The sequence below is a fragment of the Ambystoma mexicanum genome, chromosome 8, assembly GCF_040938575.1.
Source record: "Ambystoma mexicanum isolate Mex_15411 chromosome 8, UKY_AmexF1_1, whole genome shotgun sequence".
Classification (NCBI taxonomy): domain Eukaryota; kingdom Metazoa; phylum Chordata; class Amphibia; order Caudata; family Ambystomatidae; genus Ambystoma; species Ambystoma mexicanum.
Genome location: NC_090929.1, coordinates 1,694,061,310 through 1,694,133,398, shown reverse-complemented (window position 1 = coordinate 1,694,133,398; position 72,089 = coordinate 1,694,061,310).

Here is a 72,089-nt window from a genome sequence, read left to right as displayed (position 1 = left end):
CGTGTGTAGTAACATCACCAGATTTACTAGTGATGTTGGGCACTGATGTTGTCTGAGTTTAGCTAGGAGCATAGCTCTATCTATATAGTCAAAGGCAGATTTGAAATCGATGAACCCCAAATATAGTGGGAGTCGACTATCAGCTTGCTCAGATTGTATCATTGTTACGGCTAGGATTTTTGGTATCGTGCCCATGCCTTTTACAAAACCAGACTGGAAAGGGTCCCTTAGGCAGTTTTTATCCACCCACTCATTAAGCTCTTTTAATATAATTCTACTAAATATCTTGGCAGGAGCATCCAGTAAAGAAATTGGGTGATAGCTCATCGGTAGTTGGCGGTCACCTTTTTTGTAAATCGGAACTGTGATTGCTTCCGTCCACGTTTTGGGTAATTTCTGATGTTTATTTATAGCAGAGAATATCTTGTAGAGAATGGAACTCCAAACTTCGGGATGTTTTTTCATCACGAAATTTGAGATCCCGTCAGGGCCCACGGCACGTGAATTGCTTGCGGTCATAATTAGTTGTTTTATTTCCTTTTGATCAAAACGGCGCCAGAACCTCAGCTCATCTCAAGAAATTAGTTTAGGGACCGTGCTTAAAGGTAATGCATATAATGGTTGGAAATGTTCTATCCACTGATGTACCTCAACTGCTGTTGTTTGTAGATCTAATTGGCGGACATTGTTTGCTTGGTTTAATATGGCCCACATTTTTGATATATTTTTACTGGCTAAAGTTGACAGCATAATAGCTCCATCTTTCTGGTTAAGTGAGACTCGATGTCCTTTTAGCCAGTTGTTTTAATTCAAGCGCACTTTTTTAATAAGAACCATTCTGATAGGGAGAGGATGCCTTGTTAGACTTCTCAATTCGGCACGATATGCTCTCTTCCTGATGAATACTGATCTATCAAAAATATGAATATGCCTTTCTCCTTGTGTGTTCGAAGTTTTTTGTTGACTATACATTTGAATGACATTACTATATGTTAAACCTGTATCAGATGTTTGCCAATTGTTAGAGTTGTTTGAATCATATAGAATTTGATTAAAGTGCAACAGGGTATTCTCCGTCCATCATAGGCGGTTCTTCCCACCATTTACCACAAAACATCCACCTTTTGCTGTCTTGGGTTTGTTATCAATAGCTTCTGCCATTACTTGCCACCTAGCGCACAGCATATTATGGTCACTTGCCACAGTTGGTGACACACAAAAAGAGCACATCACTGTCCATAGTGCAGGGTTTACATAAATGAAATCAATTGTAGAGACGGAATTTCCTCTCTTCCAGGTCAGTGCGGGTGGAATATCTGTCTTAAACACTCCATTCAAAACTTGCAAGTTTCTAAGGCCAACCATAGAATTCCACTGCAGTAGCCTTTCACTCTTTTGCACACCATTGGTTGCCAAGCAGTTCATATTCAAGTCTCCCACTAAAATGAAATACACAATGCTTTCATCAGCAGAGACTATATCAAATAATTTGTTAAGATCCCTAAAGAAACACTCAGATGAGATGGCTACTGGGTTCCAATATATATTCAGAATCGCGTATACATCACCATTGATCACCGCCCTTACAAGTAACATATGCGCGTTTGGCATTGCCCACAAATTTGACGAAGATCCTGGTTCATCTTTCAAGGCCACCAAGAGACCCGCTGAGGGTCTACCTACTACAGGCTTCCGAGCTGGGTTCAGATGTATCTGGTATCCTGACCAGACTATAGGATTTAATAACCAGGTCTCTTGGAGTAGAATCACATCAAATTTTCCTAATCCACTCTCATCATTATTCAACAGGTGTTTAAATCCCCGCAAATTCCAACTGGCCAAGGCAAGGGGAATATAGTTTGGCGAGCTAGATAGCTAGTTCGAGTTTGTATTACAGTTACAAACACAAGAATTCCTCTCTTGTGATCGTTGCCTTGTGTCTTGATCCTTCAACGTTGTCGTTTCCACCTTTGCCATAGATTCCATGGTACTTGGCACATCTGGTTCTATTGCACTATCCATTTCTATACTGAGCATGAAGCCCAGATGGAACAGAGAGTTTTTGGCCAGCCATACCAGATTGCGAATTGCTTTAGATTGCATCCACACCCGCACTGCGTTTAAATTTTGATTGGATGTGAATTCGACCAGAGTCAAATCTGCAGAAGTAATATCTTCTAATGATGGAATATCAGAAAAAATTGCTAAGATTGCTCTACGGTTCAAATCATATTGAGTACATGGAGCTGGCCTACATTTTAAGATCATGGAACACAAGGCCGATCGAGGGGTAGCTTTTTCAATTCTCGTAGTGTCCTGTGTTTTTACTCGCTTGCCAGATGCCACATTACTCCTGTTTTTCATATTCGGGGCCAATTCCCCTAGAGCATCTTTGATGAGTGATATTACTTCTTTAGAGAAGTCATTGGGTAAACTCGATTGTAAGCAAGAAGCCAATTTAGAAGTAGCTACAGGAGTAATCACCGTTGGAGGTTCAATTTCCACACTTACCGGGGCAGTAACAGATGTTATAACTCCTGGGTTCATAGAGACAGACCCCCCCAGTCTCAATTTCCTTCGGGACTTCTTTCACGATCCCCACAGATTTTTCATCACTAACAATAGATCTACAATGCAAAGTGGTTGAAACTGGACCTACGAGTGGAGAGATAAAATGCCTTTGCATGTAGGCATCTACTGCCTTCCTTATTTCAGATCTGTGGGCCCTTACATCCTCCCTACTGTCCGGGGTTGTGTCCACACTTTCTCTGAGGTTACTTGTTCTAATTCCAGGTACTGTGTCTTGCTGTTGTAACCTCCGCGGCTCAGTCTGCGAAATTTCTTTTACCAAGGCATCTAATGGTGAATAAGGTTGAGTTCTAACTTTCTTAGATGTATTAGGGATCTCATTTGGCTCAGAATCGTTCGTTGCTAAAGGTTTTATTTGTGCAGAGCATTTTTTCCAAAAAATTGGGGCAATCTTCATGTTCGATTTTGCTATGACCGCAGACTCGCCTTCATTCAATGTTGATTTAGTGACCGTCTTTGATCTAACTTTCAGAAAAATGGGCGCTAAAGTAATTCCCTTCTTTAGATTTGGCATTACTTGAACCCCATCTAGTTTGTCTAGACACTTTGCTGTTTGTGATCCCTTTGAAATCATACTTTGATTCACCTAATTTCTAGTAGCGCAAGGTTTCTTTTTGGCTTCGTGAATGACTTGTGGAGGTCTTTCTTGACTATATTTCTTCTTAGCATGCCCTTCCTTTACCTGCGGTCTATCCGGAGATGGCAGTTCAATAATTTCCTGATCATCCTCTGCTACTGATGTTTGTGAGGTTCCAATTTTCTTCAGGAATAAGTTGGTTGCAGAGTTATTTTGTTTTCCTCGCTGTTGGTTCTTTGGCTTTTTCTCCAGATTTTTTTTTGTTTGAGATCTTTTTTCTTTGATTCTTTTTGCCCGTCTTGCTTCCCTCTTTCGGATTTTTTTTTTTCCACCTTGGTGTGTTCTTATGGGACTGGTTTCTTCCATTACTCCCACTTGGGACTCCAACTGAATCTCAATGTTTGCCACTAGAGGTTTCTCCACTGAGACCACGTCAAAAAGATCGTCTTTCACATTCGCCAGTCTCATAAATTCTTCTAGAGTTGACGCTGAAAGAGATGTATCATTCTCATATAGAGGGACTGCCTCTTTATGCTCTAGTTTCGCCTGTTCTTGCAAGTTCATATTGTGTATTTGCAATTGAGCTAGTAGGGCTTTGTTTACAGCTCTGTCATCTTCTTCTAATTTATGGATGTCTGAAATGGACCTCTGCATTGCTGAAATGTCCAGCCCTTGTTTGATAGACTCCAACTGCATCGACTGTAATTTTGGCAACACACTTGAATTTGCAACATTACAACAGCCCACTATGGAGCCGTCCAATACAGCCACTTCTTTTGTCAATTCCATTATGGATCCAGATTGGATTTGTACTTCGGATTTCAAAAGCTCGAAAACAGAGACCAGCGAATTCAACACATAACTAAGCGCAGTCAATGTATTAACATTCGCCTCAGTCCCCTCAGCCAAGATTGCCTCCCGAGCTTCACTTGGATCAATGACAATTGATGTTTCCATCTGTGAATCGTCCTGCCCCACACTGATAGATTCTGGATTGTTTTCTATGCCTGACAGATTCAGATGACTCAAAATGGATACTTGTGTCTAGAGTAAGTGGGGGACTCATAGTTTCCTCAGGCTGTCTATCGTCTCTTAAGGGACTTGAGGATGTGTTAGTATCTCTATGGATTATTTTTTCATGTATCACTTTATTTACCCCAAAATGTTCCTCTATTTTTTTCTGAATTTTAGTTGTTGTTGTGGTATATTCAAGTCCCTTTTTCCAGTTGTCAACTAGGGTGGATTCAGAGCCTAAGGCCCCCATACATCTCACCGGCGTAGAGACACTTGGAGAACAAGAGTCAGCATGCACTAGTGCTTGAGTTTGCAACCCTGACACCCCCACCTCCATAGTTTGACACCCACTATGATCTTCCATGGAGCCTCTAGCACTATTATTTGGCAGGCATTTTGTCACTTTCAGCTCCTCCCATTCCGGGGCTCTAGGATCATCATGTAGTTAGCTACTCCTTAATTTCATTAGACCGTTAATTCTTATATATATATATCAATAAAGAAATGGGGGGAGGTAGAAGGCTGTGGGTAAAGAATGGTATGGGAGAGGGAAATTTCTGTCTTTCCCAACACGTGTTACTGTAGACAAAGCTAATGGGTCCAGCTCTTCTTGTATCCCACATGAGATTAGAACGCGTGGGAGACGAGTGTGAAAGTCAAGCGGCTCGAAGGCTAACAGCCCACAGTCGCCACTCAACGCTCTTCCTGCTTCCCACGCGAGGGTGCACTGCACGTTGGAGCTGAGTTGAGCGGCTCAATGGCTACTAGCCCGCAGTCGCCACCCAGCGCTCTTCCTGCTTCCCACGCGAGGGTGCACTGCACGTTGGAGCTGAGCTGTGCGGCTCAAAGGCTACTAGCCTGCAGTCGCCGCCCAGCGCTCTTCCTTCTTCCGACGCGAGGGTGCACTGCACGTTGGAGCTGAGCTGAGCGGCTCAGAGGCTAATAGCCCGCAGTCGCCGCCCAGCGCTCTTCCTGCTTCCCACGCGTAGGCTGCAGTGCACGTTGGAGCCAAGCGGCTCAAAGGGTAAGAGTCCACAGTCACCGCACGGAGCTCCTGTTATTCCCCACACACGTTGCTTCTAATAATCGCAGTGATCGTACGGATCGTAGGAGTTGTATTAAGTTACTTACTCTTAGCGTTCTTAAAGTTTTCGCCGCGATTACAGCAGCGTTGTCAAAGAGTTCAGTTTCTCTCAGTTCATATAGTCCCTAGCAAATGTCAATGTAGTGGCTACAATTCAGTTCAATGCCGATTTACCTGGTAGCATGAAAGATGGATCACGGTTCCCCGCTCAGCCTTAGCCGACTGCACAGACTGCAATGACTGCTTCCACTTGCACACCACTTCGCTCCGCTTCGCGGTCCTGGGAGTTTTTAACTCCTTCACCTCCAGTAGTGGTAGACAGCGAGGTAGGACTTCCCAGCAGATTTTTGCACAGAATTCAGCCCAAAAAGAATTGAGACTGCAATGACTGCTTCCACTTGCACACCACTTCGCTCCGCTTCGCCGTCCTGGGAGTTTTTAACTCCTTCACCTCCAGTAGTGGTAGACAGTGAGGTAGGACTTCCCAGCAGATTTTTGCACAGAATTCAGCCCAAAAAGAATGGAGACTGCAATGACTGCTTCCACTTGCACACCACTTCGCTCCGCAGACCTGGGAGTTTATAACTCCTTCACCTCCAGTAGTGGTAGACAGCAAGGTAGGACTTCCCAGCAGATTTTTGCACAAAATTCAGCCCAAAAAGAATGGAGACTGCAATGACTGCTTCCACTTGCACACTACTTCGGTAACCAAAGTAGTAATGTTGTCATCCCTCAGGAGGAGAGACGCACACATTGTCCCGGAACTAAGTGTTGTAGGTTAACCGATAGAGGTATCATGTACCCATGCATTGTATTCATCACTGTTTTACTGTCACTGACGATTCGAACTGCATTTTTTATTGGTGCACAAAGTGTTCCGATTCCAGTGCATCCACCTAATGATGTACGCATGAAACCCATGAAGGCGCCCAGACCTTGCATAGGCATTCCAGTCCCTAGAAGGTCTGACAGAGGAGTGAGTGAACTTGAAATGGATGTGATTAGCAATGACACACACACACACATGTAGTAACAAGTAATTTGAAAAGCCGGAGACAGGGTCGGCAGAGTAAACATGAGAAACAATTAATGAAAGACACGCACATGCAAACGATGAGTGCACATATACCAGGTTTAGTGTCAATAACGGAACCACAGTCCAAAGAATGGGAGAAGGTTGGACAACCAACGATGAGAAGTTCTACTATAAGTGAAGTCAAAGGACAAATGGAAAAAGCTGAACTTTTAAAGAGACAAAAGGAGTGGGAGAATAGATCAACAGAGACAGCATTGATAAGCACCCCTGATCCATCACTGAAAGGGGCAAGTGCAAGCCCAGCAAAGCTATCACGTGCAGAGATGACAGCAGAATCAATATGGCCGTTCATAACCAGAGCCAGGAAAATACAAAAGGACAAGGAAAGAATTGCCAGACTTTCTCCTACTCAAATGGTACAGATGAAGATGCCTCGACCATGGATGGAGATGCCTGAGAATCCTCCAGTGAGAAGAAGCTACATGGATGCTATTAAGGATGTGATGATGGCAAACTACATGAAAACCTTGAGGATCAGAAGAAGCACAAAAGAAGACAATAAGGAACTAAATGGCTACCTGGACAGCAGTGCACACTTGGGAAATAACATCTGGTACCAACGTATGAAAGAAGTTGGAAGACGAAATTCTAAGGAAGAATGCTTTATTTGTGCATTCCTACCTTATAGCATGGGGAAGTCAAAGATCTTTGTAGCTGACGAAATAGATGTACATACGGCACACTGTCTATCACACGTAGCAATGTGCAAGACCAGAGGCCAGTTCATGGGAAATTATGCTTCACTGAAATGGGCAACTGAAGTAATGGATCCAAATGAAGACGATTATATCCAAGACATAAAGACAAGAAACAATGGAAAAACAAAGAACATTGTGATCAGATATGAGAAGCCTGGAGTTAAAGGAGCAGAGATCAGAAGAGAGACAAATCAAAAACTGAATGTTCAAGGAAAAACTCCAGAAGAAACTCGAAGTAGAAAGAACAGAGGCCAAACGCAAATTTGGGGAACAGTGCTTTCACCAGATGGATGGGAGAAAGGAGTAGTGATCTGCAGAGCATGGATGGTCATAGGTTGTTACCAACCTACTATTGACATAGTACAAAATGGATGCAAGCCATTATGGCCGAGACTTGCTAAACTATTGACATGGGTCGAGGACAGAGGAGGACCCTTACAGATAGTGCCATTGGAGAGTCAAAAATTCTGCTTCAGGAATAATGGCACAAGAAAAATGGGATAGAATCAGAACTGTGGACAGGTTTTTGACCCTCCAGGAATGATGCATGGAACAGCAGTGATCATGGATCATTATTGGGCATGTGGATCCAAAGCATACATCAGACTGCCGAAGAATTGGGCAGGTATATGTACACTGGTGAATGTCCATGTTCCAGCATTGGTGATTCCAAAAAGTGATTTGAATATTGACAGTTTCCCGAAAGCAGATGCTCACCTAAGAAAGAAGAGATCAATGGAGCTTATGAAGAGAATGAAGAGGGAAAACTATTTATCTGCAAAATCCATAGAAGCTTTCAATGCCATCTCATATGAACATAGATGTTCAGTCGGACTTCTTCATTGTTCACCTTGATCTTGATGCCAAGGTTCAGGTTGGAGCAAATACTAAATGGTTGCAGATAACCAGAAGGGAATTACTTCAGAACATCAACACGACAATAAAAGGATGCAATGCAATTAAGGAAGAGTTAAGGATGGAGGTGTTTGTGCAAGAATCAGAGAATCATGTCGCACATTTATACCATCTCACGATGACGAAAATGGAACTTTAACAGACTTTAACAGAGGCCAGAGGTATGCTGATGAAAATACAGAATCAAATGATTGAGGAAACTGACAAAGTGGACAACGACAGTTGGTTTGGATCACTGTTTTCATGGGTTCCACAGTGGATGGCAGACACATTCAAATTCTTAGGAGCCCTGCTAGTGATGATATCGCTCGGATTCTGTGTTATCAAGATAATAATCTCTCAGTGCCAGAAAACTGCGAAAAAGGCCATAGGGATGAAGATCATGATTGATGTTGAGTCAGGATGGAAACCCAAGGACCTGACTGATGGAGATATAAGAGACTTTGTGAAAGCTAGCATCTATGCACCAGAAGGAACAACGTTTCGATATCCAAGGAAACATAGAAATTATGTGGGGAAAATGGATCTATTGTAGTCCAAGTGGACAATGTCAACTAATAACTTGGAACAAAGATGAGCACGTAAGAACAGCAGGAAGCTTGAAGGGAGTCACAAAGATATGGACCCCAAAGATATATCTCTTCAACCCTCTATGTGTGGATCCAGAGGATCAAATAAAAGTGGATCCAGAGGATGAAGTAAAGGTGGATACCAAAGAAGAAGTGAAAGTGGTTGATGAATCGCGCAGAGGGGGGAGTGTAGAGGAGGTACCAAGCACGATTTGCACTCCTACCACCCATTTTGAAGTACCAGGAACGTTCACGCTGAAATATGTGACATATGATGAGCAAATAAATCAGCAGAGAGCCGCAGTGGGGCTCTGCCCAGTACCTATCAGAAGAACAGCACCTGTTGAAGTACCGACACCTAAGAAAACCTGGACGGTAAGGTACCCATTGAGGAAACCATATCGACACATGAGACAGAATGACAATTGTCAGAATGCAATACCCGATGAAGCTAAAAAGATACTAAAGGAAAACGAATGGTGACGTCACAAGAACCCGGACTGACTCACATATAGAAGATATGATGACCTGTGAAAAATGAAAAGAGACGAAACACCATGGATAAGTGACATCCTGAGCCTAAAGTGAAATAATTGATGTCAAGATATCAGAAATTATGCCACATGCGTGATGAAGATATTCAGTTAGTTTAAACGTGTACATATGCAAGGAACCGCAAGAAGCAAGACATCGTGAGATTTAGTAGTACAATAGATTGCGGCAAGTGCCACCTATACATATCTACCTCAAAAGGAGCACTTTATATAAGTATACTTTCACTATGCAAAAGAGCAGAATCGACTAAAGGTTACTAAAGGTCTCAAGAGGAGAGATTTGCAGCAAACAAATCGAGAATTAAAGACAGAGAGAAACTCAGACGAAGGTAAATCGTGCCAAGAAGCCAATGTCTCATCGGCTGAAATAGACCAACAGTGGATACAATTAATGAGAAGAAGAACAGAGTATCCTGTTCAGAAAGGTCAAGATAAGCCACAGATGGCAGACGACTGGCAGAATTAAATCAAATACACGAAATTGCATAAAGAATAAGACGATTTCACAGTGTCGGAATCACGTGACCGAGCAAGCAAAAGGGATGAGACTTTCACACCTAAGCATTGACTCTTGCCATTCCCATATGTCTTAAACTTTTCCAGACCAAGAAGCAGACTCAGAAGCTCACAACCACAAAGGAATAATTGATACGTGACCACTGAGGTGATGATTGATTGTAGCAATAATTGGAGGGAAGCTGTGGGTAGCAGACAAACTCTCTGCACCTGGCCATCTATTCTGCACGCTGCTAAGCAAGTGGAAAAGTATGAATGGGGTTGATGCCAATCCAATCATAGTGGACCAAGTAATCTAGGGTCCTATAGTTAGCAGAACCAATTAGATGTTGTACTTTTAATGACGTCTACAGTAGCCATTTTGAAGGAAGGGCTTAGATGCCCCAACTGACAGTGTTTATCCAATCCCCACTCCCTGTTACCATATACAGATATAGTGCCTATATGAAAGTTACCTTCCTAGAACCGATAGAGTTGCATGCTAAAGTTTTAAGAGTTACACGTCAGTGATGACGATTTTTTGGTATAAATGTGTTTTTTTCTGAAATTAGTTGGAGTTGAAGCGAGAAGGAAGATTGAGCGATTGCTGATATTAATGAACTCTCCATTTTTTGTACTTGTCATTAAACGGACTCCCTTTGCCAAACTATCGAGTTGTCATTATTGATTTGATGCAAGAGTATTAATCTGCATCCCCAACCATCTCAAGGGTGCTGCTGCTCATCTTAAAGTGCTGTTTGGGAAACCCCCAGTCCTATGGGCCGGCTTGGGTCCCTACTGCACACAGGGGTGATTTTACCTCAAGCAAGACTGTACCCCATGTCTTGAGAGGCTGATGAAGGTACTTTCAAAGCCATTTCAGCACTGATGAAACAAGGTACTCTGATGCCACCAGAATCATTGTGCAACAGTGCAGGGTATCCTATCCTAAATCAAAGGGAGGGTTGTGGAGATTCATACAAGAAATGAGACTGATTAACCAGATTGTAGATGCAGAGTTTCTTCTAGTTCCTAACCCAGCGATGATAGTATGCAGCATCCCAGTAGAAGCACAATATTTCATGGTGATTATGATATGATAGGTTATTTATAACATGCTTAATACCCAGAGGTTTCTAAGTGCAGACAACCTGTGTTGCTCCATGTCGTCTTGCTTCCAAGGCGAGCATGTTGCCCCTGAGCTATCCTCCCAAGACTTTGAAAAATGAAATTGATTCGAAAAATGCATTTTTCTTCATCACCTTGCACAAGGATTCACAAGACTTTGCTTCATTTACATTTTGCCAAACTTTACTGAAACACACTAGGCTGCCTCAAGGGCGCTGTGAATCTCCATCAATCTTTAACAGGGTCCTACGAAAGGACCTAGGCAATGTTGATTTGAAAAGTGCAGTGATACAATACGTCAATGACATTTTAATTTGTAGTGCTACTGAAGATGACTGCAGGCACGACTCGATTCAGTTGATGACTATCTTAGCAGACAAAGGATGCAAGGTGGACAAGGAGAAGCTACAATATTGTCAAGAAGAGGCATTATACATAGGACAGTTGATTTCACATGAGGGAAAATAGGTGACACCTGAAAGAGCTCAGGCGATTATGAAAACTGCAAAACCGCACACAGTAAAACCGATGCAACCATTTTTGGGATTATGCAATCATATTAGAGCCTGGGTGTTTGACTACACTTTGTACACAAGGCCCCTTATGCAGGCTTTAAAGAAAGCACAGGTGAATGAGGTTAAAATAGAATGGACTAAGGAGATGGAGGAAGAGTTTGAGGAATTGAAGAAAGTGATTTGTACAGCCCCTGTTTTAGGAATTCCCAATTATGCTGAAGAATTTTATTTGTTTTCGCACTCAAATGGGACTGTCATGACAGTAGCGCTTACACAGAGGACTACATAGGGTACAGGCCCCTAGCGTATTATAGTGGTATTTTAGACCCAGTTATGAAAGGACACTTTCCTTGCAGGCAGTCATTGGTGGCTGCCGCGTTCACAATTGAGAAGTCTACAAGTATTGTTATGGGCTGCTCTATGACTCTCTTCATGGAGCATGCTCTGTTTGCCATTTTAGAGAAACCCAAAGGTACATTGACATCTCGGAGTGCCTCAACCTACGAAATAATGATTTCAAACCCAACTATCAAAATTGTCAGATTTGTAGCTGAGCCAGTAACAGAAGGTGATCATGAGCATGACTGTAAATTATGTTGAATTTTATGATGATATATTTTGCATGAAAGAAAATGCTTTTCCAGGAGGGGAAATTCTCTTTATTGTTGGTTCTCCGAAAACTTATCAGATTAGTGGAGAAAGGCATTCTGGCGCAGCTATAGTGAGGCATAGATTGAATGGGAAAATTGAAATTGTAGCAAGTGCCAGGCTACCATCTCACTTTTCAGCACAAGCGGCAGAATTGGTAGCACTCATTGTCACGCTTGAGAAACATGAAGGGCAGGAAGTGTCGGTGTACAGTGACTCCGCCTATGTGACGTCAACCGTACATGCAGGGCTAGCACATTGGAAAAGGAGCGGCTACCTCGGAGTGGACGGCAGTCCAGTGCAGCACGCATCCTTATTGGACAGGCTTATTAAAGCCCTACAACTCCCAGTAGCCAAAGCGGTCATTAAATGCGCCACTCATACTAAGCAAACAGATTTTATTTCTTGCTGGAATGAAGCCGCAGATGCAGAAGCCAAAAGGATTGCATATTCCCCGATATCTCAAGTTTTGACACTCCAAATATGTAAGAAAGTATTTACGATTATGGTAATGCAAGATGGGTTTAATTATTTGCCAAAAACCCAATTAATGGAGATACAAGGGAGTACACCGCATGAAGAGCAGGAGTTATGGAAATGAAGGGGGTGTTCTTTATCCCCCACAGAAGCATTATGGTGACAGGATAGCACTGGAAAGTCAGTGATGCCAGTAGCTTTGTTAAAAGTAGCGCTTGAACAGTTGCATTACCACGCGCAGGGAACTAGGAAATGTCTGGCTGCAACGATTGCGGAAGACTGGTTCATTCCAAATTTGATAGAACATGTTGCATTCTTTGTAGTGAACTGCATCGTGTGTCAAAGGTTTATGGCTGGCCATACATTGAGAACGATCAGAGAAGTAATACCTCGACCAAATGGTCCTTTTCATCATTTACATATTCATTATGTGGCAAAAAACATCTTTTTGAATCTTTTACATCTTTTGCATTTTTTATCTTCCTGCAGCAGGTGCGTCTCCTGGAGGAGGACAACATCTCCTGCCAATAGATTGAGTTTGTGTTCCACTGACTTACGCTTTCTTGGGAAATTGAGGCCTTGGACATTCCACGTGAGAACCTTAATGTCCCTCTCCTCAACCGGCCCCATGGAAGCCCTTAATGGATCTGGCTTTGCATTGTGTCTCGTCCCTTCCCCTGTGTGATCGTTGCTCGTAGGTGTTCAGATAGTGCATGTTTGTAATATTTCTAGATGTCAGTGTTGTGGTTCGTTTTGCACCCAGCAGGGGCGCAGCATTCATTGCACTAATCACCCCAGTAGGCTTGTCCCCTTCACCTCCCCCCACCCCAACCTCTCCCTCCGCACTCCAAAAACCCATAATGGTGAGAGCATTCTACCCAACGGGGCAACTGATGGTTCCAACGTCGAGCAAATTTGGCCAACTGGGCCCAATGTAACAGCAGGATGAAATACAGACTTCGACTCATGAGGCATACTGGGACAACTACGCAACCATTCCCTGTTATATTCAAATAGTGATGTTAGGGGCTTTTATGGACCCCTTTGTTTCAACAACCCACCCTCCCACCTCCTTGTGAACAGACCTGAGATTTGGAGGCTATGATGGGGGAATCACTGACCTGGACTGGCCTAGTGGTGCATTGCAAGCTCAGTTTGTATCAGGCTTTTTGCGGGGAGGGCCGCGGATCCTACGCCGTCTTCCAACTCTGGTCCATATAGCTGCCTCCTGGTTCTTGGCAGGACTACGGGTGACCCTACCTGCATCAGATTCCTCAATCCCCCCTCCAAACCCATGAATCTTTCCGCTTCTCTTACAGAGTGGATCTGTTGCTCGGCTCCCTCCCGTGAGAATTTCACTGAAGTTGGGAACCCCCAGCAGTACTGAACCTTACACTCTCGTAGCCATTCAGTCAAAGGTTTGAGAGATTTCCTCTTCCGAAGAGTGGCACTAGCCAGGTCCTGGTAAAGGAGGATATTCGAGTCCCGAAAAGAGATTTGCTGAATTGCTCTGGCCTCTCTCATAATCTCCTCCTTTACTCTGAAGAAATGAATCCTGGCAAGTACGTCTGGTGGTGCTGTGGAAGATTGTCTTCCGAGAGTTCTGTGTACCCAGTCGATTACCAGCGGGGAGTCGCCTGGAAGCTTTATGATAAAGTGGAAATGATCTGCCAAGTAGCCCTCCAGTTCAGTGTCGGCGACCGAGGTTGGGATACCTCTCAGGCGAATATTATTCTGTCGTGACCTGTTTTCAGCTTCTTCCTGCTTTGCCTCCAACGCCTCGCACCTCGCTTCTAAGGCTACCAGTCTGTCTTGCCCTTTTCCCCACTCGAAAGATTGGTCGCAGATGGCGTTCTCAATTTCAGCCGTCAGGCTCTCCACCTCTCCTAGCCTTTTATTGAGGGAGTTGATTCTCTTCGTTACTTCTTCTGTCGCTTTCTGAATTTCTTTCATCAGGGCTGTGAGCAGGTCCTCCAGATCCGTTTTTGTGGCAGATTGCTCCAACTCCGGGCTTCCGGACCTCATACGCGCCTCGATGAATGCTCCCCCTTTCTCGTCTTTTCCAGGTTGGTGTTGCCCATCAGCGTGGCTATGTCCAGTTGTTTAGATGACTTCCCGCTCTTTGCCATGGTTCCGCCGGCTTGTAGAAACGGGTGAGTGCTAAAGATGGACTGCTCTGAAAATTCTGTATGGAAGAAGGTCACAACACCCTCTACTACTAGAGCCACTCCACGTGCACACCACCAGTCCCCTTCCTGATGTCTCCCACTGGGTTGCCCCACCGGGGTGGGTTCCTGTGGTCCAGATGTGCAGCACTTTATTCCAGCACTCGGAAAGTATATTACTTGTGCTGGGGTGTATAGGATCTTTTCACCTCAGGGTTGGTGTACTCCCCTCCGCTTGCTTGGTCAAATGTGGAGTCCTGAAAACCAGCTTGGGTTATCTGTGCATCAGCCGCTTTGCGTTGTTTGCTTGCACTGTCAGTCGAATGCCCCTGTTCAAGATGGGGCCCAAGCCAGCTCCACCCCAGACCTGACACTCCCCTCCACACCTGCTATTTACCTCCAAATTGTTAGCAGACCCACGGCACCCTACCCCACCGCCTCGTGTTTCAATGCAGGCCTGCCGTGGTTGGCGAGCGAGGACCACCGGCGGGACCCTTGCTGCCTGCGAACGGTGCCCACGCAGGATCAGCCCGGGCGACAGCTCAGGATGTTGATGGTGCTCCTAATTGGTGGGGGCTCCAGGTGCCCACTCGCAGTCAACCCCTCATGTAGCCCTCTCGGTGAGGATAATTCCGGCCCCGGGGAGCCCATTGCAATGTCCACCAGGGCCTTGCACAGTCACCAGCAGTTATAGCTATTCACGGTTACACCTTGCGACGTAGCAATGCGGCCGCGAACCGCCGGCTAGGTGGCATACAATGGTGCTCATAGATGGTGGGGGCTCCTGGTGCCCACTTGTGGTCAGTTCCTCATTTTACCCACCCAGCGATGATAAGTACAACCTCAGGGGGCCCGCTATTGCGTCTGTCAGGGCGCATACAAACACTGCCAGCCACTCACCTCCGCGATAGTGTGGCCCGACTCACCCATTTGTGCCATGTCGATGGAGCGGGGAGCCACGCTCAGAGGAGCTGGGGATCAGTGCTTTTATATCTGGAGGTTGGTGGGCAGGACGCGCTGCTCCTGTCGCTCCCGCTCGTCAGCCCCGGGCCGTCTCACCCCGGGGTGCTAGATTCCGGCTGGCTCAGTGTGTTCCGAGGCGGTTGCGTTTTTACACTACTGCTGTTCCTCATGTGATTAATTCCTGCTGTCCATGACCCTTAGGCATAGAAGCCTGCCTGCGCCTGATGGCTCCTTTGCCCGCTACGCCATCCAGAACTCTAGAGCGGTGCGGCTGCCATTTTCCCCTTGATTGCACGTCGGGCTCTGCATATTTGAATTTCGGATTGCACAAGTATTCTGGCGTTGTTCTGAGTGATTTTAACGTCGATATCCGCTTTACTCCTTCCTCATTCCCTCATGACCTTTCCTACTGCTTAACGGAGCGGGAAGCCGTAGAATTCCTGCTCTAAGCCTGAAAATCCTCAGGAGCTTTTAGGAAGCCATACCACACATGGCAGCTCCCAAGCCACGCCCCCCATGAGTGCAGTTTTATTAATTCAAGACAATTAAATGCTGCAAAATTGCGGTCTCCTGTCACGTGACCCCAGGATGAAAATGGAGTTGGTCACGTAGTTCCAGAACTATGATAAGCGTTTGCTCACACTCCCTTATATTCCCAGAGAAGAGAATACATTGCAAGGCCAAGTTCATAGACAATCATCATGGCAGAAGGCATGGGTGATGAGAGATGTTGGGCTAATTGGGTGGGGAGGTACCGTCCAGTCCACCCCCTGACACCTGGGGTATGAGCTTACGTGCTGCTAGTGAGCCGAATGTTCCAGAAGGGCACGAGCGTGACAACCAATTGTAGAGGACCATATAACGAAGGGCCTTATAGTTTGAGAGCCAATGATTTATCGTGTTCGTAATGAATGTTGAAGATGACTTGCACTACGGGTTGGCATGAGTTGTCCACCTGACTGTAGGGACCCAATCACAACCCCACCCCTTATAGAAAGTATACTTAGATGTTCCCCTTGAACCAACCACAACCCCCGTACATTTTCTTATTTGCCACGTAGTATGATGTCACGTATGATGTGTTTTTACTATAGAAGTGTTGTTTTTTATGAACTGCTTCGAGAGAACGCTGTGCAATGTCCGATGATGTCCGTTGTAACTCCCTGTTTTAGACAATTGATAATCAAACCTTAAAAGGGCTTTGCCATCTTCCTGAGTTGGTTTGATTATTTGGTGTAAAGAGTTACTCTGCTTCCCATCCAACTCCATGACACGCTCCCTGCCAAGGGCCCTAAATTCACTTTAGCACCGAAAAAGGGTGCAGAGAGGTTAAAAAACACACCAGTGTTCGACAATGACACCAGAAACACAGAATGCAGTGCAAAAAGGGGTGCAGGGATGTTAAAAAAACACACCAGTATTCGAATTACACCAGAAACACAGAATGCAGCGCAGAAAATGGTACAGAGATGTTGAAACGCACACCAAGAGGCACATACATTCATTGAAAGCAAGGATTAAGTAAGGTAAAGACAGAAGAATGGCATAGGCAGATCTTGGACCAACAGTTGTTTAGGTTAGTGGAAAAAGAAGCAAACAATATCCAGCCATGACTCACAAGTATTCTTGAGGGGTGCACAAGGTTCCAGAGGCCAATGTTTGTGGGGGAACAGGCTGCATGCCTAGTGGCTGTTCCATGTGCTGCTGCAGGGGTGCAGGAAAGAGGGATCAAGCAGGTTCTCTGAGTCCTCCAAGGCAGTACAGGGACAGGCAGGGGCCTTAGAGTGGGTCTTGGCGGGGCCGGCATTCGCCTGCCAGCTCCCGTGATTGGTCTTCAAGAGTCCCAGGCTGGCCAATCAGAATGCTGCTGGCAGGGCTACCAATGCACTCCCCAACCAAGTTAGATGATGTTGGCCATGATGAAGAGCCGGGCCCATGCAGGGAACACAAGCCCAGGTGGGCTAACATGGTGGTAATGGTGGTCAGGCTGCACAAAATGGTTGAAGCAAGCAGCCCACCATATTAGAATCTCAGCAGGTCCCCACTGGGCAGATGAAACATAATGTTCTGAATTTTTTTAAAGCAAAACTGATCATCATGTAAATTCGCCCCAAGCTCTTCTGAGCTTATCTGCATGCCGCGATTGCGGCAATGGTTGAAATAGCACCCAAAAAAGAGCTTTGCAGAGTTGGGGCACACAAGAGGTCGTGCAGGCTGGGTCACTGGAGAAGAAAGGGACAGAAAGGACTAAGAAGTCCTATTGGGAATGTACAAGGCAAGATGCCATTTATTGCTGGCTTCCAAATCAAAGAAACAGTCAGCAACTCATTAACCAACCACCCAAGCTAACCCAATCCGCCTCCAATTCACCATCCCTTTATATCTCTCCATGGTCTGGCCCCTTACAATATACGTCACTTCCATTTGACCTCTCCCACTCCCAAGACATAACAATAGCACTCCTTCTATATTCCCATAGTCTGTCCTCTATTTCCATCCCGTCTCTCGCCATCACATGATCCTCTGCTTGGTCGCTCTGGTCTGACGATATCCGGCATCCGCCTTCTCAGGTTAGGGGCCTAGGGTCACCACCTCCTGAGGTATCCCGGCAACGATAAGCGGAATCAGAAAATGGCAGCCGCCATGAGCTCCTAAAAGCACTGCCTCAGCAGTTCTACTGTGCATGTCCCATTAGATAGCCCTCAGGGCAAGTCTTACCTCAAGCCAACAAGAGGCGATTTTCCTATCCATTGTCCTCAAGGATTTAAAATAAAAATAATAAATATTTGTGCATATATACAAGAGTGACACTTCAAGTATTCAAATACATTCCCAGACTCCTCCTATATGGTTGTTTACCTTATTCATGATCACTCATCGTTGCATGCCTTTATGGCGCCATCATAATATAAATCCTGTTCCCCCTCCCCTGGGGTTATCAACGTTCACAGGAGAGATTTTGTGGTATTGTGGTGCTATCATGAAGCTGAGTGGGATCAATATTACACAGTAATGGGAATGAAAAATTAAATGAAGATGAGGGAACTTATAAAGCTAGATTCAAACAAAGCATATCAATTCCCTGCAACCCCTCATCAGTTCCCAAGCCCTTTTCCTTTGCAACTAACACGAATAAACTATGCAACGGTCTTTCTGGGAGCAAATTAACTCTGTATCCAGGATGGCTCCTTTCTAGTTTAAGCATTGAGTCTCTGAGTTTCCTAACTCTCTTTTTCAAGGGCTCACTTCCCGGGTGGTATCAGTAGTTCTTACTGGGCAAATATAACTACAAAGCCAAATACCATTGTGTTCTGGGTTTATACAAGTATCTGGGTTACAATCCTGTTTCACAAAATCATTTAAGTTTTGCTATCTGTGATTCAGGGTTCCTTTCTGGGCAATATATAGGGCTTGGTAATGGCAAACCAAGACCCTGAGCTTCCACCAAAAGGCTGGCCACATGTGCTTGTCTATCTGCTGGGTTAAGCTATCTACTCCTTCTTGCTGTCTTGGGGTCCTGGCTGGGGATCTGTCCTTATGCTCTCCTCTCCTCGCCTCTCCTCCCCTTTCCTCTCCTCTCTGCTCCTCTTCTCTCATCTCCTCTTCTCATCTTTTTCCTGTAATCCCCTCTCCTCTCACTGTACTATTTTAATTCCTTTTTCATCTCTTTGATGATCCCTCAAATGCGTATGCATCCTCCTCTCCTCAACTCCCTCTTGACAGGTATATTGTGCGCCAGCTCCATCGCTCTACTCTACTCCTTCAGCTCCTCCTCAGCTGTCTCCTCTAGCTAATTCTCTTTGTTGCTTTGCTTGCTGTAACTTCCAATAACCTAAAAAGTTCTTGCTCCCTTTTTCCCTCCCAGAGCTTGCCCTCCTGTCACCTAATTCCCTTTGATGTTATTCCTCTTCTCGTCTCCAACCCTCATCACCCTCTTCATCTCCACGACCTCTTAGATGTTCACATCATCCTTACTTACTGCCACCTCCTTGTTCTTCACCTTCTCTTTACTTCCCAGCTCATTCCTGATTTTCACTCCTGTTATATTCCCTACCATCCCCTTCATCTTCCCTTCCTTCCAACTCTTCACCTCCTTCCTCTTCACCCCATCCTCCTTGCTTTTCACTACTTCCAATTGCCCCTTCTGCCCTCTGGCCTCCTCTCTCCTTATCCTACTCAGCCTACTCCTCCGGCTTCTATCTCTAGGACTCTTCAAAACTGCCCCTTCCCTGTCTCCAACATAACTGGCATTGCACCTCTGCCCCTGCCTTCCTAATCCCTGGCACTGCATAGTACACAGTGCAAGAGGTTTTCTGTGACATACATAGATTCCAACCATCGGGATATGATATGATATGATAGGTTATTTATAATGCGCTTAATACCCAGAGGTTTCTAAGCGCGGATCGAACCTGTGTTCTCCGTGTAGTCTTGCTTCCAGAGCGAGCACGTTGCCCCTGAGCTATCCTCCTGAGAGTTGTGACCGTATAAGCAGTCATCGTGGCAAACAGTTAATACTTCTTAGTTAGTCTCATTGCAACGGCCGGTCTGAGAAAACCATGTAATAAAGGACAGGTTTGAACAAAACAAAATAAAAATATTTTGGCAGTTTGCACACAGTTTTATAAATCTCATGATGCCTTATTCTACTGTGTGTTGGATTATTTGGGATGTGGTGTTGATAAAGGGATATAGGACCTACTAATGCGATACCCAGGAAATGGAGGAAAGAATATGCAGCAATTTTAACATAACTGCAATGCTAGATATTTGGCAACCAGACTTTGGATTCTAGAGTGGAAGATAAATGAGTTAAGCTGGAGTCAAGGGTTTCATTTGGCTTTAGTTTTGATCCTAGGAGAACTTTCAGCTATGTGTGAACTCATGTTACAATGTGCATTTCAGGAAAGAGCTCAAGACCCTGCTCTACAATGAAATGCTCCTCTCTAACACATAGATCCACACACCCACCTCTCTCCACCTAACCTGTGGCTGGTGAACTGGTCCGCCTGTTTCCTCCTGTGGTTGCTTGTAGGTCCCTTCATGCCAAATTGCCTGCCCTCCCGCTACTGCTGCCCCATTGTTAGCTCTCCACTCCCTTGTATCTCTGTTTTCCTCACTGTGTCCTTCCCCTATGATTGTAAGCTTCCCGGTGCTAGGTCAGTGCCCAATAAACACTTAATAATGTTATTTCTACGCATGTGTGCATTGTGTACCCATAGTACCAGGCTGTGTCTTGGTAGTAGACTTTGATCAGGTAAGTAATTTGTATACTGTCTACATGTGGGTTCTCCTGCAGTCTGCTTTTTGCAGTGAAAGGATTGGAGTTTAAAGCTATCATGTACACACTGTGAGAAACCACAGGGTGTCTCACCCGCTAGTCCCTGGTGATCTCTCTATCAGGTGGCCAGGGCATGGTAATCGCCTTTGGATCCAGAGCCTGGGGGTGGACCAGTGCCGGAGGATCACCTCGGTGAGGGGTCTTCAGGGATTGGGGGTGAGGCAGCCGATGGTGAGACGCGGTATTCCCCACTATTTTGTTTACCTAACACATCCTATTTTTTAGGATACTCTGAGGTCCCAACTTCCCCGCCCCCCTTTTTACACAAACACTGGGCCGAGGAAGAGGGTGACTGAGAGTAACAACATTAACTTTCACACATCATACAGGACATGTCCCGCTAATCGGGTCATGCAAAGTCAGGCACTTGATTCAAAGTCCATACACCTGATACCAATTAACTCCTCACATGAATAAAAGGCAGAACCTAGAGACACACTCTGCTGAGCAAGATGGAACACGAGCACAAGCAGAACTTCCGGGACAAAGGCAAACCTACAGGAGCAGAGCGACGGACCAAGGGACGAGAACAGAGGGTCGAAAACCCCAAGAATTCCCTACTGGAGGTTGTTTGCTCTGACAGGCCGCAAAAGTCACATGGAGAATGCCATATCCCATATCAGAAGGCTGCATTGTGTTTCAAGGAAGCCAGCGACCCTCCCTGGTGAACAGCAAAGTTGGAGAACCAAGACCAAGCCTGTGGTACTAACCTTGACTCGTGAATTGGGAATCGTAAAACCAAGAAACAAACGCACACAGCTGGTGAGTTGGCAAGCGACTTGAAAGACCGATATGTGTTGAAGTTTGAAGTAGCAACATTATATTGCAAGTGAAGGGTGCACACGTGTGGATGAGACGCGAAGAAAGGCAGACCTGTGAAGGGACTTTGAAGTAAGGACGGCTGTGAAATCAACGATACTAAGTAACGCAGTGGTCCGGCGAATGGAAGTAGCCCACTCTTTTTTAAAAAATGTTATTAATATTGTGCTACAGTCAGTCAACTGACTTTTCACAAAATACAAAATGTAGGATTCATACGAAAAACAATCATTACACATTTTCATTGATTCTTAAATGGTAGCCCCATCATGCAGATTTACAACAGATTACATCTTTTTTTTAAAGAAAAAAAATGTGAAGAATTTATATTTCAACCCACCAATCCAAATCTTCATATTGCTACAAAATTGTAAGTAATGTATACAGTTCTAAGGACAAAGTAGTTTCATGCCCCGAGGATAAACGATGCCAAAAGTCTCCTGATTCGAACCATCCAGGTCGGTCAACAAATCTGGACAACATACATATTCGCAAAGCTCTTGTTCCTACACACTCTATCAAAATAGGGTACAAAGATTGGCTTACACATAGATTGCATAACGCACAGTCATTTCTCATTGGTCTCATTGGTTGTCTACTTGCTAGAATTTCACTAGATCATAGTAGATTTAATCTTAATTTTAGGATTGCATCTCTCCCTCGACTGTTGGAAATTGTACCCGATAGCGAGGTAGCACTCCCAGGTTTTTGTCCAGGATTGAAGAATTGCCATGAAGTTTTAGATTTTGCATGGAATCTGTAGTTATTATCCAATCCATCTTTTACAGCCCTTAAGATTATGATTCAGATCTCTGATTGTTTTTTTGTCATCGCGACAGGATGGATTCTACTTTTAATTTCAATTGTTTAATGAAAATATTTGTCTCCCTTACATCTTCCTGGGCAAGATCTATAAAAAGCATATTATCCTGAGGGCATTTGATCGATCTGTATAGCTGCAATGGTTTCCACTGTAGGCTTACCCTGAGCGATTTCAGGCCTAGTTCATACCGCGGTCGGACAGAACGAACAACCGGGTTTGCACAGTACCTTAGCAGAAGAAGAATGCTGTAGCTGAGGCAGAAGTTCCTGGCAGGTCCTGCAGGCTCACGGTTCCTGAAGTGACTGTCAGACTGACAAGAAGGAGGAAGACTGGAGGGTCCTGCACTGCCCAGGGAAGAAACCAGCAGCAGAGCAAAGCAACAAATAAAAGGTACGCTCCTTAAAACTCAAAGGAACCAAACCTGGTTTGGCGCACAGAGTGAAACACGAGAAAGACCTTTACAAAAAGAAATGGCAAATAAACCCGACCGGAACCAAATAAAATTAAATGGGGTCCAGTGGATTAAAGTTTGAGGCTACTAACATAGCCGAAAACAGTACCGAGGCTATTTTTATAGTCCGCGGTAGGAAAGAAAATGGTAGATACCACTGACAACAGCCAAATCTTAGTGAAAGGAGAACGAAATAATGTTCAATGAGAAACAGACAAAAGGGGATAACTATTAACCATTTCCAGTACTCTATGGAAGATAGTTTGTACTGGGTCTGTGGATTTAAAAAGACTAGTAAAGTCAATGACAACTTTACATGTTCTGGGAGACTGTTGTCAGTCCCAGAAAATGGAGTTTAAAGTGGGAAGTCTGAAAAAGACAACTCTGCGTCACTGCACTAAAGGTGCTTTGTGACACAGGGCCTCATTACACGGTAGACGGTAACCATGGTGCTTTTAGCGCCATGGTTGCCGCCGGTATTTTACTGTGTCCGCCTTGGTGGATGGCGGAATTACCACCCTACTCCAAGGTGAGCGGGGGCGTTAATTCCCCATTCACCAAGGCACTTCCCCATTCCCATTTTTGCCCCCATAGGGCATAATGGGAATGGGGAAGGCGCTAATTACGGTACCGCAAATTGCGGTACCGTATTTAGCACCAAGGTCCCTTTGCGGCACCCTACTTTAACAGCTGGTAAAACCAGCCGTTAAGGTCGGGTTCCGCAAAGGGAACTCGTAGTAAGGCAGGAAGGGTTTACCGGTACCGGTGTCCTTACCGGTACCCGTAAACCCTTACCGCCTACCGTGTAATGAGGCCCACACAGTAAAAAAGATGATGCCTATGGAGTAGGGGAGACTCCACAGTCTATGAACACAAACATGTTAAACACACACAGCAAAACACATGTAAGAGTGGGGAAAAAGGCTCACACTCTACCAGGTGAAAAAAAAAATCCTAGAAATCCAGCAAAGCTGCTGAGGGACTCAGTAGGTAAGGGAAATTAGCCATTCTGGAGAGTTCTCCCTAACAGACAGCGGATCTGAAGTTGTTTTCTGGGATGAAAGGCTTGATTGTTCACAGGAAAGTGGGACCCAAGCCGTTTGTGTCTTCCTTGTTATGTGCTCTTTGAAGGTGAGGTGTCTGTCGATGTAGAACCCAAGGGACTTGGAGCAGGTGGCCAGCTGGAGTGTGAAGCCCTTGAGGTTTATAGAAGAGAGCCTGTTTTGGATGCCTGGGTGTTCGGTGTTGTTGGTGAGGAGTAGATATTCAGTTTTGGAGGGGTTGAGCTTCAGGTAAGCAGTGGAAATCCAGGACTGGATCAATGTGAGGCGGTCCTTGAACTTGTGGATGGCTTCAATGGAGGACAACTTGAGGCAGATTTTTGTACCATCTGCGTATGTGTGGATGTGGATGTTGTGTTGAGCGAGGAGGATTCCAAGTGGTTCCATGTAAAGATTAGAGATCACTAGGGACCGAATTTATCATTGCGGGACACCACAGGCTAGGGGTAGAGTTGGTGATCTGGACAAATCCATTTTTATGAACTATTAACGATTAGCAAGGTAGGATTTGAACCCGCTGAGGATGATCTTGAATGTAGATTGTCGGTGAGTGTCTGGTTGTCTACTGCGTCCAATGCTGCTGAGAGGTCAAGGAGAACCAGGAGACAAGGATACTCATCATCTAGGATATTAAGGGAATTGTCGATCACGTTGATGGTAGCTGTTTCTATGCTGCATCTGGGTCTGAATCCAGATTGGTAGGACTGAAGGAGGTTATTAGCTTCAATGTGTTGGAGGAGTTGTGTTGCCGCTGCACCAGCAATGCAGGGAATGGAGAGGGGAGGCATTCCGCCAGTTTGGTGGGCACCTCTCGTTCTCAACCACCTCTGCACTAAAAATAATTATCCTTATACTACTCTAGCTCGCTTCTTTTGATTGGCCCTCCCAGGATGAAAATATACAGTATGTCCTGTCATCTTCATCCATCGTACTCATGTTTATTATAAAAACTAAACATTACCCAGTGTCTGTCCACCTTCCTACATCTCCCCCATGTTTTCCCTAGCCACCAAAGAAAAATAATACCCAGTATTCTGGGCACTCCCTCTAAATCCCCCTTCTTTCCCTCCCCCATTCACATCAATGGCTTCCTGAAGCACTTTTGTAACTGACAGCATTGAAGCCATGGGCCTGTCAGAAGACCCACTCTGGCCCCTTCAGTAACCAAAGACATGCATGAGATCAGACAGCTGACACAGAGCTGTCAATTACCGAGCATGGCGCTGCTCTCTGGCAGCGTGGGAGCCTCGGGCCTATTTCTTTGCCAGACTTGTAGCTCCAGTGCTGTCACAGAGTGTATTAGTGGTGTTTAGAGAAGGGCATTAGTATTCATTCCAGAACAACCCAATTAGTGCAATGATGCTTGGGAGTGGAGGGATGACAATTTGGGGAAAAGTAATAGCTTGCAATGATACAATTTACAGCAGAATTTCTAAAAGAAAAGATGGGGTATAAAGCCATGAGCTTAAGTCGTACAGGTGGGGGAGATAGAAAGCTCATGGCTATTACTGCTGAGCATGGCCCAAGCCATGACCCATTTTGTTTGTGCCTCAGTACAGACAGGCTTTAATGATAGAAAAGGCTGTTCTTGGATGATTGGTGCCTCATTTTATATATTTTCAAGAAGTATGAGTCATTTATGTGTTTTTCTTTGTTTCATAGATTCTTTACTTCTTGAATTACCCCACATGAATTTGGCTCTCATTTGCTTGTTGTTTGGGTTAAAGTGCGGCTTGCTTTCAATGTTGTCTTTAGATTTAAGATTACATTTATAAACCATACTCGTAACGTGTGCCTGTTCTATATGAAAGAAATCATGGAGAGTTCTCATCCTATGTCATGTTTTTCAGGTGGACCACGACACTGTCATATACACCAATACAATTCATAGTTACCCATTGGGCGATACCGTCAGTCACCAGAAGACGCTGAGTATAGACATTGCCTGCCAGGTGCCCTTGCAGGGGATGGCGGACATTGGGCATGAAGCCACAGGTCCCATTAAGATGAGCAAACTGGAAATCATAAAATATGACCTGAGATTTTCCTTCTATGACTCACTATCCTTCATGAACCCCATCAATGTGTCTCCCTACATTGTCAAACTTGACCAGGACTTGCTCTTCCAGGTGACGCTCATCAGCTCAGACCCTGATCTGGAGGTGTTTGTGGATACGTGTCTGGCGTCCCCGGATCCAATGGATTTCCAGTCCATGACTTACAGTCTAATCAAGAGTGGGTAAGAAGCGCCCTGTGAATACGTTCCTATCTGTTTTAATGTGGTGTGTTTCAAGACTTACTCCAAAGTTCAATTTTCAGGGTCACATCAACTTGTTAGAGGCTCAAATCTACAAGTACTTCATGACAGTCCTGCAAAAAGACTTCCAAATATCAAAGTAGGCTTTTAACTATTTCATACCTTCTCATACAACATACTAGTGATGGTCATACACGCGTACATAAAACATGTAGGTGAAGAAACTGCACTGGAAACAAGTGTCCCCCTGTTCAAATAGTTTGCCTGATTTTCTAAGACATCCATATTTTGTGAGTCATTCCGACTTGGCGTGTCCAAAAACTGATGTCTGAAAACTGTAGGTCTTGGCACTCAGCACTTGGTCAGGTGTGAAGGGGTGGCAGACCAGAGGTCCATACAGTGAGGTGATTCCCTCTGTCTTGGTTGTGACAGTGACAATAGTTCTAAATGACATTTGTAAATTAAGCTGACATACGGCGCATCCTTGGCCGCGATACAAGACCCTTTGTCACATTGAGAGGGCTCTGGGAAAATGACTGACGTTTGGATGGGCTACACCAGCCTGACATGTCTCTAACTGCATGTTACTGTATGCTCAGCAGTGACACATACTGTGTGTCCCTCACCACATTCCATTTAAGGGGACCGTGATTCACCTGCACTGCATTACTTTCCTTGTCCTCCACCCTGTGTGCTCTGCCGATCCAGGGCTACTGAAAGTATATAAAAAGCCATTCAATAAAAAGCTGATGATAAATCAAATATTATAGCAATGAGCACCCATTCAGAGAGCTTCACCGGGTGGTAACGGCCAGGGGTCTGAATTCTTAGGCCCGAGTGAAGCAGACCCCCAGAATATGTGTTCATTGGTGTTAGCACCCAAGGCGGACCCTTGGGCTGCAAACAGGTGGGGTAAGTATGGTAGGACCAGATATGCGCAGGTAAGGTATTTTTCGACACTCTGATGCAGTCGCTTTAATTAATAAATAAATAAATAAATAAGAAAATGTGCTGCTCTACAATTGTGTGCACAGCCCACTTGGGCTCCTGTTGCACCTCTATGCCTCCGACGTGCTTCCGTGCAGCACACAAAGACATACATGATTTTAAGGCCATTTGCTCTCCAGTGCATCTCAGCAGCCTTTCCTCTTTCAAAATGGCTGAAGCATTCTTCACAATCCATGAATTCTTTGTTTGAGCCAGGGTCCCGCCTCTCACGCCTGATTGGCCAGGCATCCATGTCACCAAACAAAGGAGCCGGCCTGGCATATTCGGCTTCCTTCTTAAGGCCCTTTCTTAAGACCCAGGGACTACCCTGTGTGGGCCTGGAAGGGCAGTGAGGGCCCTCCTGCCACAACACAGGATCCCACCTACCACCGCCATTGCGACCATGGGTAAGTCCCCAAATTACTTGCCATCCTCTTTCTACCCCTGTTGCCGTGCACGCATCTTTGTGATTATTCTCCTACCCATTTTATGGCTTCCATAGCCAGCTGTTACCCACCAAACCCCTGAACCACTTTCTCACTCCCCCCACCCCATCCCTGTTGCTACTACACATGTTTTGCCAGGCCACGCCCGCTAATTACCATGGTCTCTATGCTGGTCTTGTCGTTCTTTACACTGCGTTACACGACTTTTGCCTCAGTATCCGATCGACACTTCGTAGTAATCTATCCAACCTCATCTGAACTTTCACATGGAAGCCAGCAATCTTCTGACTGCACCACACTGTTCCTATTATTTTCTGTGCTCTATTTACTGATTTCTTCGCCACTAAACGTAACTCTGTCCACCACATGCATGTTGGGCGCATCTTCCTATTTGCCAATTGTGTCTGTGCTAGTTTTTGCTTGCTATCCATGTTCAGCAAAGTCAACCCTGCTCATCCATTTGGCAGAATGTTCTAAATAGTTCCTTTCTGTTGACTTTACTAAAATGGTTTCATTTCCCTGCTTATTTTCTGGAAATACCATATTGGGTATTCACAACCTTTGCCCTGTTAAAAGGCTGACTTTTTCCATGTGTGTTTGTTTTTCAAATCTAGGTGTGTTTTTAACTCATCTGTTACATGTGAATTGTTGCATTTCTCCTGCCCTCTGGAACCCACATCTGGGAATTTTCAAAAACTGCTGCTCTTGTTGAATTCTATTAAACAACCTTTCATCTCTGTCTGCTCGCTTGCTAGGCTGCCTGGTGAGCTCCTTTGTGCACTGCTGCAGCCACCTGTCTCTCCCCAACTACCCCCCCAATGGTGCTCTCCATCTCCCCTATCTATTCGAACTGCTATTTTATCACCCATCCTCCCTCTTTCAATACCTAGAAGGAAAAAGTTTAAGAAGTGTCTCCTGGCCTCCGACCCAGGCCTATGTCAATGCATCCTCCAGGCAGACATCCTCTTTGTCACGCCTTCTCCCGACCTATGGACTCCTTATATGGTCTCTGCCGTTTCCCATTCCTCTTCGTTGCCCATTAATGGTGGCACTAGATGGGAAATGCTCTTGGCACACTTCTCATCTTCCAGGTCTATCAGAATGGCCCTATCATGGCCCAGGGCGTTCAGCCCTATCTCCTCCTTTTTGATAGGCATCTCTCATTAACTTCCCCATCTCTCCTGCCACTCCTCCCTTCTCCTCCCCTCTGGCCTCTGTGACCCTTCAGAGGGCTGCACCTCACCCCTTTACCCCTCCACTGAAGACCTTCATGGGGGGCAATCAGCTTCACTTAGTTACTCTCAACTCACGCTCTGCTGTCAAACACTCCTCTGACATCTGTCACCTCCTTGAAGACCTTGACCTGGATGTGCTGGTTCTCACTGAGATGTGGTTCAAGGCCATCTCTCTCACTGCTTTTGACACTCTTCTCCCCGATGGCTACAAGATCCTCTCCAGTCTCAGGCCCATCTGGTCTGGGGACGGAGTGGCCCTGATTTTCCCTGAATGGATCTCTGCCACCATCATTGCCACTCAACACTACTCTTCCTTTGAATGCCTTGTCTGTAGGCTGGGTGTCTGTCCCACCCTCTCCCTCATTCTCGCCACTATCTACAGGCCCCCAGGCCAACTCTCATTTTTCTCTCTGAATGGGCTGACCTCTTGTAACGCTCACCTGGTATCCACGCCACTCAGCCTGTTTGGACCTCCTACGACCTCAAACCCTTCCCTGGAATCTGTTAGACTGGAGACTGAGCCTTGAAACACAGGATTGCCAGAGTGTAACTCTATTGTCTCTGCTTGCTTGACCCCCTCTTCCCTTGAGGACCAAACCTTCCCCTTTGTCCACTCCTCACCTTGCTTTCTTGTGTGGTGCGCTCTCCGTCCTGCCCTTCGGTGCAGGGTTGTGTCGACTGATGAGGGCTCTACGCTGCCTAGTTGCTTCACTGGCGCGGGCCCAATGGACTGGGCTTGCTGAAACTTCAGCCCGACCGGTAGGTTGAACGATTCTTATGAACTGTCCTTTTGACTCTTGTCCCTTCTATAACGTGTCTCACCTCCCTTAGGTGTTGGAGGTGGTCAGAGATGGCGTTATGCTGCTGAGGCGAGCTGAGCACTAACGGTGAGGGAGAGCGCGATGCGCAATGCTGCCCGCTCTTCCTTGTATTGACCAATGTTTGTCTCTGTGTCCTTTTCAGGTGCTGCAATATCCCAGCGTGGCTGCCAGCTGAGAGGGTAAGGTGCAGTGAGTAAGCGCGATGTGCGGCGCCTCCTTATGTTTTCCGGGCTAACCTGGAATGTTTTTTCCCCATTGCAGGTCGATGAGATGCTCTGGAGCTGAAGTTACCCCAAGCGGCTTGAGTTCAGGTAAGGGTTTGACTCTTTTTACAGTTTTTTGTGTAAGCTAAGATATGAAGAATGCTTACTAATGTCTTTTCTTTCGTTCGTTTATCCTCCCTTAGGATGCGGCATGCCGAGATGGAGATGACACCATCGTAGCTGCCCACAGGACCGGAGGGGCGATGGATGGAAGCCGACTGCTCCCCAAGGTAAGTATAATATTAATGCTGTTCTTGTTCTTACGGTTGTGTGGGATGCAGAGGAAAGGCAAAGGCCTTCAGGAGACAGATCCGAGCACGGTGAGTGTCACGCTGCAGGAGCAGAGAAACGCAAAGCGTGTTTCTCGGGCCGGGCGTGGTTTAAATAGCTTGCAGGTATCCCTGGGATGAACCACACCCAAAAGGCTAGATCGCATACTCAGTTCCAGGAACAGGGTTATGTGGGGGCATCCATCAATGCCAAGTGCTTCTCCAAAGCTATGTGTGAGCCTGGCACCACAGGCGCCAGGTCTGACTCCAAGTGGGTCTCTGGTAGGATGGAGAGGCCCTTAAGGGCCATATAGGGGATCGTGGCCTGGCTCCAGCCTGATGTCTCAGATGGCTGGGGTCAAGAGTCATGACACCTCTCCTCCTCTATCCTGACCTCCACTCCAAACTTCTCTTCCTTGGAAACGTTAACATCCACCTGGATTCTCTGGATCCTTGCAGACGTTAACATCCACCTGGATTCTCTGGATCCAGCCACTGTACTCTTCCATGGCCTCTGTGACTCTCTTTCCCTTACAATTCTCCCTTCCAGTCCGACCCACTCTGCCGGACACATCTTGGATGCTCTCATCTCCCCAGACATCTCTCTCTTCACCCCTCTAACTACTCCTCTCTCGTTGCCTGATCACTCTCTCCTCTCCTCCCACCTGGAGCTCCCGGAACCCCTGGTAATGCCTCTGCCCGAACTGTCCGTCTCCTTCTCAGTCATGCAACCAATGAAGGTTGTGTCAGTCGCTGCATTCGCCGCCACCTTCTCTCCCTTACAAACCATGCTATTGACTCTCATATGGTTTCAGTACTTGCTAACCTCCATCTCTCCATCTCCAACACTCTGGACATCCTTGCCCCTGTCATGAGGATCTGCATGAAGCCTGCCTCCAAGTGTAACTCTTGGTAGGACCTTGTTCTGTCCTGGCCTCTCTGAAACACAAGTGCAGAGTTGCTGAGCGGAAGTGGCAGGCCTCGAGTACATCCTCTGACAAACTGGCCGGCTGCCTGCTCCAAAGGCAATATCAACTCTCCATCCGCTCTAAGAAGTGGGCTCATGCCCAAGCCCGCATCTCTGGGGCCACCAATAACACGGCTGAACTTTTCAAAATCTCCAAAGAACTTGCCAATCCTACTGCAGTCTCTTCTCCTCCTCCCCCCATGCCCTCTGCACTGCACTGGCATCCCACTTCTCCACCAAAACTCAGGACATCCTGTCCTCAATCTCCTCTACTCCTCTCCCCTCCTCCCTTGTGTCTTCCTTGGTCCCCCTTCCGCCCTCCCTAGACTATCCTCCTTCTCCCCCATTGCACAGGATGGGGTCTCTAAAGTAGTCCGCTCTATGAAGGTTTCATCCAAAAAGGTGCTCCCCTGCTCTAATAGAACTATCAAGGACAATATCGTTCTCTCGCCCATGCCTTGGCTAACTTCTGTAACCATTCCTTTGCCGCTGGCTCTTTCCCACAACCCCTTAAGCACTCCCTTGTGCACCCTCTCCTAAAAAAGCCTTCTGCAGACCCTTCCTGCCCAGTTAACTATTGCCCTATCTCATCTCTCCTTTCCTGGGCAAACCTCTGGAGAAGTTGGTCATCACCCAACTGACCCACCACAGCGAATCTGCTGGCTGTCTCCACGTCTGCCAGTCTGCCTTCAGATCATCCAGAAGCATGGAACTGCTCTCCTGAACACCTGTGATGGCCTGCTATGAAATCTGGAATCCTACTCTCCCTCTGTTCTGATCCTTCTCGAACTTTCCTCTGCCTTTGACACGGTCAACCATGCCATCCTCATAAATCGTCTCTGTGATACCCTTGGCATAATGGACTGGGCACTGGCCTGGCTGACCTGCTTCCTCTCTAACCGACCTTCGAAAGTGCAACTTGGCCCTTTCCTCACCTCCACCTCACTCTCAACCTGTGGCGTCCCTCAGGGCTCTATCCTATTGCAGTGGCTCTTCAATATCTACCTTGCCCGTCTTGCCCACCTGATCTCCACCTTCTCTCCTCACTTCCAGTGTTATGCAGATGGCACACAGCTGTCCTTTAACCCTTTAACTGCCATAGGTTTCCCCCCGAGTGGCAAGGCCTTTTTTGGTGATTTCGGTATTTCGCCATTCAATGCCTTCTAGCGTTTTCTCTTTCATTAACCCCTTAAGTGCCAAGGACGAGGTATCTCATCCTTGGAAACAGGGAGGTAATCCCAAGGGCGAGATACCTCGCCCTTGGAACTTAAGGGGTTAAGCTTACCTGACTGCCTGATTGCTATTCAGGCATGGTGCTCTACTACTGATGTCTAGTTTAATACCAGTAAGACCAAGATCCTACCAATTCGGATGCCTGCTCCCTGTTTCTCTCCCACTCTCTGGCTGCCCTCCTTGGGTCCCCTCCCCTCACCCTCCTGTGAGGCAATAAATCTTGGGGTAATCTTCGACTCCTCTCTCTCCTCCCCTCAAATCAAGGACATTGCCAAGAAGTCCAACTCTCAGCTCCACATCCACAGAGGCATTCTCCCTTTCCTCGATTTTTTACAAAAGCTCAATGTCTCCAGAGCTCTGGTTCTCTCTAGGCTGGAGTACTGCAACAGCCTCTTCCTCAATATACCTCTTTCCTTCCGCTGCCCTCTTCAACCTATCCAGAATAGGGCTGCAAACCTATCATTGGCCTCAAGCATCATTGGCCTCAACCTATCATTGGCCACTGCATCTCTCCGGCCCTAAAATCGCTCCACTGTCTCCCAGTGGTTGCAAAGACCAAATTCAAGACCCTCTGCATCATCCACAAGGCTTGCTGGGGCATGGGACCCCGGAGCATCCAACTTTCTCTCCCTAAATACATCCCTGATGGAGTCCTTGGGTCCTTTAGCTCCAACTCTCTGCAGATCAGATGTTTTACCAACCACAGAGTGCGGGGCTAGAGCTCTTTCTTCGGTTGGAGCCTCCCTCTGGAACGCCCTCCCTGCGCCTCTCAGACTTGAGCCAGATCTCCTTAAGTTCCGGAAGCTTCTCAAGACTTTCCTTTTCTCCACCTCCTTCACTCTCCCATTCCCCTGCTAATGTCCCCCTGCTCCTGAATCTGGTCCACCCCCCTCGCACTAGCTGACCCTTACCCCTTGTTTCCCCTTGGCACTTGCCCTCCTTGGGCCCCCCTGCACTTGCCCAGGCCCTGGGGCCCACTCCTCCCCCTCACTTCCCCCCTTATCCCAGCCCGACCTCCCTGACCTTCCCCTTCCCCCGCACCTATTGTTCACTGCACTTGCATGGTACAAATGCCACAATGCCTAGTAGAACTGTTGGGTGGGACTCCCAGGTATGCCAGAGAGTGGCTGGGGGTCCACCTGACTTCGAGGGCCTAACACCCTCCCCAGAATAAACAGAGGACTCAGCCAACGGCAAGTAATACTGCAGTTTATTGCAAAAAAACAACAAGGATCAATACAAGAAAATGGGAATTCTCTGGTATATCTCAGCGCTCCATGACCTGCAGCATAGTTTTTTACGAGTATGCCATCATCACCTGGGCCCTTCCCCAAAAAACCTATCATAACAAGGGATTGGGTATTGAGAGTACTATTACCTATAGGAGAACCCTATAGGGGTTATTCTACTGGTCCTTGCATGTCAGATGGATGGCCTGTCTCACCCCCAAAAAACGATCTATTTCATTGTTGCAGAGTAATGCGTTTACCTTTGGTTTGCACCCTTTGCCATCCACCCCTGAATTTCTAAGCTGTGATTGGTTAGAGCTGATCTCCCCAGGCCTGGGACTAAATTCAGTTCTCAGCCCTCTGTGCACCTCTTCAAGGTGATGTGAACGCTTATATGTCTGTATTGTAACTTGTGTGTGCCGCCTTTGCCTATGAGAATGCGCTCCTTATGTTGCAACACTTGTTGCCGTCTGCGACTGACTTGCTGGGATCTGCTCGCTTTCCCACCATGCGTGACTGTCCATTGTCTCGTTTAGCTGTACCACGTGCTTAGGGACCACAGAATTGAGCTCTGCAGCTCACATTTCTGAGGATGCGTTCCTTTTTTCTGCAGCTGGTCCCTTTTTCGTCTGGAGATTGGAATGTGTCCGCGATCTCTGACCTTGGCTGTGAGCCTGCTTTGCGCTCTGTGCAGCGTGAATCAGCTCTCCCCGTCACTGCTTCGCTGCTTTTAGGCCTGCTGTAATTTTCCTTAGACGTATAATATAAATTCATGTTATTCTAAGTACTCTCTATGTTAGTCACACTTGGTCCTATCAGTTTCCATATAGTAGTCCCATAAGGTTGTTCGCGTTTTGCATCTGCAAGCTTGCTCAGGATCTCTTGTGCCTTGCGGTTCTGCGTTAATGCATTTGGCTAATGAAAAAATAATAAAAGCATTGACAGTATGCATATGTATGTGTCCTCTAGCTATAGAGCTGTGTAAACATGTCCCTCGTATATGCAAATGTGTGTTTGTGTGATGCGGTGCAGGACTGCGAGTGTGCTTTATGTCTAAGGCTGCAACGTCATGGTGTCAATAATGATGTTAGCACCGTGGCTTCTTGGTGCTTAGTCGAGACTGTCCATATAGGTGTCTCTGACCACGATCTCTGGTTCTTCTCCTATACCTGTGAAGACTTGCAATATATTCGGTCTGTATGGCTGCCTGAGAGGATACATTTCAGTGTACTTGTCAGTCCCTGGTGCACTCGGGATTCGTCCGTGTTAGGCAAAATTGTATGCAGTACCCTTTGGGTGCACTACAATAACCCTGACCTCCTGGCAATAGAGACCCAACCTTTGGTATAAGTGTGAACTACACAGGTTGGTAGTGTGGCTGAGCCGCAAGGCTTATGTCAAGAGGGATTAATGTGAGCAGTAATGTTGTAACACAGAGTTTCACCAAGACAGTTATCCAAATAAACACATACTCAAGGTTTCTTGACGAAACAATTATTAATTTATTTCACAGTGAGTTGTATAAGCCTTCTTCAGAAGCGAGCAAAACATGTAACAGTTATAATACACTTCAAAACACACTCTTAGTTTCTCTAAATCAGATTATACCCATTGGGGATGGCACACAGACACTTCTACACCCTCAGGTAACTTAAATAGCTAGGACACTGTGGACATTGATTTATCACTGGTACATTTAGAGCAATACTGAGTTTGGTGCAAAGGTTAGATAGGGGAATAAAACAAAGGTTAACAAATAACTCATAAACAGGTAAGTACTTTTAAAACCTTCCAATGGCATGTAAATTAACCCTTTCCTGGTGAAAAGATAAAGCACAGAGTCAAAGGTAAGAAGAGTCTCTCAGGGAGCCACAATGTTAATTGCACAATGTCTAGGGAAGCTAAAGATCATCTTCGGAGGTAGGTAAAAAGTCTTGCATAATGCTTTTAGGAATTTTGTTGAAATAGAATCACTTGAAGGGCCACACGCTGTGAGGCTTGTGAGGGGCAAAGTTATAGCAACTCTGCAAGGTAACCAAGACAGGTCTCAACTGAGAGCAAGCAAGGCTAGACAACAAGAGGTAAGTTCTCTTAGACTTTACAGTACCTCTGGTTAGAAGAAATGGTTCCAGCTGGCTTCTGTTCCTGTACAGCTCTGCAGATCCTGTTGTTCCTGGGCCTCAGTCGTGGGGATAAGAAGGAGGACGTCTGGGGAGTCCTACTCTGCAACGCGAAGGTCAGTGGCAGCAATGGACAAACTTCAATTCAGAGGTCCTTCGTGGGTTTCTGCTCCTTGTGTCTGACAGCAAATAGAAACACAGCGGTTCTCGGATGCCACTTCAGACTTTCCTTGCTTCTGGGGTCCAGCACTCTGCCGAGGTGGCTCAGGCTTGGTCAGTCCTGCATCAGGGAAATCCGGAAGATCGTCCTGGCGCTCGGGTCTGACTTAAAAGCAACACACACAATCTGGTGTTCCTCTCCATGTCACTTCAGTTCCAGCCGCAGCAACAGCAGTGGAAGTACAGCCAGCTTCGGGAGGATGTCCAGACAGGCATACTTTTGAGTTGATTGGTCCCACCAACTCAAGGGGAGAAGTCGTCCTTGCAGGGCTTCTATAGTCGAGGCAATTTCAGAGCTTCATCACAGCAGCAGGGCTTCACCGGGCAAACCAACAGTCCAGAAGTTGCAGCACGCGTCTCTTCCAAGTTCTTCTTCGGATTCCTTCGTCCAGTGGTCGACTCTGCCTTCCAAGCCAAAAAGCCTCATCTTTCATGCGGGTTTATCCCAGTCATTCCAGCCTAGCTGTCAATCCCACAGCAGGGTGGCTGTCCTTGCGGGACGGCCAGCCGGCCAATCATCTTTGGGTGTGTTAGGGAGAATTCTCTGTAAAGGCTAATTTCCCAAACCTAGTGAGTCCCCCAGCAGCTTTGCTGGATTTTTGGGGTTTATTTTTTTCTCCTGCTAAGAGTGAGACTCTTTTATTCCCACTCTTAGACATGATTTGAGGTGTTCCTTTATCGTTCCATGTGTTTTATGGGCTATGGGGTCTTTTACTCCATAGGGTCTCAGTTGTTTTTGATGTGGGTTACACAGCACCCTCCGTGCCGTAACCCAGGGGTGTCATAGCGACCCCCCAACATAGACTCCATACCCTGGGACTGACTACTGTGTCCCAGGGCATGTAAAGTCACCATTGGCTTTACTAGTCCCAAATTATGAACAGAAACCAGTACAAACCATCATATTTTGGACGTACTGGTCGGGGCAATTCGATTGCCACGGGGTCTGTTGTTCGAGGGGGCACGTCTCCGTCCCCTCTGATCAAGTTTTGGCTGGTGGCAGTGGATACTACTTTTTATATTCGACCGCAAATATATCTCTGTGGGATTTTCCCATTGTTCAAGGCTACCAACTTTAATTATTTAATTCTTATAGCCTCGAACATACCGCCGGTTTATTTATTTAATATTAATTCACCGGTTGGTATTTTTTGCCAGAACTCGATTCTAAAATGGCGTTTGTGTTCTCTTCTGTGACTCCAACCCAAGTCGAGCCCTTTGTTCCACATTTTGGCGGGCTTTTCCACAGAAGCCTCCAAAAGTGGTGCCACTCTGTCTGGGTACCACAGGGGGTGTGGGAGGGGATTTAGGCACCCTGGACTGAGTTGCCTTGGCAACTCAAGTCGCACTCTTGTGTGATTGGCCCAAGTGGTGAGCCGGCCGGCTCACCACTTAGCATGTTTGATTGACAGCTAGGCTGAATGAATGGGGGTTTGCTGCATAAAAGTAGGGCTTTGGGGACTGGAACTTCAGAAGTTGCCACAGGACCTGAGAATCCGAGGAGGGAGAAGCTGAGCTGACCTGCAACGATGACACCACCGGTGGAGCCCTGCTGAACCGTCTCACCACTTTTCCCGACGACAGAGGAGATCTCCAGTCCTGAGAGTCTTCTTCCTTTGACTGGTGGGGATAACCAGTTTTGCCTTCTTTTCACCTTCCTGGAGCATCTCGTGGCCGCCTTGCCCGTGCCAAGCACCCTGGCAAACGGAATACCACGGCTTACCACTACCGCGAAGAGAAGGGTAGTACCTTTTAACCGAACAAACTCTGCGCCTGGTTTCTTCCCTAGCAGTGCAACAACCTTCATCTTTCCTCCACGGCGAGACCTCCTCTTCCTCTGGACGAAACACAGATTTGCACCCGCTGCCAGGAACAACTGCCCCCGCTGGAGCTTCCTTCACACTTAAGGTACTGTGTCCCGCCTGGCTTCCCTTGCGACAGATCGTTCGGGGTGACAGTAAAGTCTCAACTTTCTAACCTGGGCTGGCCTGGGACAACCTAGCTAACTTTTCCTGACTTTAATTTCATCCTTTGTGTGCGAACTATCTACAAGACTCTTTGGGCATAACCCCACTGTGTGAACCTGGACCCCTTCTGCTTGCTCTCTCCAAGAGCTGGGCCTTGCAATTGACTTCCTTGCTCTCCAGTAGAACTCTGCCTATCCTGCCTTACTGTGGTTCTTTTAAAAGTATTGAAATTTGTGTGCTTCCATAACTCTGCCTTTTTCCCTCCCTTTTTAATAACTTATTAGAGTGCCATCTTATGTTAAGCGCTCACCTCTGTCTGAAAATAAGTGGTGTTTCTCACTAAGACTTGTCTAATAAGTAATTAGGGTTGTATATATATATAATAGTGACTGTGTGCTGAATTTACTTACCTCTTTGTGCTAGTGTAATTTCATAGCTCTCAACCATTTATGTCGCAAAGGCGGGTGAAAACACCCGATTTTATTTTTGGCGGGTGAGAGGCCCATAGAAATGAATGGGTGTGTAGGAGGCTTGGCGGGTGAGTCAGCTGTTTAGAAGGTGGGTGACACCCGCCAAAAGCGTTTGAGTTGAGAGCTATGGTAATTTACAAGTGTGTCTTTAAAATAAATAATTATATACTTTTACACCAAAGCTCTGGTCAGTGTTTGCTTGTGCTACTGTATCTCTGTACCTATTGTGTATACTCTACATACTGCCTAACTCTTCTTGAGGGAAGTCTGACTGCTCAGCCACAGCTACCAAGTGAATCTGTGTGGTATGGACTGCTACCAAGTGGGTTTACTGCCAAACACCTGTAGTCTTAAATCTTTTGCAGTGGTCCCTAAGGGAACTGCACAGGTTTCTGCCTAACAGGGTGGATTCCTGTAACCAAGGGGATTAAACACAGGGCACTTTGGGCACCTCCCTTACTTCCTGCCCCTGCCAGACATACTGGAGCCAGAGGCGGGCTTCACTCGTGAATCCCGCCAAAGGCAAAACTAACAAAGGGACCAAACCTGGTATGGCGAGCAGAGTAAATCTCAAGAAGGACCTTTCCAGCAAGAAATGGCGAAAAAAGAAGACTGGGGCCATTTTGACGAAATACTGCGGCTGCGAACGCAGCCCGCAGTAAAGACATACAATGTTAGTAAAAAGTGAGCCTTTGCCACCCGCCATTAATTGTAGAAATGCTAAGATAAAAATGTTACATGAGAAACTAGACAAAGAGGATACTAAGTAACCCCTCCAGCACCTTATGGTAAGATAGTGTCTGTGCTGGGTCTAGAAAGTTACAAAATGTAAGTAAAGTAAATTTCACTTCACTGCTCTTGGAAACAGTAGTTTCACCAAGAGAAGGTATTTAAACCTTTGAGAAATCTGAGAGACTTCCCTGTGCCACTGCACTGAAGGTGCTGAGTGTCACACTGTGAAAAGATGATGCCTATGGAGTTTGTCAGACTCCAAAGTGAAAAGAAACACAGAGGGCCTAATCACAAGTTGGGCGGTAACGCCGGCGCTATTACCGCTGGTGCTATTAGCCCTACAGCCAAACCCCCGGCGCTGTTAGCGTTGGATCACGGGTTTGGCGGAACGATTAGTGCCCATTCCCCATTGTTCCCATTCGGGAATTCCTCATTCCCCATTGGGGAAAATGTGCGCTATTACCGCCGGCAGATTTCCCGCCGGCGGTAATAGCGCTGAAAATCAGCAAATTTGCTGTGGATTTCCCCCCAGCTCAGAGCTGGGGGGAAATACGCCAAGGTCATGATCTGGCGGACCCTTAAATGCGGTGGTAATAGCGCTACCGCCGCATTTAGCGGTTACCACTAGAGTCGTGATGAGGCCCAGGCTCTAAATCACAATAAAAATACATGAGAGGGGGAGAAAAAGGTCTCACTCTCTCCAGGATAGAAATGAACAGTCCTAAAGTCCAGCAAAAACGCTGGGGGTCTCTAAGGCTGTAAGGTAGAAGGGAATTAGCACATTTCTGAGAATTCTCCCACACACTCATCCCCCCAAGACTAAGGGACAGGAAGATTTAATCCACTCCTGGATGAATCGCCTTACTCCAGCGGGTCATACTTTCTGGAGAGACCATCAGTATTTTGGTGATTACATCCTGAGGGTTGGTGGTCTGTTTGGATTACAAAAGTAGACCCATACAAGTATGGTCTAAACCTCTTCAAAGACCACACAATGGCTAAACATTCACGTTCTTTGGTTGCCCACCTTGTTTCTCGGTCCTTCAGTTTCATACTGATGAAGCAAATAGGGTGTTCCCTACCTTTCTCATCCAGCTGACTCAGAACTGCACCTATTCCTGTATTTGAAGCATCCGTTTGTACAATAAAGGATTGATTGTAGACAGGAGCTCTTAAGACTGGAGCTTGACAAAGGGCTTTCTTAAGCCCTTCAAATGCCTTGGTGCACTCCTCATTCCACCTGACCTTCTTGGGGAATTTGGGTGAGGAGATCACATTCAAGGGAGAAGCTATGGTCCCATAGTTCTCTATGAAGTTCCTATAGTAACCAGTGAGACCTAAAAAGGCTCTCATCTGGGTTTGAGTAGTAGGGGTGGCCCAGTCTTGTACTTTGCTAGGCAATGGCTTTATTTTGCCTCCTCCTACCTCATGTCCAAGGTAGACCACTTTACTGTGACCAATTTGAGATTTTCTTGCCTTTATGGTCAGATGGGCCTGCTCAAGAGCCTGCAATACATATCCTAGGTGATCAATATACTCTTTCCAAGTAGGGCTGAACACTGCAATGTCATCCAAGTATGCCATGCAGAAGTCCTCCATCCCATTCAGAACATGATTTACCATCCTTTGGAATGTAGCATGTGCATTCTTTAGTCCAAAAGGCATAACCTTGAATTGGTAGAGGCCAGCTGGAGTGGAGAATGCAGTTTTCTCCTTGGCATGGTCTGTCAGAGCAATTTGCCAATAGCCTGATATTAGGTCAAATGTACTGAGGTACTTGGCTGCACCAAGTTTATCCACCAGCTCATCTGTCCTAGGTAAATGATGGGTATCAGTCGTGGTGACTGCATTAAGAACTCTATAGTCCACACAGAATCTCAACTCCTTGGATCCTGCCTTTGGTACTAGTACAACAGGACTAGCCCATGGGCTTGTAGATGGCTCTATTACCCCCAAGATCAAGCATTTTATTGACCTCTTCCTTTATCTGTGTTCTTACATTGTCTGACATTCTGTAACCCCTGCTTTCAACAGGTAGACAGTCAACAGTGAGTGTTAGGCAGAATTATATGCAGTACCCTTTGGGAACACCACACACAATTAGGACTACAAGTGACAGTACAAATTCACCTTTGGTACAAGCCTGTACTACACAGTAAAGTGGTAGCAATGGCTGAGCAGCCAGACTTATCTCAAGAGTGGAGTGAACCGTATCAATAGTTACACAATTACTATGATTCAAACAAACACTGACTCAAGGTTTCTGAGTAAAAGAATATACATTTAGGTACACATCAGTTATTAAACATTTCACTATTATCAAGCAGTTGAAAAAAAATCACGATTCTAATACACTACACCACTCCCAATTGATTCTGGACAAGTTAGGCTCAAAATGAAGTATGAGCAAAATGGCACTCCAGTAATTCAAAAGGGAGGGAAAAACAAAGTTAGACAGAAGTTGCGCAGCACCAACAAGTAAGTAAGCAGGGCAATCTAGAAAAAGGAACTACAGTGAGGAAATCAAATCAAGAGGCCAGGGCCAAAGTCGATGGACCAAAGTCTTTGCAGAGGATCGCATAGTTCAGGGTAGTTTGCGGTTAAGTCTTTGCCAAGAGTTCAGAACGAAGTTGGTCAGACGAAAAGTTACTTAAAAGAATAGAGAAGGACAAGCCCTCGGATTGGCGAAAGATTTCACACACTTTCACCGCGGCTGGACGAAACGAACAACCGGGTTAGCACAGTACCTTTAGAGCAGAAGAATGCTGTAGCTGAGGCAGACGTTCCTGGCAGGTCCTCCAGGCTCACGGTTCCTGAAGCGACGGTCGGACTGATAAGAAGGAGGCCTGGCTAGCAGTTTGGAGAATAGTTGTTCCCACCAGCTCAAGGGGAGAAGATTCCTAGCAGACCTTCCCTGTCGTCCAAGTTTGGAGCTTCGGACCCACAGAACGGCTTCACCGGGAGGTTCAGTCGTGGTGGAGGTCCTCTTCTGTCAGCTTCTCTTCAGTTCTCTCGATCCAGTGGCGACTCTGCCTTCTCAGTCCCAAAGACCTGCTTTTTATTCAGTTTTCCCCATTCACCCAGCCTGGCTGTCAATCACACAGCAGGGTGGCTGTCCCGCCGGGACAGTCAGCACAGCCAATCATACCAGAGTGCGAGATGGGTCTCCAAGGAGACCCTGTGCAGGGAGTCTCAAACCCCTCCCTCAAATCCTGTCCCCCTCAGACATACAGGCGCCTAAGGAGGGCTTCTGTGCAGAAGCACGTGTAAGGCCGGTGAACAAAGGAACCAAACCTGGTTTGACGCGCAGAGTAAAACACGAGAAAGACTTTTACAAAAAGAAATGGTGAATAAACCCAGCCGGAACCGGTTAAAAGTAAATACGGTACAGCGGGTTTAAGTTTGAGGCTACCAAGATAGCCTAAAACAACACCAAGGCTATTTAAAATAACCGCAGTAGGAAAAATAGGGTAGTTACCACTGCCACTAGCCAAATCTTAATGAAAAGGGAACGAAACAATGTTCCATCAGAAACAGACAAAAAGGGATAACTAGTAACCCTTTCCAGTACTCTATGTAAGATAGTTTGTACTGGGTCTGTGGATTTAAAAAAGATGAATAAAGTCAATGGCAACTTTACATGTTCTGGGAGACAGTAGTAAGTCCCAGAAAATGGAGTCTGAGTTGAGAAGTCGAAAAGACAACCCTGTGTCACTGCACAGCACTGAAGGTGCTGTGTAACACACAGTAAAAAGATGATGCCTATGGAGTAGGTGAGGCTCCACAGTCTATGAACACAAAAATGTTAAACACACACAGCAAAACACATGTAAGAGTGGGAAAAAAGGCTCACACAAAAGAAATCCTAGAAATCCAGCAAAGCTGTTGAGGGACTCAGTAGGTAAGGGAAATTAGCCATTCTGGAGAATTCTCCCTGACAGTGAGAATATCATGCTCGCCCCAACGGGTCAATCCTGGTGTCAGTGAAAACAGGGAGGCAAACTGATTTAACAGAACTTTGCACTTCTCCCATTGGTCCAATGTCTGATCAGAAGAGAGATTAACTTCTTCTATTTTCCCACCTAAAGGCTGTCCCCTGAGAAGGTCAAGTAGAGGCTCAGCCTCCTCCTGCTCTTGATCAGATGCTAAGAGCAAAGCTTCAATTTCTGGCCTGGATACATATGCCTTTAGGCGGTTGGTGTGAAAGACCCTGGGGGTCTCTTTGGGGTTGCCCAAATCCACCAAATAATTGACCTGTCCAAGTTTGCCCACAACCTTGAAGGGTCCAATCCATTTGTCCTGTAATGCCCTCTGCCTTGTAGGTACTGAAGTATAATAACAGGGGAACTGTATAATAAAAAGAGATGCTTTATTGATACTTGTAATTACTTATATGAACATAAATAACGGGGATATGAAAGGAGCAGCTGAAGGCAGGTCCTCCAGCTTCTTCAACCGTCTGCTCTAATGCTCCCCATTCCATTCCGCATTCTCCTTCTAGAATCCTTCCTGCATCTTCACGAAGTATAGCAGGCATTGCTATGCTACAGGTACCATAACTAGAACTAGCTGGTCTTGAGTAAACTCAGCCATGTTTGCCTTCTGGTCTTGCCAATGTTTGACCAGAGCCTGACTTGCTTTCAATTTGTCAGATTCTTCAGTCATCATGTGTTTCAATCTCCTTCTGAGACCTAACTCATAGTCAGTGATTCTCACTGGCTTGTGGGTAGGTGCACTCTCCAAACCCCTCCTTGATTAGGGCCAATGGACCTCTAACTGGATCACCATAGAGAAGCTCAAAGGTGCTGAAGCCAACCCCTTCTTGAGGGCCTTCTCTATAAGCAAAAAAAAGGCATGACAGTAGAAAGTCCCACTTTCTTCTAAGGGGTTCTTCTAAAGCACTTATTATGCTCTTCATAGTTTTATTAAACATCTCCACCAACCCATTGGTTTGGGAATGGTAGGCTGTCGAGAACTTGTAGGTCACTCCACAGTTTTTCCACATGACCTGGATGTAGTGGGACATAAAATTGGTCCCTTGTCTGAGATAACCTCCTTAGGAAAGCCTACCCTGGTAAAAATACCAAGGAGGGCCTTAGTCACTGCCTGAACAGTAACAGTTCTCATAGGTATTGCTTCAGGATACCTGGTATCATGGTCTACCACAAAACATATAAATTGTTTGCCTGATGATGTGGAAGGGTCTAGTGGACCATCAATGTCAATCCCTACCCTCTCAAAAGGAACTCCCACCACTGGGAGAGGCACCAAGAGTGCCACGTTCTAGGCTCCACTCTTGCCAGATGTCTGACAAGTGTGACAGCTTCTACAGAATGATGTATCTACATCAGGCCCCAATATAGGGAAATCCTTTCCTTGGTCTTCTTAAACCTTAAGTGATCAGCTAAAGGAATCTCATGAGCTAACTGTAGAAACTGGGGTCTGACCCCCTGAGGCACTAGAAGTCTTCTGTCGTCCTTTGGGGTAGACTCTATGGGCTCACCGTAAAGCATGCCATCCTCCCAGTACCTCCTGTGCTTCCCTGGCCCTTGCCCTTCCAGTTGGGAAGCTTCCTGTTGGCGAAGTCCTTCAAGAGTAGGACACTCACTTTGACCTCTGCTGTAGTCTGCCCTACAGGAGACACCTTCTGCAAGCAAAGTCTGCAGCTCAGTATGGTCTTTAGGATCCAGAACTCCAACAGGGGGAAGGTCTTCTTCCAGTTCTGTTTCACCAGTAACTGTTTCATCATCCTCTGGTTGGTCCTCAGACTCAGCCTCAGCTGGTGGAGGGGTCACAGGTGTGACCTTGGACTGCCCTCTCGGGAATTTCCTTGTTTTGTGCACATGGGTGATACCTTTCTTCCTTCCTGAGACCTGGGGTTTCACTGTAGTCTCTTTCCTTGTCCTGGATTTAGAAGGGTTTCCTTCCTGTGGAATGGGTGTTATAGGTACCTCTGTAACTACTCATTGAGAGTCATCCAAAGTGAGCTCTCTGGCCTTCCTAGTCTGCTCCTGCTTCCTTTTACTGGGAGGCCTGCGGGTGCTTGATACAGCTCTAAGAGCTTTTAAGTCATTCCCCAACAGGACTCTCCCAGGCAACTCATTTTGTACACTGACAGGTATCCTCACAGTCATACTGTTGCACTGGATGAGAGCTGTTAGCATTAGAACTATCTGGACAGGACCTCCAGCAAACTTAGTGAGAGCTTTGGGTGCCTTAGCAACATCCTCAGGTTTGTAAAAGGTTCCATCCACTACTGTAATGCTGGCCCCAGTGTATCTAATGGCAGGGGACACTGTCCTTGTAATATTCTTTGGTGTTGTCTGGAATAGAGTTATACACATCTACATTCTGCTGTTCACACAGACCCAGGGACACTAAAGAAACACTGGCTCAGACTCCATTGGGGTCTCCAGCCAATGGATGAAGGTTTCCACTTCCCATATGAACTTCTCCCTCAGGGATGAAGGCTAAGGAGGTAGTGTGTACTCCTGAAAGGGTACCCTTGCATATGGGATCCCCTTTCACATGGTCAGTTGACCCACAAGCATGACATTTACCAAATGTTTTCTCGAATGGGGGCTTCTGCTAACCTCCTTCTGGTTTGGCACCAGAGGTTTCACTAGACTGACCTGGTTTCCCATATGGTTTACCGTTCTTATGTTTGTGGCTCTCTTTTGAGTGGTTGGATTTAGAATTCTCTTTGTCATCTTTCTTGTGCTGCATCCCCTCATCCTTTTTGTGAGTGGCCCCAGAATCCTTGTGAGTAGCCCTGTTGGCAACCCACAAGTTATCAGCTTTTGCTAGCTTCTTGGGATCAATCTCTTTTGAGTCAGCCAAGTGCTGTCTCAGCTCAGGAGAGCATGCATCAAAAATAGATTACAACAAAAACTGATTTCTCATTCCTTCAAAGGTAGTTTCCATCCATCTAAGTTCTTCAAACATTCACACACCCAGGCAGCCCAGGAGGTACCATCAGTCTTTTTGAGGGTCCTAAACCTCTTAAGGTACTGGGAAGGAGTTTTCCCAAATCTGGCTATCAAAGCCAGCTTCACATTCTTATACTCTGTTCTTTCAAGTTCCACCACCTCCATTACAGCATCACTTGCAACCTAGGGGAACCTAGACAAAAGCCAAGGAATCAACTGATTCCCTGTGAGACCCCGAATCCCATAATTGTATTCAAAAGCACTCAACCAATCCAAAATATCAAGTTTTGCATTATACATACTCACAGCTTCCTTGGGTAGGCGAAGCCTCTTGGGACTGGGAGACCTAGAGGACTCTGGGATAGAACCATTTTCAAGAAACAATTTTTTCATTTCAAGAGCATGTTGCATTTCTAATTCCCTGAGTTTGATGTCCTATGTTTGGCTTCAGCTTGAGCCTGTATTCGTTTGAATTCCAATTCCTGTCTCATTGTTTCAAGAGACACATGTTCTAGACTCAGTGATGAACCTTGTGGGGTCCCAGTGGCTAGTGGTTGAGACATAAAGGGCCTGCTGAGGCAAAGAGGGGCTCATTTCCTGGGACTCCTCACCCTCCTCTGACTCTTCTAAGACAATAGAGTTAGACTCTGAATTATCCTCATTATCAATTTCCACATTTTCTGAATTAGTAGGAGTTACAGGCCTACTATTCAACCTTTGGTGATCTAACAACCCTGTAATCAATATATGCTTCTTTCCTTTAAGAGAGAGTTTCCTGATCCTATACATATCTTTCAGTTGATCTACTGTTAGAATGATCAGGGCTTCCTGCTTGAAGTTATTCATATTAGGCATGTTACAATTGCTATTCTAATGGAGCTTAGCCTTGTGAAGGTTTTTAATTGAACAAAAGTAAAGCAAACACTTTATGTAACAGCTCTACAATAGATCCCATAGCTAACACCAGTGTTAAGCAAGATTGTATGCAGTACCTTTTGGGTGCACTACAATAACCCTGACCTCCTGGCAATAGGGACCCACCCTTTGGTATAAGTCTGAACTACACAGGTTGGTAGTGTGGCTGAGCAGCCAGGCTTATCTCAACAGGGGTCAATAGGAGCAGTAATGTTGTGACACAGAGTTTCACCGTAACAGTTATCCAAATAAACACTTGTTCTCAAGGTTTCTTGATAAAACAATTATTAATCTATTTCACAGTCAGTTGTATAAGCCTTCTCGGGAAGGGAGCAAACCATGTAACAGTTATAATACACTTTCAAAACACACTCTTAGTTTCTCTAAATCAGATGATACCCATTGGGGATGGCACAGAGACACTTCCTACACCCTCAGGTGACTTAAATAGCTAGGACACTCTGGACAGTGATTTATCACTGGTACATTTAGAGCAATACTGAGTTTGGTGCAAAGGTTAGATAGGGGAATAAAGCAAAGGTTCACAAATAACTCATAAACAGGTAAGTACTTTTAAAACCATTCAATATCAAGTAAATTAACCCTTTTCTGGGGAAAAGATAAAGCACAGAGTCAAAGGTAAGAAGAGTATCTCGGGGAGCTAGGACAACCAATGTTATTTGCACAATGTCTAGGGGAGCTAAAGATCCTCTTTGCAGGTAGGTAAAAAGTCTTGCACACTGTTTTTTAGAAATGTTTGTTGAAAATTGAATCACGTGAAGGGCCACAAGCTGTGAGGCTTGTGAGGGGCAAAGCTATAGCAACTCTGCACGGTAACCAAGACAGGTCACAACTGAGAGCAAGCAAGGCTATAAAACAAGAGGTAAGCTCTCTTAGACTTTACAGTACCTCTGGTTAGAAGAAATGGTTCTGGCTGGCTTCTGTTCATGTACAGCTCTGCAGATCCTGTTGTTCCTGGGCCTCAGACGTGGCGACAAGAGGGAGGACGTCTGGGGACTCCTGCTCTGCAATGGGAAGGTCAGCTGCAGTAATGGACAAACTTCAATTCAACAGTCCTTCTGTGTTTCAGCTCCTCGCGTCTGACAGCAAATAGCAACACTACGGTTCTCGGCTACCACCCCGGACTGTCCTTGCTTCCGGGGTCCAGCACTCTGTTGAGGTGGCTCAGGATTGGTCAGTCCTGCTTCAGGGAAGTCCGCAGGATCTTCCTGGTGCTCGGGTCCAATTTAAAAGTAACACACACAATCTGATGTTCATTTCCATGGCACTTTGGTTCCAGCAGCCGTGGAAGTACAGCCAGTTTCGGAGCATGTCCAGACCGGCTTCCTTTGGAGTTGATTGGTACCACCAACTCAAGGAGAGAAGTCATCCTTTCAGGGCTTCTATTGTTGAGGCGAATTTGGAGCTTCAGCACAGCAGCAGGGCTTCACTAGGCAAACCAACGGTCCAGGAGTTACAGCAGGCGTCTCTTCCAAGTTCTTCTTCAGATTCTTTCGTCCAGTGGTCAACCCTGCCTTACAAGCCAAAAAGCCTCGCTTTTAATCAGGTTTCTCCCATTCATTCCAGCCTAGCTGTCAATCACACCGCAGGGTGGCTGTCTTTGGTGGACAGCCGGCCGACCAATCACCTTTGGGTGCATTCCCGTAACCAAGGGGATTAAGCACAGGGAGCTTCGGGCACCTCCCTTACTTCCTTCCCCTGCCAGACATACTGGAGCCAGAGTCGGGCTTCACTTGGAAATCCCGCCAAAGGCAAAATGAACAAAGGGACCAAACCTGGTTTGGCGCGCAGAGTAAATCTCAAGAAGGACCTTTCCAGCAAGAAATGGTGAAAAAAGAAGACCGGAACCATTTTGACAAAATGAGCACCCATGGGTGACTTACTGCAGTTGTGAACGCAGCCCGCGCTAAAGACACACAATGGTAGTAAAAAGTGAACCACTGCTACAAAGCCATTAATGGTAGAAAGGGTAACATAACAATGTTACATAAGAAACTAGACAAAGGGGATACTAAGTAACCCCTCCAGCACCCTATGGTAAGATAGTGTGTGCTGTTTCTAGAAAGTTACAAAATATAAGTGAAGTCAATATCACTTCACTGCTCTTGGAAACAGTTTCACCAAGGGAAGGTATTTAAACATTTGGGAAATCTAAGAGACTTCCCTGTGCCACTGCACTGAAGTGCTGGGTGTCACAATGTAAAAGATGATGCCTATGGAGTTTGTCACACTCCAAACTTAAAAGAAACACAGAGTCTAAATCACAATAGAAATACATGAGAGGGTGAGAAAAAGGGCTCACTCTCTCCAGGTCAGAAATGAAAAGTCCTAAAGTCTAGCAAAAGAGCTGGGGGTCTCTAAGGTAAAAAAGAATTAGCACATTTCTGAGAATTCTCCCTAACACATACTTACCATACCTACCCAGATCTGGCACTACCATACTTGTCATTCCTTACCATAGCTTAATCTCCACACTGAATCTGTTGGTTTCCTTCATGACCATCAGTTTGGCTTCAAAGCTGACAGAAGCACGGAAACCTCTCTCCTGAACATCCGTGAAGACCTGCTCTCAAACCTTAAGTGTAACACTCCCTGTGTCCTCATCCTGCTTGATCTCTCTTCTGCCTTTGATACGGTCAATCATGCCATCCTGCTCAACCGTCTCCGTGATAACCTGGGTATTACCGGTCAGGCCCTGGTATGGCTGACTTCTTTCCTCTCTGACCGACCCTCACAGGTCCAACTTGGGTCCTTCCTCTCCACTATCTTTATCTATATCTGTGGTGTCCCCCAGGGGTCTTAACTCTCTCCCTGGCTGTTCAACCAATACCTGTCACTTCTTGCCCACCTCATTGCCACTCTCTGCCCCAACTTTCAGTGCTATGCGGATGACACTCAGCTCATTTTCAGGCTACCTTCGACCACCTCTTCTACGTCTCTCATCTCTGACTGTCTGTCTGCTATCCAGGAGTGGTGTTCCGCCAATGATCTCTGCCTTAATGCCAGTAAGACTTCATCTGCACACCCGCTCCCTCCTTTCCTGTCACTCTCTGGCTAGCCTCTCTTGGCCCTGCTCCCACCTGCGAGGCTAAAATCCTCGGGGTCATCATCGACTCCACATTCTCTTTCTCTCCTCACATCTCTGATGTCTCGAAGAAGTCGCACTACCAGCTGCACATCTTCAGAGGTATTCTTCCTTCCATCTCCTTCTCCCAGAAGCTCACTGTCTCCAGAGCTCTGGTTCTCTCTAGGCTTGACTATTGTAACAATCTCTTTATATTTCTGCCTGCTTCTACACTCCGCCCTCTGCAACTCATCCAGAACAGGACTGTGAGACTTGTCCTTGGCCTCAAGCACAGGGATCGAATCTCTCCAGGACTGAAATCTCTGCCCTGGCACCCAGTGGCTGCAAGGATTAAGTTCAAAACCCTCTGCATTGCCACAAGGCCTTCTGGGGCCTTTGGCCTCAATCCCTTCAACTCTCTCTTCCTAAATATCTTCCCTCTCGAGCTCTTCGCTCATCCGCCTCCAACTCCCTCAAGGTCAGTCGTTTCTCCAAGAAACGAGTTGGCGGTAGACCTCTTTCCTCGGCTGGGGCCTCCATCTAGAACAGCCTCCCTTCCTCCCTGAAACTTGAGGAGAACCATCTCCAGTTCCGGAAGCACCTCAAAACCTTCCTCTTTGCTTCTGCTTTCTCTCCTCCTCTCCCCTGCTGAATTCCTGGCTGAAACTGTGCTGGTTACCTGGCCGTCCTCTGATCTCGGGCCCAGACCCCCTCTCACATCAGTTACACACCTGCACTGCCTCCCTGGCAACCCCCGCACTTGGGGACTGTTTTTCTGTATCCCTTCAGTCCCCCACAAGCACTTGACACCTGATCTCTGCACTTACCCTTGCACTTGCCACCAGGTGGCCCTACTTCTCTTATTGTTTTATTTATTCTATTACCCCTTGTACTGCACTGTCCCCTCCCCCCACTCCCACTCTGCACTTTCCCCTTCCCCCTTCCCCTGCACTTGCGCAATCTGAATGACTCGGCCTAGTAGGATCTCTGTCTCTGTCTTCCTTCTGTTCCCCTCCCTTGCATGGGTATAGACACGTTATAAATGCCTTATCATATCACATCATATCATACAGTTACCATACCTTACCACACCTGTCCAGATCTGGCCTTACCATACTTACCAGACATGCCCAGATCTGGTACTACCCTACCTTACCATACCTGTCCAGATCTGTCCCTACCATTCTTACCATACCTTACCATAGCTGTCCAGATCTGGCGCTACCATACTTGTCACACGTGCCCAGATCCAACCCTAGCATACCTTTCCATACCTGCGCAGATCTGGTCCTAACATACTTACCATGCCTTACCAGTCCATACTTACTATACCTTACTATACCTGAAACACTTGTGTACGAGCGCGATATAAATAAAATATCATTTCATTTCATTTCATTTCATTTCATTTCATTTCATTGACCAGATCTAGTCCTATCATTCTTACCATACCTGACAAGATCTGGCCCTACCGTACTTACCACACCTGCCCAGATCTGACCCTACCATACCTACCCTACCAGTCCAGATATAATACTACCCTTCTTACCATGCCCGTCAAGATCTGGCCCCACGATTCTTACCATACCAGCCCAGATCGGACCCTACCATACCTACCATACCTGTCCAGATCTGGTCCTACCATTCTTACCATACTTACCACACCTGTCCAGATCTGGTCATAACATGCTTACCATACCTTACAATACCTGTCCAGATCTGGTACTACCCTTCTTACCACATCCGTCAAGATCTGGCCCCACCATTCTTACTATACCTACCCATATCTGACCGTACCATATCTAACATACCTGCCCAGATCTGGTGCTACCATTCGTACCATACTTACCACACCTGTCCAGATCTGGCACTACCATACTTGTCATAACTTACCATTCGAAGGGATTGTGTCCTCCGACGTATTCCTTATTTTAGATATCTCCTCACAGCTCTGCTGGCCTCGGAAAATTTTTCTCTAGAGGGCGCTGCGCGTCGACGTCCGCCGAGTCGATGTCCCTCGACAGCTGCCGTATCGACGTCAACGTCATCCTGCCTATAAAGGCGGCGCGCAGCGTCCGTTGCTCAGTTCCGTTTTTCCGCGCTTACTCAGTGCCTCGGAATACCGTTGCTCAATTTATCCTATTTACCTCGAGATATTCGATCCGTACTCGATGGCTTCCTCGTCGGAACCGACGACCCCTCGGTCCGGCTTCAAAAAATGCAGAGATTGTGGGAAAAAGATGTCGCTGACTGACCCTCACAGAGTTTGTCTGTGGTGTTTGGGAGCTGAACACCATTGTTCAGAGTGCGAGGACTGTATGTCCATGACAGCTAAGCCCCTGAAGGAGCGGAGGGGGACGCTGGAGAAAGGTAAGACTTCAAAAGCTTCTTCTTCCTCGACGAAGTCGAGACATTCGTCTCCTCGTCACCATTCGCGCTCCAGATCTCGGAGTGGGTCCCATCACTCCTCGAGATGGAAGTGCTCGAAGAGGAGGACGTCGAAGATCCCCTTCTCCGTCCTCCTCTTCCTCTGTTTCTCCTAAGAGAATCCGTTGCCCCACGAAACATAGTTCCCGGGCTGAATGGGAGGAATTCCGCAAAAATATGATGAGCGTCTTCGAGAAAGCGGCCTCGACCCCCTCGAAGACTGCCGAGAGCGATGCTCTGGTCGAAAGACCCGAAGGTCAAAAACGCCACGAGTCGCAGTACCCGGCGAAGGAAGCTTCTCGAGCGCGTCACGAACCCTCGAGTAAAGCTATGACCTCGAAACCTTCTTCGAAGGTTCCGTCGAAGCTGTCGACGAAGGTTCCATCAACGCCGCGGTCGGTGTCTTCGACGCCGTTGTCGAAGGGACCTTCGACACACGGGTATGTCGACTCGACGCCATCTTCGACACCGGCGTCGACGCCAAGAAAAGTCACGGTTACGACGCACCCAGTGACTATCGCCAGGTCCTCGATGACGATGGCGTCGAGATTGTCGACTTCCTCGAGCAGAATCCCAATTCTATCGAGGACTCCGCCTTTTTTTTCGACACCACGCCGGAAGCCTTCGACGTCGGCGTCAACGACATCGACATTTTCGAGGCCGATTATGACAAGTTTGGCACCCTCTGCCTTAGAGATGGGTTTTACACCCTTTGTGAGTTCAGAACAATTGAGAACTATGTCCTCAATTTTGGAAGAGGGAGAACTTTCTGAACAGGAAGACACATTTGAGTTGCAGGGACCTGCAACCCCAGTTAGAGAGGAGTTATCCTCAGAAGAGCGCAGGTTAAAGGATCTTCATGATTCCTTACATGAGGCAAGTGGGTTAGACACTTCCCCTGAGGTGGAGTTTGCTAGGCCAGCATGCTGAAACCCCCTATAGAGCCTTAATGGCCATGATCACAGAATTTATGGGGTGGTCAACACCTTCACAAGCTTTCCAACAAGATGACCTCACGGATATTCTTGACAAAGGTCCACAGGAGGATCCTGTAGTGCCCTTTCATAAAGCTCTTCAGAGGAAGATTATGACGAACTGGGAAACCCCAGATGTCGTCCCGGCAGTAAATAAAAAGCTGTCTACAAAATACAGAGTATCTTCTGCAGACCCGGAGTTTTTGTCAAAACACCCATCCCCAGGAAGTCTGGTGGTACAGGCAGCATCTTCTACTGACGTCAAGACTGCTTACCCTACCGTCCCACAGGACAGGGACGATAAGAAATATGATGCTATGGCAAAGAAAGTTTTTTCGGCATGTAGCATGGCGTTAAAATCTGTTAATGCTACTTGCACCCTTGCTAGATTCAGCCATACACTTTGGGAGTGTGCTTCTACAGCGGCTGACTGCATCCCGGAGGGAGAAGAAAGGGAGGCGTTCCTAAATATCATACAGGACGGTAAAGACGCTATGTGCGAATCCCTCCAGACGCGCATTGATTCGGCTGACAGTATCAGCAGAGCAATGGCGGCAAGTACAACAACCAGGAGATTCGCTTGGTTGAGAAAGTCTGGTTTTGCCCCAGATGTGCAAGCCAGGCTCTTGAACATGCCATTCGATGGCTCTTCTTTGTTTGGGAAAAAGGCGGATGACAGTTTAGAAAAACTGCAGACATCAAAAGCAGCAGCAAAATCCCTAGGCGCTGCAATCCGTCAGACACCTTTTCGTCCCACAGGAACCTCTGCGAGGGGCAAGTCTTTTCACTTCTACTCCGCATTCGGAAGAGGTAGAGGACGACCGTCTCAAAGGGGACAAAGAAGAACTACCCGAGGTGGACGGGGTAGATATTCAAAAGCTGCAGCAACAGCAGGTGCCTCTTTACCATCGGCATCTGCATCAGCTGCCCCAAAACCACTCTGAGGACTTCCCTCACAGGACACCTGTAGGAGGCAGGTTAACTCAACATCTGGCGGAATGGCAGGCTATCACGTCAGATGCTTGGGCATTGGAAACAGTTGCCCAAGGTTACTGCCTGCCTCCCCTACGCATACCTCAGAGTCATCCACCTGGGATCAGCTCTCAGAAAGCTCCAGATCCGCTCCTCTTGCAGGAAATGTTAGACCTGCTAGAGAAAGGTGCCATAGAACCGGTACCTTTAGCGGAGAGGAACAAGGGCTGGTACTCCCCTTACTTTCTCATTCCAAAGAAAGACGGAGGACTGAGACCCATCTTGGACTTGCGAGAATTGAACAAATTCCTCAGGAAAGACAAATTCAAGATGGTAACTCTTTCTCAGATCCTTCAGGCCCTTCAGTTCCAGGACTGGTTGGTATCTCTGGACCTCCAGGACGCTTATTTCCATGTGCCTATCCATCTCAAACACAGGAAATACCTGAGGTTCGCAATTGGCAACTCTCATTATCAATTTCGGGTGCTGCCATTTGGGCTGACCTCCGCCCCGAGGGTCTTCACCAAGTTAATGTCGGTAGTGGCGGCAAGTCTAAGGAGGGAAGGGATTCACGTCTACCCCTACCTGGACGATTGGTTGATCAGGGCTGTATCTTCGGAGCAAGCTCAGATCCAGCTAAATCACGTTTGCCACTCCCTTCACAGACTGGGCTTCTCCCTCAATTTAAAGAAGTCACAAATGATACCATCACAGAGACTCCAGTTCATCGGAGCGATCCTGGACACTTCCCTGGGAAAAGCCTTCTACAGATGGTTACTAAGTTCCAAAATGCCCAACGTCTCCCAGCCTTCGACTTTTTGAGGTTGCTAGGCCTTATGGCATCCTGCATTTTCCTAGTGCCAGAGGCTCGCCTGATAATGAGATCAGGAGAATATTCTGAAAGGAGAGCAGTTTTTGCAACCTTGGCCGGAGATAACAGTAGTCACGGATGCCTCACTCACGGGGGTGGGGAGCCCACGCCAACGACTTGACCATCAGCGGTCGTTGGTCTCCATCGGAGTCCAGACTACACATCAACCTGTTAGAGCTGAGGGCCATCAGACTCGCGCTGAAGGCTTTTCTGCCATCTGTACAAGGAAAGAATGTCCTGATAATGACGGACAACACAGTGGCCATGCATTACCTCAACAAAAAAGGAGGCGTAGGATCACTACCTCTGTGCAGAGAGGCGATGCAGCTCTGGTTTTGGGCAATCCAAGAAGGAATCTCTCTATCGGCAGTTCACCTAGCCGGAGAGAAGAACTTGACAGCGGACGCTCTGAACCCCTCAGGGGATCTGTTTGGGGAACCCCTCAGGTGAATCTGTTCGCCACCAGTGTCAACAGGAAGTGCGACCTGTTCTGCTCAAGGGAATTTCCCCCGAGAGGAGCTCTGGGAGACGCGTTCATAGTGGACTGGGAGTTTCCACTTCTGTACGCGTTCCCACCGGTCCCTGTCATTCCTCAAATGATCAGGAGGTTGAGAAGATTCCGGAAAACCATGATCCTAATTGCCCCGAATTGGGCCAGGAGAACGTGGTACCCGGACCTTCTAGACTTGTCCATCTGCCCTCCAATTCAACTTCCACTCAGAGAGAACCTACTCTCACAAAAGGGGAGTCAGGTTCTCCATCCAGACATCAAAACCCTCAACCTTCACGCTTGGCTTCTGAAAGGCTGAGGTACAAGGATTGGGACCTCCCTGATGATGTTATGGAGGTGTTGCTTTCGGCAAGGAGGCCAGCAATAAAGTCTTTATACCGCTGCCGTTGGAACAGATTTTGCAGCTGGTGTAGAGAAAAGAATATCGACCCTTTTTCATGTGGTATACCAATGGTTTTGTCCTTCCTACTCTATTTGGCGAATTCAGGCCTTCAAGTTGGCACCATTAAGGGCTATCCATCTTTAAGCGCACTGCGGAAGAACCATCCTATTTCAAGTTACCCTTGGTAATACAGTTTCTAAAGGGGTTAACCAACGTTTATCCCCCAAGACCATTCCAGGTTCCCCTATGGGATAGTCTTAACTTTCCTGATGGGCACACCTTTCGAACCACTCCATTCTTGTTCGTTAAGATTTCCTACCCTTAAAACTGTTTTATTAATAGCACTTACATCTGCTAGAAGGGTGAGCGAGTTAGAAGATTACCCTGCAATCTTTCTATCCTCCTCCTCATCCGGGGAAAGAGGAAGAGAGGTTACACAGGCTGGACCCTAGAAGGGCTTTAAGTTTTTACATCAGTAGACTATCCAGGATAAGACAAGCAGACCAGCTGTTTGTAGGCTACACAGGTCACAAGCTGGGGTTACCGATAACTAAGCAGACCATTTCCAGATGGATCATTCTAGCCATTTTGGAATGTTATAAACTGGCAGGAAAAGAGCCCCCTCAAAACCTTAGGGCTCATTCGACCAGAGGTATTGCAGCTTCATCGGCCCTCAAAAGAGGAGTCCCGGTTAAAGACATTTGTGCGGCCGCCACATGGTCGTCCGTCCATACCTTTACACGATTTTACAACTTGGATTCCTCCTCCAGTCAAGAGACTAGGTTTGGAAGGGCAGTATTGCACTCTATTCATCAATAGAAGGCAGCATGAAGTCAGTACTCCCACCTCCAATAATAGAATACTGCTATGGGAGCCTATCTAAGATAAGGAATACGTCGGAGGACACAATCCCTTCGAAGAACAAGTTACTTCTTACCTTGTAACGATCTTTCGATGGGATGTTCCTCCGACGTATTCCTTATCGACCCTCCCATCCATCCCTGCAGTTTTACTTCCCTTGTTGTTACAGCTTACGCTCCTTCAGGGTGATTAGTCTAGTCCAGACAGAAATACTGTGGGCTACAAAACGGAACTGAGCAACGGACGCTGCGCGTGGCCTTTATAGGCAAGATGACGTTGACGTCGATACGGCGGCTGTCGAGGGACATCGACTCGGCGGACGTCGACACGCAGCGCCCTCTAGAGAAAAATTTTCCGAGGCCAGCAGAGCTGGAAGGAGATATCTAAGATAAGGAATACGTCGGAGGAACATCCCATCGAAAGAACGTACGAAAGGTAAGAAGTAACTTGTTCTTCTACACTTACCCTACCTTACCATAACTCTTCAGATCTGGCCCCACCATACTTACCATACCTGTGCATATCTGGTCTTACCATACATACCACACCTGCTCAGATCTTGTCCTACCCTACTTTGCCATACCTGTCCAGATATGTCCCTACCATTCTTACCTTACCTTATGATAGCTGTCCAGAGCTGGCCCTGCCATACTTACCATACCTTTCCATGCCTGCGCAGATCTGTTCCTACCATACTTACCATGCCTTACCTGTCCATGTTTACTTTGCCTTACTATACCTGACCAGATCTAGTCCTATGATTCTTACCATACTTGTTAAGATCTGGACCTACCATACTTAGCACACCTGCCCGGATCTGGCTGTACCATACTTATCATACCTCACCCTAGCAGTCCAGATCTGGTACTATTCTTCTTACCATACCCGTCAAGATGTGGCCCTACCATACCCATCAAGATCTGGCCCCACCATTCTTACCATTCCTGCCCAGATCCGACCCTACCATACCTTATCATACCTGTCCAGACCTGGCCCTACCATACTTACCATACCTGCCCAGATCTGGTACTACCATTCTTACAATACTTACCGCACCTGTAAAGACCTGGCCCTATCATACCTATCATACCTTACCATACTACACTTATTATATCTTACCTTACCTTCCCAGATCTGCGTCTACCATACTTACCACACCTGCATAGATCTGCCCCTACTATGTTTACCACACCTGCCCAGATTGTGTCCTACCATTCTTAACATACCTGTCCATATCTGGCCCTACCATTCTCACCAAACCTTACCATCCATGTCAATATCTGGCCCTGCCATACATATCATACCTTACCATACCTGTCCAGATCTGGCCCTACCATACTTACCATACATTCCCAACTCTTTCCAGATCTGCACAACCATTCTCACCATACCTGTCCAGATTTGGCCCTACCATACTTACATACCTTGCCATTCCTGTCCAGATCTGCCCTACCATTCTTAGCACACCTGTCCTGATCTAGCCCTACCATACTTACATACCTTACCATACCTATCCAGATCTGGCCCTCCATACTTAACGCACCTGCCCACATCTGGACTTGTGATACCTTACCATACCTGTCCATATATGGCCCTACCATCCACACCACACATGCCCAGATCTGGTCCTACCATTCTTGCCATACCTGTCCATATCTGGCCCTACCTTTATTACCATACCTTACCATCCCAGTCCAGATCTGGCCCTACCATACTTATCGTTCCTTACCATACCTGACCAGATCTGGCCCTACTGCCATACTTAGCATACCTGTGCAGATCTGGCCCTACCATACTTAACATACCTTTCCACACTTGCCCAGATGTGACCTTACCCTTCTTACCATACATGCCCAGATCTGGTCCTCCCATTCTTACCATACCTGTACAGATCAAATATTCGCAAAGTAGATGGGTCTTGATATATCAACCTGTTAGTGTCCTGCGCTTATGGTGGGTGTCGACTGCCAAGTGAAGTAACAGAGATTACCCCCTGCTCCGTTTCAGTTATGCAGTGACTGTATGTCTGTTTTATACTTTGCTGGTTGCCCTGTTCATGGGTTAAATCCCATCTCCGAAGTGTTGGTTTGGTCCTCTAACGTCCGCGTCGGCAAACCAGCAAAGTATAAAACAGACATACAGTCATTGTTATACGTATTAGCCCTGTTTGAAAAAGGCGAAGGTATCGCCAAAACACATGCCTCAAATAAAGGGCATACCAAATACAATCCAAGTTCCAAAACTACTTTGTGCTGACAATTTTTATCCTGGCGCTGCCTACTTACTGAAGAAGGGCTCCCAGATCCCTTACCACTTCCCTGTACAGATCAGGTTCTACCATACTTACCACACCTGCCCAGATATGACCCTACCATACTTACCATACTTGTCCAGATCTGGCCCTGCCATATTTACCACACCTGCCCAGATCTAGTCCTATCATTCTTACCATACCTGTCCAGATCTGGTCCTACAATACTTACAACACCTGCCCAGATCTCTCTGTAATATACTTATCATACATTACCATACTGTCCAGATCTGGTATTACCCGTCTTACCATTCTTACCATACCTGAAGATCTGGCCCCACCATTCTTACCATACCTGGCCAGATCTGACCATACTATACCTAACATACCTGTACAGATCTGGCGCTACCATATTTCCATACCTGCCCAGATCTGGTCCTACCATCCTTACCACACTTACCACACCTGCCAAGATTTGGCCTTACCATGCTTACCATACCTTACAATATCTGTCCAGATCTGGTACTACTCTTTTTACCATTCTTACCATACCAGTTAAGATCTGGCCCCACCATTCTTTCCATACCTGCCTAGATTTGACCCTACCATACCTACCATACCTTCCCATACCTGCCCAGATCTGCCCTACCATAATTACCACACCTGCCCCCAGTTTTCCCCCATTCACACAGCCTGGCTGTCAATCACACAGCAGGGTGGCTGTCCTGGTGGGAGAGGCACCGCAGCCAATCATACAGATACGGATGTGCAGGGAGTCTCAAACCCCTCTCTCACATCCTGTCCCCCTCAGACATTCAGGCACCTAAGGAGGGCTTCTGTGCAGAAGCCCGCCACAGGATGGCGAACAAAGGAACCAAACCTGGTTTGGCGCGCAGAGTAAAACACGAGAAAGACCTTTACAAAAAGAAATGGCGAATAAACCCAGCCGGAACGAAATAAAAGTAAATGGGGTCCAGCGGATTTAAGTTCAAGGCTACTAACTTAGCCTAAAACAGTAACAAGGCTATTTAAATAAACGCGGTAGGAAAAATATGATAGATACCACTGCCACCAGCCAAATCTTACAGAAAGGGGAACAAAATAATGTTCCACGAGAGACAGACAAAAAGGGATAACTATTAACTCTTTCCAGTACTCTATGTAAGATAGGTTGTACTGGGTCTGTGAATTTAAAAAGACTACTAAAGTCAATGGCAACTTTACTTGTTTGGAGAGACAGTAGTCAGTCCCAGAATATGGAGTTTAAAGTGGGAAGTCTGAAAAAGACAACCCTGTGTCACTGCACTAAAGGTGCTGTGTAACACACAGTAGATAGATGATGTCTATGGAGTAGGTGAATGGCTGGCACTAAAATTCATTTGACCTGACATTGGGGTCCAGCTGTTTTGAAGCCGCACAGACATTTGAAGCTTTGTCACTTTGTGATGTGACACCATCTGACTTTTGCCACGTTTTGCAGCAAGACTTCTGGGGAATGTCTCTGGTTTGAGGCCTTGGGGTTTGAGCTTTGTCATTGGCTCTGCTCTGAGAAGTACTCAGAAGTGTGTTTGCTGACCAATTTCCTGGCTGACAGCTGAAGGGCCATGGGAAGTGAAGATCCTGATTGATTGTGAAAGCCGACACTTTGCAGATTTCTTTGAAAGATGTTCAGCAAAGGAGAGAAATTGTGATGTGGGCTGCTTTGTAATCTGCAGCGAAGAGAGAATCCATCTGAAATGCCTTTACCTTGTGACCGAGAGGACGTAGAGGTCACAGGCTTGGGGGCTAGGGAACAGAGGAGAAAAATGCAAATGAGCAGGAAGAGAAGACGCATTTTGGGTTCCCGGTGCTATGAAGTCCGTTTTGAAGAGCAGTGAAGTTCTTTGGCTCTTGTGGGAGTGAGCCTGACAGTACTCTGAATCTGAGTTTTGGCCTATGTGATGGGCCATTGCATTGCCACTGGAGAGTTGCCATCTGCATTGTTTTGAGATAACACTCTGAATGAGCTCCACTGTGAATGATACATCGGTATCAAGAGGATAGACTAGGGAGAGTTTTCGAGATATGGTGAGTGAGGAAAGTGCTTGAGAATCTGTTTTGATTGGCACCAACGCAAGCTTGCAGCAGTGAGCATGATTTTCTCTGAGGAAACATCTGTCACCTGTTGTGATAGAGCCGATGCAGTGAGGCTCTGAAATCTGTCACTGAAAACTGTCCGTTTGCGAGGTCACACATGGGTTCTGTTTGCCGCTGGAACGCCACTACTTTGCTTTGGTGGGCTATGCTTTGATGCCCACACCTTTGCTGAACACACTCTTTGTTGACATTTGTGAACACATTTGTTGACACGTTGCTTTGTTGACCCGCCTTGCTGACAGTCCTTTGCTGAACACTGATTTGCTACACCCTCGTACTGGCACTGATCCGTACTCATTGACATTTTGCGCAGATGTTAAGCGACACATACTGATCTGGCTGATTTGTGCACAAACTGACATGCAGTGAGAGACTGGAATACGCTGGGGTCCGTGAGGAGACCAATGAACTGGAATTGACCCTTATGGCCTGCTTGATCAATGAACTGAATGTATACACTGAATGTATGCACTGACCGGAAATTTATTGTACTGGCATGTTGACTACTGAAACCTTTGAGTCTTTGTACACTTTGGGCTTCATTACGACCCTGGCGGTAAGTGAAAAATGATGGCGGTAAATGGTTACCGCCATCGTTTTCCGCCAGGTCCGATCATGACTCCTGACCGTAAACTACGATGCCAATAGCGGCATCGTAGTTAACGCTGCCGCTAACTGCGCTAAGGGTGCGCGCACGCGACCACCCACACCGTACTTAGCGCCATGGCGGAAAGGTACGCAAATGCCGACCCAAGCGGACATGCACCTAACGCCATCACCGAGGCCGCTAAGTACCTTACCGCCATGGTGCAAATAACGCCATCGCGAACCAACCGTAAAGGGCCAATTCAAGTGAATGCAGCTGCCACAGGTGCACAGAAACAGCACAGGTGAAGGCAATACAGACTCAGGGGAGTACAAAAAGAGCACACCCCACCCCTACCCACACCCAGTCACACTCCACAATGATGCCAATACGACTAGCAATGTTGGGGCTGGAGGACCTGATAGCAATGCATGTGCTACTACAACAGCAACAACAACAACAACAGGCAGCACAGAGGAGACGCAGGAGGAGAAGGAGGGCAAGGCAGGCCCAGCAAGCCCCACCAGCACAGCCAGTGCCACCACGCAGGCAGCCCCCAATCCCACGCATCAGAGCCAATCCAAACAACCTCACTGCTGAGCAGATCCCCACCCTGTACCGTTTGGACCGGGACACCATCACCGCCATCGTAGACATGACACACAACGACATCGTCAGCATGATAGAAAGTCCAACCGCCATCCCCCCCCTACTGAAGGTAGTGGCTGTACTCCACTTCCTGGCCACAGGCACCTACCAGCACACAGTGGGGCACCTGCATGGCATTTCACAACCATTATTCTCACGAACACTCATCCAAGTGCTCGATGCCCTCCTCAAGCACACAGACGACCACATCTCATTACCACGGACTGCCCAGGAGATTGCAAACACCAAAGTGGGTTTCCATGCACTAGCCAGCATACCCGGTTGCATTGGTGCCATCGACTGCACCCATGTGGAATTGGTGGTTCCACGTGCCATGGAGGTACCGTACCGCAACCGGAAACAGTTCCACTCTATCAACGTGCAAATGGTCTGTGACTCCAACAAGATCATCACACATTGTTGTGCCCGATTCCCCGGATCAACCCATGATTCACTGGTCCTGAGGAACTCCACAATACCACGCTACATGGAGCGACATGCAGGCCCAAGATCCTGGCTACTCGGTGAGTGCAATGTCATGGAAGTGGGCATGGGAATGACGTACCAGTGCATACTCCACCTGGCAGAAAGGGGGGGGGGGGATGATGCATACTCCACCTGGCAGAAAGGGGGGGGGGATGATGCATACTCCACCTGGCTGTGAGTAACACAGAGAACGGATACAGAGGAAGGGCACTCACAATGCACACAACCCCTCTGCATACATAGGGTGATGGCATGCAAAACAGGCCATGGCAGCAATGAGCATATACTGGTTGCATAGTGTGAATCAATTAGTGCATGTAGAAGTGAGCCAAGGTAACAGTTCCATGCCAGCCATGGTGGAACATCATGTTCCTGATCAGACAACATGACTGACACATACATTCTCGCCTACATACAGGTGATGCAGCCTATCCCCTGAAGAGGTGGCTCCTCACGCCAGTCCGGAACCCGCAGAACCAGCACGAGGAGGACTTCAACCGTGCACATACACGTACTTGTGTGGTCATAGAGCAGACATTCGGCCTCCTGAAGGCACGGTTCCGAAGCCTCAGCAGGTCTGGTGGGGCACTCCTGTATGGCCATGAGAAGGTGGCAAAGATCGTCATGGCATGTGTCATGCTGCACAATATGTGCGTCAGACGGAATGTGCCCCTGCCCCCTGACGCAGAACTGCAACCACCTGACGATGAGGATGAGGAGGGTGCAGATGGGGCGCCACCACATGGAGGAGGCGATGCACAGGAGGGGCGTGCCATGCGCCAAAGTATCATCGACCACTGCTTCTAGCACACACGGCTGGTGTTTATCGCATGGAGACTGCACTTGGGGCACTGTGTGTCTCTGGGACATGCACACTGTGGACTGTACACCAATAAAGCACACATACGCAATGAAAATGTCCACACATTCCTTTTTTTGAAAGAAAAAAGTGTATTGGAACTATGAACTGTCGTGTCACACCCCCTCCCACCTCCCCCCTGCACACCCCAACACACCCCCTCCCACCTCCCACCTCCCCCCTGCACACCCCAACACACCCCCTCCCACCTCCCACCTCCCCCCTGCACACCCCAACACACCCCATGTAGCTGTCAACAGATGCCTGTGACAGTGTCCACAGGCCGTCACAAGCCCCCTCTCCCGGCCCCCGGGGCACCCCTGGCTGTGGAGCGCAGTTTGCGTCCGGAACGTCGCACGGGGCTGCTCTGCGCAGAACTGGCAGTGGAGGATGTCCCTGGCTGCCCCTGTGCATGCAGCTCCTGTACTGTGTGGGTGAGGTCAGTGACCGCACGACGCAAGCCCGCAAGTTCGGCACAGATGTCCCTGGACATGGCCTGCATGGCATCCCTCAGGGTGGCAGTGCTCTGCGCCACTTCCGCCCTTAGTGTCTCCGTGGCCTGTTCAATGCTAAACCTAGCCCCCACACATTCCGCGGCATGCTCATCCAGCATTGCGGACAGTTGATGCTGCCGTTGAGTGATGTCCTCGAGGGACTGCTGGCCGTGCTGGCCCATGGCCAGTGCAGGTGGAGTGATGGAGGGGCTGGTCCCCTCCTGTGGAGTGTGGACAGGGCATGGGGTGGAAGGCCACTCCTCTGCCTCAGTGTGCCCCTGTGTGTCGCCCTCATGGGGGCTGGCGTCTGAGAAACAGGGGGAATGTAGTTGGTCAGTGGGGCTTCTGAACTCCTGCTCCATGTCCGAGTCAGAACATGCAGCTGTTGCAGCTGTCTCCCCGATGTTGCTGCTGGCCGCTGACCCCCTGCCTTCTGTGGCAGGCAATGTCGGTGGAGGTGGAGCAGCTGCTGCTGGCCTGCTGCCAACAGGGGTGCTTGCCGGTGGGACCTCCGGTATGCCTGCAGTGGGACCTGCTTGTCGTGGGGTCTGCCTCACTGCAGCTGAGGTTGAGGGTGCAGGGAGGTTGTTGTTGGACTTCGCTCTCTTCGGCGCAGGGGTGTCCTGGTCCTCTGGGTGTGATTCTGTGCCTGTGGTGGAGCAAAGGTGGGAGGGCGTTATTGATGGGTCTACGGACTTTTGAATGACAATGGTTGACATTATTTTGGCCAGTGGATGAGGCAGATTTCAGGCAGTGCCATGCAGGTTGTCTCCTTTTAGTGTGGTATGTGGATGCAGGTATGCGGGTGCCAGCAGTGTATGCAGGGTGGTGCTCGCATGTGGCTATGGGCAGTATTGATTTGTGTTGCATTTACACTCTAGGGCAACCTTGTGCTACACATGATTGGACTGCTGTGACTATGGCATGTCTTGTATGAAGCACCTACCTTCATCGCCTGATGTCGGGGCTCCCCTTTCCATCCCTCCAACGCCTTCGATGGATTCCATGCCGATGGTGGTAGCACAGATCTCCTCCCACGGTTGGAGTTTCAGGGGGGATTCCGACCCCTCCACCGGTTCCCTGTGCAAGGTTGCGGTTTGCCGAGATGACGGCTCTGACCCGTATGCGCAGGTCATCCCAGCGCTTCCGGCACTGCTGTGGGGTGCGGGGTACGGTCCCCACCGCGCTGACGCGCTCAGCCACCAGGGCCCAGATGGCCTTCTTCTTCCCGATTGCTGTCCTGGTCATTTCAGGGGAGAAAACAACACCTGCGTTGTCCTGCAGGGTCTCCGCTAGCATGCAGAGTTCCTCCCGGCTGAATCGCTCCTGGCGCTGGCGGTCACATGCCTTTTTCACAGATTTGGCATTTTCGGGAACTTGGATGGGTGGGTGTTTGGTTGGGACAGGTGTCAGGGTTGGGTCTGGTGTTGTTTGGTAGGATGGCGATGGATTGTGTTTTTAAAGATGGCCGACGGGCTGCTTCTTCCGGTTTGGCCTTTTACGGCCGCCGCTAATTACGGTGGCCGTAAATTACGGTGGCCGCTACTTACGCTGGCGGAAGGGCACCTTGCTCGCTTAGCGATGCCGGTAGGGGCCTTTTCCGCCATGGCGTTAATTGCATTACCGCCATGGGGTAATGCTCGTGCGCGATGGGTCGTGATGTGGCGCTCTTTACGCCATCGTCCCACGGCGTAAACGCTCATTACGCCATGGCGGTAATGACGGGCGATTACCGCCAGGGTCGTAATGAGGCCCTTTGTCACCTGTACACTTTGAAAGTGAAATATTTTCATTTTGTGCTTGACACATTGAATTGAATCCATCTTGATGTCCACAGTACACTTTGATTCCATGCTGAATTTTCGTTTTGAATACATCTGCCTGTAGAGCCTGTTGGCTTCACACCTTTTTGACTTGACTTTTGCTTGAATTGCTACATTAGGATTTCTGTTATGAGATTTGCCATTAGAGATTTGAATATTTGAATTTTGACACACTTGCAGCTATGCATTTGAGTTTGGAGTTTGACACTGATACGGAGCAATTTTTGCATTTGGGTTTTTGTGTTTTTGCATTATTGAGAAATGTTCATGATAGAATGCTTTTTGAGATTTGCAATTTTGCTTGGTTTAGCATGCAACATTGACTGTCTGTCTAGAGATTTGTATCTAGAATGAATTATGTAATGATAAGAGGAGAGATTGTAAAACCAGATATTATGTTTGCCTGTTATGTTATCATTAGTAATTCATTCATCCATCATTCATTCCTATTAGTGACATTAGTTATCCTTTATATCCGCTTTGTTATGCCACATATGAAAGCCACATTTTGTATGCATTTGAAGAGAGAAATAAGCCCTGTTATATGAAGGGTTTGCTTAGTTATGTTTGTGTCATGTATGTTGAAAGAGATGCTTTTAGAATTACACATTGAGTCCACTACAAAGTGCTTGGGTTTGAGAGAATGCGCTTAACTCTAGAATGAATGCATGAGGCCTGTGCCATTCTGAAGCCATCCATTCTGAGACAGAGAAGCAGCTCCACTATGTGCGCGGAAGAGTTGTTATGGTTGTTTGGGAGAATTCTCCAGAATGGCTAATTTCCCTTACCTATTGAGTCCCTCAGCAGCTCTGCTGGATTTCTAGGATTTATTTTTTTCACCTGGTAAGAGTGTGAGCCTTTTTCCCACTCTTACATGTGTTTTGCTGTGTGTGTTTAACATTTTTGTGTTCATAGAATGTGGAGCCTCATCTACTCCATAGGCATCATCTTTTTACTGTGTGTTACACAGCACCTTTACTGCAGTGACACAGGGTTGTCTTTTTCAGACTTCCCACTTTAAACTCCTTTTTCTGGGACTGACTACTGTCTCCCAGAACATGTCAAGTTGCCATTGACTTTATTAGTCTTTTTAAATGCACAGACCCAGTACAAAATATCTTACATAGAGTACTGGAAAGGGTTAATAGTCATCCCTTTTTGTCTGTCTCTCATGGAACATTATTTCGTTCCCCTTTCTTTAATATTTGGCTGGTGGCAGTGGTATCTACCATATTTTTCCTACCGCGGTCTATGAAAATAGCCTTGGTACTGTTTTAGGCTAAGTTAGTAGCCTTGAACTTTAATCCGCTGGACCCCATTTACTTTTATTTGATTCCGGCTGGGTTTATTCGCCATTTCTTTTTGTAAAGGTCTTTCTTGTGTTTTACTCTGCGCGGCAAACCAGGTTTGGTTCCTTTGTTCGCCGTCCTTTGGCGGGCCTCTGCACAGAAGCCCTCCTTAGGCACCTGAGAGTTTGGGTACACAGGATGTGAGGGAGGGGTTTTCGGACCCCTGCACAGGGTTGCCTTGGAAACTCAAGTCACACTCTTGTTTGATTGGCTAGGTGACTGTTCTGCCAGGACCGCACTCTGCTGTGGGATTGACAGCCAGGCTGTGTGAATGGGGGAAAACTGTATAAAAAGTAGGTCTCTGGGACTTGGAAGGCAGAGTGGCCACTGGATCGAGAGAACCGAAGAGAAGCTGAGGGAAGAGGACCGCTACCATTACTGAACCTCTCGGTGAAGCCCTGCTGTGGGTCCGAATCTCCAAACTTTGACGACAGAGAAGATCTGCAAGGAATCTTCTTCCCTTGAGCCGGTGGGACCAACCAGTTCGCCAAACACCAAGCAAGGCCTCCATCCCGTAGTCGAATTTGTTGTGCACAGCTGCATTGAACCAGATAGCCAGGAGGACCGGACCCTGTTTCGGTTTTAAGGAGCGCACCTTTTATTCGTTGCTTTGCTCTGCTGCTGGTTTCTTCCCTGGCCAGTGCAGGACCCTCCAGTCTTCCTTCAACAGTCGCTTCAGGAACCGTGAGCCTGCAGGATCTGCCAGGAACGTCTGCCTTAGCTACAGCATCCTTCTTCTTCTGAAGGTACTGTTCAAACATGGTTGTTTGTTCTGTCCGACCGCGGTGAAAGTGTTTTAAATCTTTCGCCAATCCGAGGGCTTGTCCTTCTCTATTCTTTTAAGGAACTTTTCTTCCGACCAACTTCGTTTCCAACTCTTGGCAAAGACTTAACCACAAACTACTCTGGAATGTGTGATCCTCTGCAAAGACTCTGAACCATTAATATTGGCCCAGGTCTATTGATTTGAATCCTCAGTGTAGCAAGCCTTTTCTAGATTGCCCTGCCCTACATACTTGTTGGTGCTGCTTAATTTTTTATAACCTTATCTTTCCCTCCCTTTTTAATTGCTGGAGTGCCATTTTGCTCACACTTCATTTTGAGCCTAACTTGTCCAGAATTGATTGGGTGTTGTGTAGTATATTAAGTGTGATTTTTCTGCTGCTTTGTTTAGTGAACTGTTTTACAAATGAATGTGTAAATAAATGTATATTCTTTTACTCAGAAACCCTGAGTCAGTGTTTGTTTGAACCATAGTAATCGCAGTCCTTTGTGTAACTGTCCTGATACTGCTCACTTTACTCTTGAGATAAGTCTGGCTGCTCAGGCATTGCTATAACTTTATTGTGTAGAACAGGCGTCTACCAAAGGTGAATTTGCTCTTTCACTTGTAGTCTTAATTGTGTGTGGTGTTCCCAAAGGGTACTGCATATGATTCTGCCTAACAATGCAATGCAGCGGTGAGGATAAAGTATAGTGATTACACTTAGAGTGCCGCTATTACCTTGGATCAACTAACCACAAGGCTAAACATCACTAAAAAGCAAATTTTAATCATGTCTGATATGGAAAGATACAGTCAGGAGACCCTCCTTAGTTACACTGTGGATTATCTGAAAAATCTGTGTAGAGAAAGGAATCTCTCTGTTAAAGGCAGAAAGTCTGAATTGATTGAAAGGTTAGAGAAACAAAGTCTGGAGGGTGGGTCTGAAATACCTGACCCCTCAGCAAATGTGGAAAATGAAGAGGATGATAATGTGTCTATTATTGATGAGGTAGATGAAACAGATGTGTCCCACAATGTAGGCCTCGCTGCTCCTTTACCTGCTCAACAACTTCAACCTTTGTCCACTGGGACCCCTACAGGTCCTACACTCAGTCCTGAATTCATTGCTCTAGAAAAGATGAGGCTTGAATTAGAATTCAAAAGTATTAATGCACAAACAGAACAAAAGCATCAAGAACTTAAGTTCAGAGAAATGGAGTTGAATCATGCCTTAGAAATGAAAAAGTTGTCTATTGAAAATGCTTCTCTCCCAGAGTCTTCTAGGTCTTCCAGTCCTAAGAGACACTGTATGCCTAAATAAATTGTTTGTATGTATGAGGCTAAGCTTGATGTTTTGGATTGGTTGGCAATGTTTGAATATAACCATGGGATTCAAGACATTACAGGGAATCAGTTGCTTCCTTGGCTCTAACCTAGACTACCCACTATTGCATCTGATGTTGTGATGGAGTTGGGGGAGGTGGATAGGATGGATTATGAGTGTGTGAAGCTAGCTTTAATTTCTAGATTTGGGAAGACCCCTTCCCAGTACCTTAAGAGATTTAGGACCCTCAAAAAGCATAGTGGTACCCCTCGGGCTACCTGAGTAAGTGAATGTTTGAAGAATTTAGATGGTTGGGTTAAGGGTTACAGAGTAAACACTTATGAAGGTATGAGAAATCTTGTTATGTTGGAGTCAATTTATGATGCCTGCTCTCCTGAGCTCAGACAGTGCTTGGCTGATTCTAAGGAGATAGATCCAAAGAAGTTAGCTAAGGCTGCTGACCTGTGGGTTGCCAACATGGCTACTCACAATGATTCTGGGGCAACTGAGAAGAAGGATGACGGAAAACAGCCAAAGAAAGATAACAAGGAGAATTCTAATACCTCCAATCTAAAATAGGGCCCCAAACAGCAACATAAGGGTAAACCACAAGGGAAACCGAATCAGGCTAGTGCACCATCTGGACCCAAACCAGATGGGGTCAGAGCAAGCCCCCATTCATCAAAACATTTGGGAAATGTTATGTTTGTGGGTCAACTGGCCATGTGAAAGGGGATCCCAGATGTAAGGGTAAACCTTCAGGAGTCCACACGGTGTCCTTAGCCTTCTCCCCAGAGGAAGAAGTACCTATGACCAGTGGAAACTTTCAGTTACTAGCTGATGAGCCATGAGAGTCTCAGATAGTGTTTCTTTAGTGTCCCAGGATTTGTGGGAACAACACAATTGAGATGTCTATAATTCCATCCCAGATAATACTAAAGAGTATTATAAAGATAGTGTTCTTGTAAATGGCCAGGAGACCCCTGCCATCCGAGACACTGGAGCCAGCATAACTGTGGTTGATTAATCATTTTTTAAGGTGGAGGATGTTGCTAAGGCACCCAAACACCTAACCAAGTTAGCTGGAGGCCCTGTGCAAATGCTTCCCCAGTTACCAATTCTCATCCAGTGTAATGATATGACTGTCAAAATACCTGTTAGTGTGCAGAGTGAAGTGCCTGGGGATTCCTGTTGGGTAATGACCTGCAAACTCTTGGAGTTGTGTCTAGTAACCCCAGGCCTCCCAGTAAAAGGAAATAGGAGCTCACTAGGCCTGCAAGGGAGAGGACCTTGAGAGGCTCTCCAGGAGGGGAATTGATAGAGAAAGCTATCACCCCCAGTCCGCAGGAATTGCTCACTGCTATTTCAGGAAAGAAAGAGGCAAAGGGGAATCTCAAGACCTCCAAGAAGAAAGCAGCTAGGACCCCTGTGCTACCAATGAGGACATCCTCAAGATTGTTCAAAGTCACACCTGTGACTCCTTCACCTGATGAGGCTAAGTGTGAGGTCCAACCCTGTGTGGTTGAATCAGCTTCTGAAGAGTCAGATTTGGAAGAAGACATAACTCTAGTTGGAGATCTGGATCCTGTTGGCCATCCTGAGCTGCAGTTTTTACTGGCAGAAGGTGGACCCAACAGGGCAGACTTCAGCACAGGACAAAGAGAGTGTCCTACTCCTGAAGGTCTTCGACAACATGCAGCTTCTCAACTTGATCGGCATGAAGTTGGAAAGCATAGGTTGCACTTGGAAGATGGCCTCTTCTACAGCAAACTGACTGAGTCTATCCCTGGGGACTGCAAAAGACTTGTAGTACCCCTAGAAACAGACTCCAGTTCCTACAGTGGGCCCATGAGATACCTTTGGCTGGTCATTTGAGTTTCAAAAAGACCAAGGACAGGCTCTCCCTATACTTCTACTGGCCTAAGATGGGTCCCGAAATTGACAAATTCTGTAGGAGCCGTCACACTTGCCAAACCTCTGGCAAGAGTGGAGCCAAGAATGTGGCACCCTTGGTGCCTCTCCCAGTGGTGGAAGGTCCTTTTTTTTATTAAGTGTATTTGGTTTATTACAAACCTTTCACAAATTTGACAAATTTAACAAAGAGATCTTAAATAGAAAAAGAAAAACAGAAAAAAGAAGAAATCAAGGGAAAGTGTAACAAGGAAAAATTAAGATTAAACAGCAGTTTAAAACAGAAATTTGGCATAAAGTAAGTTTAAAATCAAATTATTAGATAAGTTAGA